A 72,089-nucleotide genomic window follows, 5' to 3' on the forward strand; every position below is an offset into this window, starting at 1 on the left:
CTGGGAGGGATTTTTGTCCCCATGGGATATTTGGCAATGTCTGGAGACATTTTTGGTTGTCATAACTGGGCAGGTAGTACTACTGACACCTAGTGAGCAGAGGCCAGGGATGCTGCTAAACATCCTATAAGACAGTCTCCCACAACAAAAAGTTCTCAGGCCCCAAAATGTCAATAGAAACCTTGATGTAGAACAAAGAGTACATAAATAATACTGCTTAATGAAAAAAACATGAATATATGTCACTGAATCAAACTCAGCTCTTAAGCAATGTCCATGTGCTAGTTATTAGGTTGTGAGAAGGAATTCGCATTAATGTACTCTTTTCAGGACGATTTGGTTTAAGCCTGATCTCCCATTGTGTTCTGAAAGCTTGGCTCCAGGAAAGGTATTTTCATGTATCAACTGAACAAATAGGAGCAGTATTTTGGGACAGTTCTCTACTAAGATTTCCTAGCCTGGAATAGAATCATAGAATGTCAGAAATAAAAGGCCCTGGCAAAACCACCCAGCTCAACCTGCTGATTTTATAGATGGAGACTCTAGGTCCTGTTTGATAAAGTGATTCACCCGAGGTCACCTCACTAGGAGTGATGGAGTCTGGGAGCCAGTGGAAGGATGGCCTGTGTTGTGATTTCACCAAAAATAAATATAGGACTGTTGGGTCCATCTGTGAGTCCCCAGTAGAGACTGGGACCAGGGTAAGGGGGTGGAGAGGGTGGGGGAGTTATATTTGCTCCCTTGGAGAGGCAAGGGCAAAAGAAAATATAGAGAGCTAGGAAAGAAGCTTTATTATATATCTTGGTTTTCTGAACTTCCAGACCTTTCCTCAAATCTCATGCTACTGAATTTGATGTCTGCCTGGTGCTAATGTCTATACCTTGATACTTCAGATCATATACAGTCCAAACTTTTCCACCTGCCAGGGTCTCTCACTGGGAGCAGTATTGATATTTTGAGCAGGACAATTCTTTTGGCATCCCCAGCCTTCATTCCCTAAATGTCTGTTGCATCTCCCATCATGATCATTAGAAGAGAAGCCTAGATATTTCCAAATGCCCCTAGGAATATGGTACTGCCTCTCCTCCCTGACCTTTCAGTCAGGAACCATCAGTGACCAGATGGCAGAGTTGCATTTATGTTGAGCAAAGCACATCTTGGTCAGGACAAGAAAGCAATCAGAATGGTGGACAAGAGTTGTCTTAATGACCATCTTCATCAAAATGACCTGTGGGGTCTGTTAAAAATAAGATTCTCAGGCCTATACTCAGTGGATATGATGCAAGAATATATCTTTTTAGAAGTTTCACCAGGTGATTCCTATGTACACTAAAAGTTTGAGAAGCATGCCTTAACAGTAGCTCTCAACCTTGCCTCAAAAGAGAATCAATGTTTAAAAACACCACTGCTCATGTGCCACTCTCAGGGATCCTGAGTTAACTCCATTACAGTGGGGCCCTCGCATGGGATGTTTTAAAAGCTCCCTGGATTGTTCTGATATTCAGCCAGGATTAAGAAACATGACTATTAAGGAGTCTTGCCAAATAAGATGTGACCACAAATTCATTTCCCCCTTCTTGCTTCTGAATTAGATGCAAACAACTTAAGACAATGGTTCTCAACCTTGGTTGCATCTCCCAAGAAGCTTTATAAAATCCTGATGCCTAGACAATACCAAATACCATTGAAATCAGAATTTTGGGGGATAGGACTCAGGCATCAGTATGTTTAATGCAGGTGCCTCCAACAGGCAGCCAAGTTTGAGAACCACTGATTCAGAATATTTGCCTGTCTTCTCCCATCATCTTCTGCCCTTGGCTTTCATCTCTCCTCCAACCTCCTGGCTTGCAAAGTCTGAGAGAGCTTATGGGGTGGTGGTTAGGATGAGACTGGTGAGGGGATAAAGATTCAGCCTTGTTCTCTTTGCCACTTAATTCCTGGTCATCGCTTGTCCAGCACTCTGGGAGTGAAGGGCAGTGGAGAACCTCTGACTTATTGTTATGTATTTCCAAGAGGAAGATTCTTGGACCAGAACCAAGCTTGCCTTTTTTTTCTTTAAATCTCTGTTCTTCCCGGAGGTTTCTAAATATTGTTCTAGGATAAGGATTTCAGCTTTTATTCCTTTCCAACATTTCATTTATGTGGCACAAACAGGTCAAAGAAGCAGTGGAAAGTTGGAAACCATCCTCTTCTAATTAGCAGACATCTCAGTGGTTGAAATTTACTTACCAGTGACAGTGCCAGCACAAGCACCTGGAATGTTAATTACTGTCACTTGTTCTTGAGCCTGCTTTCATAACTGAGGAGAATTATTATGTCACTGCTGCAGTTAGGGACTCATAAAAGACTTTCGTCCTATGTCTATTAAATGTCATTAGGTAATGACCCTCAAATTTGCCTTTGGGTGCATTGGAAGGTCAAATGTGCCCCCCTTTTAAAGAAATGTTAAATCTGACCGCATTGCTAAACACAGAAGAGTAACACGAACATCGAGATAGAGCTGCCTCCTCTTTGACATGTTTTATAGTCATGTCAAAACAGGGGCTGCCTGTACCCCTCATTTCTGCCAACTCCAGTCCCATCTTGTTGCTGCTTCTTTGAGCTATAAGGGAAGATTGTTCTTCTTTCTACATTAGGCTAAGTCCGAGGTGCTCAGAATAGATCTAAGCTTGGAGTGCTCTGGTTCCTGGTGTTAAGTTCTTTGAATACACAACACTTTTCTCTAAGATGCAAAAAATTTGCACTGGGCTGGTGGATTCTGGTGTCGAGTTGGGAATCACCGGTCTACAATCTTCTTCCCTCTTAATCAGTAGTCCTTCCCTGCCATATGGCCTCCCTTAGGGCCAACTCTGATCATCAGATAGTTTACCAAATCTGAATTGCAAATCTTTCTTCCTTCAGGAGAATCCTTTCTCCTGTGTAAACTTATGTCAGCAAACAAATATGAGGGTAGGGAAGGAAGAGCAGTCTGACAACATGTAACAGCAGCATCTAAACCCCAAATCAAAACTGTCCTCCAACAGGTCAACACTTGCCTTAAAACTACAACCCCCACAGGGACCACTTAAGTAGTTTTTCCCAGAATTCCAGGCATTTTCTATCCAAAATGGCCTCTTACAACTTAAAATGGTGGCTTCGAAGATATTAACAACTATTTCCCAGCAGTTACTATTTATTGAGTATTGTGCGAAGCTCTTTACACTTGAGATCTTACTCAAGTCCTCATTCAACCTAAGAAGGGAGGCAGGATATCATGATCCCCACCTGATGGAGAATGAAATGTGCCCAAGTTTACACAATCATGAAGTGGGAGGATCCAAGTCAAGGTGTGTTTGGATCTGGAAATCCACACCATTAACTGCTGTGCTTTATGCACTGGCTCGGACTACTGCTCTGACTGCTGAAACTGGCTGACCTTGCTGAGAGACTGAGCATGGTCTTATCATTTCTCTGTGCTTTTATCATAGTTTCTGTCATCACATTTGTTGACTTCCTCACTCTTACAGCCTTAGCTTAGTTCTCACTGGGATGGGAGAGACCTTTGTCAACCAGTCTCATGGTTCTTTAACTAGGTCCCAACCACGGTGTCCTTATGTTCTAGTCTTTTTATAGTGCCCTGGTATTATAAACATTTAGAAGCTAAGATTCCAGATCTCTTACAGGCACCCTCTTTTCTCTTCCGCCTGCTTCTGCACTTACTTTCCCAACCACAAACTTAGAACAAGTTCTCCGGAAGCTGGGTCTGAAGCACTTTTTTGGCACTAAGACCATTAATAAGGGGTAGGTCTCCAAAAACCTTTATTATCTCCCACTTCAAGGTGAGTTACTTGTCTGTCCACACTCTTCTTAGACTAACCATCTAAATGTTTTCATTACCAGTTGCATTGCACAATTGTGCAGTACACAGTGTTTTGGACTTTCCCAGCACCCTGATTGTGCTTTAGGGAACCATCCTTACCTGACTTTTAGTCTATATACAACCAATCTGGGAACTTGGGGTGGACATGTGACCGAGACCTGGCCATTCAGAACATGACCTCTCATTGGTCAAAGGATTAGCTCAAAGATGTAGACAGGAAACAAATAAAACCAATCAGAATTAATTCTAGACTAGTCTTCAAGCAAATGGATAAGATTCCAACTCTTTACTTCTGGACTTGTAGCCATTAGGATATAAGCTGAAGTTGCTGGCAGTTACTGGCCCACAAGGAATGGAGAGTCTACATGAAAAGAGAAGAAAGCAGAGCCAAGAGTTGGAGAGAGACTGGGTCCCTATGACATTGTCTAAGGCTTTGGATCCAACCATGATTCAAGTATACCCACAGACTTTTCAGTTACATGAGAAAATAAATTATCTTTTTGTTTAAGCTAGTTGGTGTGGCTTTCTGTTACTTAAATGAAAAGGTTCACAATCAATAAAATGTTCTTCCCATGGATCATTGAATGGTTCCTCATGCAAAAGGATAACCCAGATGCCGTTCTGGGACAGACGGACACAAAAATACCTCTCTGCTAATATATACCCTTACACTCCCAATCTTGTGTGCACTTGAGACATGGCTTTGTAAATAGTAAACCAAGTACTGGTATGAAGTAATATTCATATACTTTAGTGTGGATTGACCTTCTCAATATGAGAGTTAACTGAGGGAAGATAGAAAATGTATAAGGCCCTGGGTATAGGTTCCCAGGGTATGCTAGAATGGGGTGTTAAGGGAAGAGGCTAGAATAGGAGAAGATAGAAGGGATCAATATGTATTAAAAAAGAACATCTTAATTTTGCCTGAGGCCATGTTTCCATTAATTGGTTTTTGGACCTGAATCAAGAGTAGAATTGAAAACTTAATAAAAACAAAGCCCAGGGAGAGACAAAAGTTTTTCATAATAGCCCAAGTGAGAGTAATGACATGAGCTAATCCAAGTTGAAGTTTAAACAAAGAAATTACTCCATGCAATGGGACTGCCTCATTCTGTTTCAGAACTAAATACCATGAAGTAGACTATAGGTCAGGGAACCTGGCCTCAATATACCAGAGGATGGGAGAGATGGAGATTAATTACTCTGTTGGAGGAGATAAGGAAAAGGAACAAGAAGTTCTTCCATGGCAACCGACCATAAAGCTTTTAAAAAGAATACCCAAAGCCCAGAAATGGACCCTCAACTCTATGGTCAACTAATCTTCGACAAAGCAGGAAAGAATGTCCAATGGAAAAAAGACAGTCTCTTCAACAAATGGTGTTGGGAAAATTGGACAGCCACATGCAGAGGAATGAAACTGGATCATTTCCTTACACCACACACAAGAATAGACTCAAAATGGATGAAAGACCTAAATGTGAGATAGGAGTCCATCAAAATCCTAGAGAAGAACACAAGCAACAACCTCTTTTACCTCAGCTGCAGCAACTTCTTCCTAGACCCATCGCCAAAGGCAAGGGAAGCAAGGGCAAAAATGAACTATTGGGATTTCATCAAGATAAAAAGCTTTTGCACAGCAAAGGAAACAGTCAACAAAACCAAAAGACAACTGACAGAATGGGAGAAGATACCTGCAAATGACATACCAGATAGAGGGCTAGTATCCAAAATCTATAAAGAACTTATCAAACTCAACACCCAAAGAACAAATGATCCAATCAAGAAATGGGCAGAAGACATGAACAGACATTTTTCCAAAGAAGACATCCAAATGGCCAACAGACACATGAAAAAGTGCTCAACATCGTTCGGCATCAGGGAAATCCCAATCAAAACCTCAGTGAGATACCACCTCACACCAGTCAGAATGCAAGTCAGGAAATGACAGATGTTGGCGAGGATGCAGAGAAAGGGGAACCCTCCTACACTGTTAGTGGGAATGCAAGCTGGTGCAGCCATTCTGGAAAACAGTATGGAGGTTCCTCAAAAAGTTGAAAATAGAGCTACCTTACAACCCAGCAATTGCACTACTGGGTATTTACCACAAAGATACAAATGTAGGGATCTGAAGGGGTACGTGCACCCCAATGTTTATAGCAGCAATGTCTACAATAGCCAAACCATGGAAAGAGCCAAGATGTCCATCGACAGAGGAATGGATAAAGAAGATGTGGTATATATATACAATGGAATATTACGCAGACATCAAAAAGAAACAAAAATCTTGCCATTTACAATGACGTGGATGGAACTAGAGGGTATTATGCTAAGCGAAATAAGTCAATCAGAGAAAGACAAGTATCATATGATCTCACTGATATGAGGAATTCTTAATCTCAGGAAACAAACTGAGGGTTGCTGGAGTGGTGGGGGGGGTAGGAGGGATGGGGTGGCTGGGTAATAGACACTGGGGAGGGTATGTGCTATGGTGAGCGCTAATGAAGCAGGGGAATTGGAGGGGGAGATGAACCATGAGAGACTATGGACTCTGAGAAACAAACTGAGGGTTTTAGAGGTGAGAGTGTGGGGGGGTGGGTTAGCCTGGTGATGGGTATTAAGGAAGGCATGTAGTGCATGGAGCACTGGGTGTCATATGCAAACAATGAACCATGGAACACTACATAAAATAATTAATTAATTAATTTTTAAAAAACTGCAAGTCGACTGTCAAGCTTTGGCTCAAGGGCACGCTAACCCTCACATCAACATAACTAATGGAAAATTAAACTTGATGTTCAAAAAAAAAAGTACTCAAATAGCACTTCAACCCACAATGCAAGTTACAAGAGGCTTATTGGGGAAAATGTTGTCGACTTTTAAAACTAACTGAAAAATAGTAAATTAAATTTTATTTTCTATTTATGATTGATGGACCTGACTTTTCAGGACAAGGGCATATCAACTGGCTTTCAGATACTAAGTTCAGTAGAAAGAGGGAACATTTAAACTTTCCTTTAAGATAGTCGTTTGCAACATTTTTGTGTCATTGTGCTCACAGAAAATGACAACAATTTTATGGCATAATGTAATAGGACCATTTGAGGAAGAGATTTCTGTCCTGGGCCAACCCAGGTCCACCCAGATCCCAAAGACAGGAATACCTCTCATCCACACAAGCAAGCTGGGTCCATCAGCTAGGAAAGTCAGCCAAAGACTGTCTGCACGGTTAAGCCTCTACTGAGGCTATGTGGAGAAGAGGACAAGGCACTGGAGTAGAGGGCAAAGACCGGCACATCAGTTCTTGCTCTGCCAAGTGCAGAACACTGGACAAGGCCTTTAGCCTCAGGGAGACTTAATCTGCTTATGTATAAAACAGGATGAAAGATATCTTACACTCCCTACCTTACAGGATCACTATGAGGATCAAGAGTACCATATTTATGACCAGAACTTGCAACCATAGAGTACTAGAGAAATGTAGGGCATGATGATGGTGATGGGCGTGGTGATGTTTTCTCCCCACCCCCACCTCCATCTACATCACTCTAGCAAGATTTCCAGGAGTTACCCTGCAATGGGCAGGAGTTGACACTGAGGTGAACAATAAGCAGCTGAAGAGAGTGACTGGGAACATAGAGTGTGGGAAGTTAGTCTGCAGCTGGGCTTTTGTGTTGGGCCAAAGAGCTAATGGGGTTTTGGCTTCCTGAGGACCTCTGTTGAAACTCCCTGGGGAATTTTGCTTTATGAAATTCCCAGCCACTTGGGATCCCATTGGGTTGGTGATTAGGAGCCTGGAGGACTCCCTTTTGGATAAAATTGTGTTTGAAGTCTGCTGGGAAGAGCTGTATAAGGAGTTGGGGGGGTTCTTCCCTGACTCCCACCGTGCTTTGACAGAAGCTGCCCCACCACTGTTTATTGCCAATTCATTTTTATCTCCAGAGCCAAAGAAAATATATTTGAAGTGAATCCTTTGAATTAGACCCATTTTTCACTAGGATCCACAGATGGTAAACTATTAATGAACAGGTGGGTTGCACAATACCTCAACATTGCTTTAGATTGGTTTTTACAGACGAAGTTATTAACACCAGAGTTGCTGACGTATATTCTGATATGGTTGGTAGATCCAGAAATCATACACATCAACACAGAGCAAGTTCAGAACTACTGAACACAATGTCTATTTTACCAAAAATGGAGTATAGGTAAAGGGACTGAGATTACATGTAATATGCCTCTAAAAATAGGGACAGCTAATTTGTAATGCATTTCCAGCAAAAGCTGTGACAATGGCTACTCTGGAAGTCTCTGAATTTCTCTTCTGCCCAGGAGGGGTACTGTGTGTAATTTACTGGAATAAGAATGGATGGAGGAGGTGGAATAGTTCTTCCGGAAGTCATGTGTACAAGCAGAACAAATCCTGGAGTGCCTCAAATTTCCGTCTATAACGGACGTTACGTGTAAGGAAGTACTGTCTAACACCTAAACAGTTCCAGTCTTGAAGACACATTATTCAATGGCACTTCTCCAGAGCCTCTCTTCCAGCTCACAGTGCTCTCTTGTTCTTCACCTGCTTCATACGCTCCTCTTCACCAAACCCTAAAGCTCTTCTCTAGCCACAAACACTCAATAACATGTGTGGCCCTTGCCACACACCCTGATTTGAGCAAGACAACTGCAAGGCAACACTAGTAAGACAACAAGGGAAATTTCCATTTGGATGTTGTACTATAACGATACCAATACACTATTATTAGTTTTGATAGGTGTGGTAATGGTACGGTGGTTATATAAGAAAATACCCATATTTTTAGTAATACACACTTAAATACATAGGTGAAATGACACATTTATGAGATTTGCTTTAATACACTTCAGCCAAAAGAAAGGGCAAAGGAAGGAAAAAGGTAGAGATGAAGCCAAAGTGGGAAGACACAACTCTAGCATTTGAGTAATTGATATTTGAGGTTCATTATACTATTTTCTCTACTTTCATATATGTCTGAAAATTTTCCCAAGACAATTCTTTTACAAAAAGAGAAAGAGGAAAGCAAATACAAATATACTCATAAGCAAAGGCAAAAATAAATCAGATAAATATATTTTAAAACAATAATAAAAGAGGTATTTTATAGACAGATAAGTCCATCAAACAAACCTGACATATTTGAGTACCATTTATGAAACCATTGGTCAACAGTGCAGTATGTGATATATTTTAATGCAAAATCCTAAAATTATAAAAACTGGATCATGCACACAAACATTTTAAGCCTTTATGATTCTTTTCAGCCTGAATGGCCTAGCCTCACTCATAAAATATTTGCTAAAGTATATTCCTCTTAAAACTAGCAGTATCTTATTGGTTTATTTAATTTTTTTTAAAGACTTTTCAAAAACACATGAATCAAGTCAAAAAATAGTATGAAGTGAGGTAGGGCTCTGAGGGAAAGGGAAGTTAAAACTTTTCAAAATGGAATTGAACCTAATATTTTTAAAGCATCGCTTTCTAGCAGGATTCAGTTTTCCTCTCACACCCTCCAGTCTGTGGCCAGTGTCTGAAGGAAAGTATTGCTACTCGTAAGTGGAGTTTTAAGAAACTAGCATGGATTCTGAAGGAAGTAGCCACTGGAAAAATTTTTGAAAACTTTTTTAGGGTCCTCAAATAGTTTAAAGAGAGCTGACATTTACAACCAATGGCTGCTAAAAGTACAAGTTTCATTTGAAAACATTCAGTCCCTTGGAATTGACTACCCCATCCTGTATGAGACAAGGCCAGTCAGTGTACGGTCTTGTGTCCCTTATGACCGAAGCAGAGAGCTCAGAAGCAGGCGGGCCACCAGGAAAACAGACTGGGTGAGCAGAACATGGCTTGAGCCAGAACAATCCGATTTTTCCCATTTCTCAGAGTCACAAATATTTTTCCAGCTTTGGCTTTTATTTGAGCAAGACTTATATCTTGATCTAGCCCACTGATTTAGTGGAAGATTTGCTCAAATTGCTTATTTTGCATCTGAAGAGGAAAACGAACACTCAAATATTCCAGTGTTCGTCCCGATGTGTGGAGACGTGAGCTCGGGGGAACAGGGGTTCCTCCAGCTGCAGAGGTAAGATGAACACACAGCAGCTTAAACCAGGAAGACATTGAGCCATCCTATAGAAAGGTGTGGTTATGGGCTGAGACTTTAGAAGGTGAGAAAAAGACATCCTGTTATCGGAAAGAAACTATCTGACTTACCTCAAGGACAGGGAAGGTGAATCAACAGTAGTCATGGCATATGCCAAAGCACACAGGCTGTAATGTGGAGAGGGTGTAGGGAAGAGTGCCAGGGTCCATTTGACTGGAATACAGGGTAAATAGAAGAGAGTAAGGGGTCAGAAGGTTAGACGGCACTTTAGGGAAAATCTGGAATGCCAGGATGGGAATGTTAGGTGTTAGGTAGCTCCTGAGTGGGGCACTGGGAGTTTGTTGAGCATGATAGGAGCTGCCTTGTTGAAGGTAAATCTAGCAGTGGCGAGTAAAATGCACTGGAGTCATCAGGGGACAAATGGTAATAATCACCACTGTTAACTGAGTACTTTGCTGGTGCCACTTTATATACATAATCTGATTGAATTCTCATAGAAGAGGTATTATCCCCATTTACAGATGAGGAAATTAAGCAACTTGCCCGAAGTCATGCAGTTAATAAGTAGTAGAGGCTGTATGCTTACTTGCATCTGAATCCCTGTGTTTGACCGCTTCTTAAGGAGGCCAGAAGGGGTAGGAAATGATGAGGATCTGAATTAGAAAGGTGGCGAGGGTGCCTGGGTGGCTCAGTCGGTTAAGCATCTGCCTTCTGCTCAGGCCATGATCCCAGGGTCCTGAGATGGAGTCCTGCGTTGGGTTCCCTGCTCAGTGGGGAGCCTGCTTCTCCCTCTCTGTTGGCCTGCCGCTCCCCCTGCTTGTTCTCTCTCTCTCTGTAAAATAAATAAATAAAATCTTAAAAAAAAGAGAGAGAGAGAGAGAGAGAGGGACACCTGGGTGGCTCAGTCAGTTAAGCATCTGCCATGCTTCCCAAACCATTTATCCTGATTCAGGAATGAAATGCAGAAATGTAGGACAAAATTTTACACGTAGTCACACAGATTAATTCTCTGACCTTCTCTTGTTGGGTAGAATCGTGGTAGCTTTAGTAGAAGTGTGAGAATTCTAAGTAAAATGATGAGGGGCAACCCACTCTCTACTTTGCCCTCGACCAAGATAAGACAAGGTCATCCATCCATCCATCTTCAGACCTGAAGTCCTGGTCAGTCTCCCTAGGTGCCACCGCACATTGCTGCCCAGGGCAAGCTTTGAGGGGCTAACAGGGGCCAGGGAGGACATGAGCCTTGTTTAGGGGTAGAGGCAAGGTGAGGCTCAAAGCTGGTAGGATATGCAAGTACCCCCTGAGATTCTCCATCTGAAGAGTCAGGTGGTTCTTTCTTAAAACATCCTAAACAACAGAAAATGCATTGGAAGGGCAAGATCCCACTGTTGGATTCCCCAGCCTGCTCTACAAATGAATGATGGAGTGTCAGTGGGCTGAAAGTGAAACAAGCATGGAAGGAGTCCGTGCAATCTCATTCGGTCACGGGTCAGGGGTCAGGGCATTGCCTCATCACGATCCACTGATGGGTATGTTCTCATTTTGGTTCACCCTCTTCCTCATGACTTGCCTTAACTGCATCTGATGGTAATTTCATGTCATATTGCATGTTCAGAAGGATGTTGCATGGTTTCATTGTGAGTACACAGGGGTCACAGTAGGACAACTCTCCCATCATGAACTTGGAACGACAGGAAATCAGATTGCTGGATGAGACCAAAACTTGAAAGTCAATGCTGATGAATCAGAGAAGAAATACGGGAGATCGCCTGAAAGAACAAATGTGTTCCTGGAACAGCAAGACTTGATTGGACTCTGATAACAAATCTAAAGAAAAAAGGCATCCATGAGAAGGGGAACCCTGCTCAGTTATGAACAAGGCAATTGCATTCATTCAGTAAATATTTTCTGAGTACTTACCATGTGCCAGTAGTGAGCTCACATTTTAGTTGAGGAGACAGGAAATAAACAAATGCACATATAACCAAATGTCAGGTAGGGATCGCTGTGTGTCCCAGGCAAAGGGTCTGCAAAGCAAAGGACAGCATCTGCTGCTCAGCGGCTGCAGCAAGATGTACTCATTCAAGTTTTGTGCCAGATTTGGGCAGCATGCTTGGACCTACAGCCCCAAACCTGTGTCTCCAGCACTTACTGGTGATATTTTGACCTACTAATAGCCCTTCTGTTCATTTCTTTCTGTGTGACTTTCATGAAGACATACATAGAGAAAAGAATATGTATCAAGCATGCATGGCTCAATGAATTTTCCAAACTGAGCACACCTGTCTAACCAGCACCCTGAGTTCCTCCGCATGGCCCCTGTTAGCCCTTCTTCCACCACAGATTAACCACTACGCTGATGCTAACACCAGGGATTTGTTTTGCCTGGCTCTGAATTTAATGTAAATGGAAATACATACTGTTTGGCTTCTTTTACTCAATCTTATGTCTATATGTTACATTCATATTGTTGTACATATTGATGGTTTGTTCCTTTTTCATCGTTGCATATTTCATTGGATGAGTATATCACAATTTATCCATTCCATTTAAATGGATATCAGGGTCATTTCCACTATTCTTTTGATAAATTATTTTTCTGTTTAAATCTATTAGAGCTAGTTTCTGTTGTTTGCAACAAAGAATCCTGACTGAATCCTGACTGATACATTTTTGCTTTAATTCTAAATTTTTATTGAGTGGGAAAGTGACTGAAGATTTTCTGTAGAATTTCTGTAGAAATTCTTTTTTGTTTTGTTTTGTTTTTTTTAACAATGCTATGAAGGCATGGACTTTCTCTTCCTCAGCTGTTGGCAAGGAACATCAATGCACTCTGTCTCAACAGTGAGGTCAAATGATCAACAGTAACATTCCATGTAGATAAAACTCTGAGTTCCTGGCTTAAATACAGTAATTTCTGGAATAACAGCTATTACTTGGGGTCTCTTTGGTTGCTACACAGATTGGTTAGAAGGTTTTCTCTGCAGGGGCCAGTGAAATGACCACTTCTGGGTATGTGTCTCAGCAGTTACAGTGGTTCACATTTTGATTGTGCAATAGGAGAGGTTTTGAGATTGTGGTTTTGGTTTTCTTCACAGTCCCCATGGCCCCAGCTGCTGCTCTCAAGAACTCTGAGGAGCATTATTAATAGGCAAACACAATCCAGTGAAAAAGAAAATGACAGACTCAGTTAAAAGACAGTCATATCAGTTGTTCATCAGTCACTAGGATCTTTTCATTTTTCAAGCACACATCAATGCCCCTCAGGCAGAGTCCACCCTGTCCAAGCAGGGCTGTAGGAGAGAAGAATGGTCCACTTTGCCTTTTCATCATATTCTTCTTTGGCAGGCTGTATCAATTGTGGAGGCAATCGTTCATGGCCTGACTTTTGAGCAATGAGTTGGGCCAGCCAGTAATTGTTCCCCTTGGTATTCCACCCAGACACTTGTAATAACCATGGCAAGTACTCATTGAGCATTTATTATCTGTACCAGGTACCGTGCCAAGGACTCTGTGTGCATGCCCACTCCATTAAAGGCCAATTTCTCTGTTAGTGCTCTGGATACCATCCTCTCATCCTTCCTGCAATTAACCTCTCTCTTCCCTACATGATCAGTTTCTCCCTCTCTCCTGGATCAGTTCCACGAGCAGTGATATGTCCCTGCAGGCACATCACATTCCTTAGCTCTTTCACAGTGCAACTCCCTGAAAGAATTATCTACAGTCCCAGCTTCCCTTCCTCAGCTCCGAATTTTGGCTCAGCCAACACCAGCAAGCCTTCCTCCTCTCCATGCCGCTGACTCTGCAGATCTCAAGGTCATGAGCAACCTCCTTTGCCAATCCAAAAGTCACCTCTGTGTCTTCATCTTACTGAGTTCTCAGTAGCCTTTGATGCAGTTGACCACTCCCTCCTTAAAATCTTCTTCTCTCCCACTTTCCATGATGCTGCTTCTCTTTGCCTCCTACCTAACCGGCTGCATCGTCTCTAACTTTTTGCTGGTTTCCCTTTCTCTGTCTGGTCTCCAAATAGTGGAATGACTGGAGACTCTGTCTAGATCTTCTTACCCTGTCCTTCTCTCCTCTCTCCCTAAGGGAGCTCATCTAATCCCATGTCTTAAATACCATCTACATACTGATGTTGTTCAAATGTAAAATATCTTGCCTTGATACCAGTGACCTCTCCCCCGACTCCGGTCCCTACATCCTACTGTCTGCTCTGCATCCCCAGGGATGTCCAAGAGCCATCTCAAATTCAGTATAGACAGACGAAGTCGTTCCCTGTCCCCAGCTCTGCCTCCCCATCTCAGTAAACAACACGAATATGCACCCTCTTGTTTAAGGCAAACATTTGGAAAGTCATCTTGAAGTCCTCTGTCCCTCACTTTCCCAAGTGGAACCATCAGCAGATCCTGTTGGCAACAGCTTCATATCCACAGTTAATTCTAAGAGTCTTTTATTCCTTTTAATGTGTCAAATTAAAAGGAAGTTTAAAAATAGGGGGGAAACACCCATGTTTTCTCTTAATCTTATAATCGGAATTTTAATAGCTGCATGTTGTCTCACTGAGTGGACACATTCTAATTTCCTGATGCTATATCTTCAATTCTTCTCATATTTGACTTTTATAAACAGTTGTGCAGTGAATATCTGCATGCACATGTAAGTGTTTTATTTTTGGTTTTAAAATAGAGAAGCTGAGGGGCACCTGGGTTAAGCATCCAACTCCTGATTTCGGCTCAGGTCATGATCTCAGGATCATGAGATTGAACCCCGTGTTGGGATTCTCTCTCTCTCCCTCTCCCTCTGCCCTTTCCACCTTCCCCTAATCTGCACTCTCTCTCTCTAAAAAAAAAAAAAGAGAGAGAGAGAGAGAGAGAAAGAAGCTGATTTTTTTTTCAATAGAAGATCACTGAGTAGTTGCCTTAGCAGAGAAGAAACTAATATTCAAAACCTATTCCCACAATTCAAAATCAGAGAAACCAAGAGGGGGAAACTGGTGTGACCTCCCAAGGTCCTGTGGCCAGGAAAGGTAATGAGACCACTGAGGCAAAGGCCATGAGGAAAGGGAGACTCAGGCTAGTGGTCCAGATGTAACACGGTGGATGCTTGGACTCATCATGCACCTGAGGTCGAAGCACCTCTGGACCCAGCCACTCTGTTCTGGGAAGGATGCTGTTGTTCTGGGAAGGATGAATGAACATGACAACACAAGCATCTGAGCTGGAACCTTGGAAGCCAAAACATGGTGATATTAATAAGCTCAGCCTTGAGGCATGGGATTATGTTTCAAAGAGCTCCTGTGGCAAGTGTAAGTGCTGGCTCTCACAGGGACCTCAGAATGACCCTGGACATGTATGCGCTGGACTGTTTTCAGTAGTAGAGCAGGTGCTAATAACAGAAGCAATGGTAACTGAGCCTGGAGGTTCTGCTGTGGACTAGCCCAATTCCCTTCTTTTCTGACCCTCTTTGGATTGAATAAAGCACCTAATATTCTTGACCAGGGTGATGGGAAGCCTCAAAAAGTCAAGACTCAACTTCCTGCTAATAGACCATTGGAAATTCACGCAACCAACTAGAAAATGGGTATTTGTATCCACCCACCCCCCGCCCCATCCACCATGGAGCAGGCTTGCAGGTTACATGTGGGATTCTTTTCTGAGGCTAGATTCCCAGAAAAAGGATTATGGATTCAAAGGGCATGAACATTTTTATGACTCCTGGCCAAAAGTACAATTTTTTTTAAAGGGATGCACTAATATCCACCGTCTATTTCTCTATACCCTCTCCAGCAATGAATAATTAAGTGGATATTTTTTTCAAAACCAAGAATTCTTGAGAGGAGCAATCAGTATGAGAAGCATGACCCACAGAGGGGTCAGTGCACTTGTGAAGTCAGCAGCATTTTGAAACCCACTCATTGCCACTGGTTCCAAAATGCACATTCCCAGGCTGCCTCCCATGTGCCTCGTCCACTCTCTCGGGACTCCCCTTCTGCACCAGGATTCTCATGCCCTCACCCTCCATTCTCACACTCATTAAAGCCAGCACAGGGGCAGATATGACATCAGGCACTTACCTCTTCATGTGGCTCTAAATCAAAGTATCATCTCTCAAGCACATGCCTGCATCTCTTAAAAATTTAGGAATGAAAAGCTCTCTGTTAAAGGAACTTTGAGCTTAGATGTCCCAGACTGAGAACCCATCAAAAGCTGGACCTTTGACTCAAAGGGAAAAGGACCTCATCATCAGGCTGTGATTCGAGAAGCACCAAGAGGCCAGAGCTTCAAAGCTGAGGCCCGGAAGGTGGAGTTGGCAGGGAGAGGACAAGAGCAGCCTAGGGAGACTCTGAGCTCACCAGAGGAACGGGGTGGTGGGAACCAAACACGAGATAAGGAGCTCAAAGTGGAATACCTGAGCTGAAAACATGCTTCACTGATGCCAGCATTTCGCCCGGAGCCGCTCCAAGGTGAGCAAAGCTCACTTAAAATAAAAACCTGAAAGTTGGTTTTTATGCCAACAAATAAAGAGCAATTTAATAAATACTTGTCAATTATTTTTGTATAAAATGCATATGGAGCATGAATGGTTTTAATCTTTATAGCCATGACACAAAAGCTTTTAGTCCTATTCTGGTTCTAGCCTTGCATAAGCCCGGGCAAGCCTTGCAATCTTGCTGGCCTTGACTTTTATTTATGGGCTAGAGACAATGACGCCCTGCCTAATGGCCTGGGGGGCTGGTGAGGATGAGGAGGGCGAACTAGGTGTTTAAGCTGAAAGTCAGATGTGGTCTTTAGGGGTTGATGCCAAGCATTACCTATGGTCAAGGTCTAACCTTGAGGAGCTCAAGATTAAATAACAGGGAGAACTGAATGACTTGAGCTCATTGTCTCGTGACGTGGGTGTGTAGTTAACAGCCTGCAGCCCAGATTTGTAAGATACTAATGGGAATACAACACAAACCCCATAGAGAGTAAAGGGCAAAGGAAACTTAAAAATAAGAGGCAGGAAACAAATGATATTTAATTTGGACATGTGCCCCCAATGCATCTGGAGGAAAATCAACAAAACATAGATGTCAATGGAAAACCTAGAGAGATGAGCCATAATTACTCTAAAAAGATATGCAGACAGGAAATTGGATGGGAGCTTACAACGTTGTTTTGGGCTGCACAGATGGCCTTTTGTGCCTGCAAAGGGAAATGAGTTTATCTCCGAATAATCAAATGGAATTGTACATAAAATCAGGCTACAATTTGTCACAAGCCATCTCACGACAGCCGGGAAGTTTCTATATACCGCAGGTCAGTCCATGATCCTTGCAGAGACATGGGTGCAAGGACAGAGGGTCAGGTTTACAGTCAGACGTCTTCATGGGGTCTTTGCCTTTGGCTAGCTGTGCCACGTTAAATGTGTTCTAACTTGTCTAACCAAAAACAGAGGGAAAAAAAATCTTCCGTTCAAGGCTGTTGGAAGGACTACAGATAAAGTATACGAAGTTCTCAGCACATGTGAAATAGCAAATAAATGTCAGTCAATAGCAGCAACATGAGCAGACATCAAAGTGGACTCCTGAGTTTTTGTCCATCAAGGAGTCTTTTTCTGCCCTAAGTGCTCCCACAGTGCTGATCCCCACACCTGCAATCCTCACCCGCAACCAGTGGAAGCTCTGGAATTGTTCCATAGGAGGGGTTGGGGAGGTGATGGAGACTGGGTTCAGGAGGTGCCCCACTACTAGGAGAATGGATTGGAGCTGAGCTTACATAGCGGATATGATCACCAGCTGCCCTGCTTACCAACCGATACCAGCAGCTACAAATCCACCTAAAGGGTTTCTTTAAATGAACTTGACAGAATTGAAATCTAGGATATTTTCCCCCTTAAACAATCCATTTTCCAGTGGCAAAGAATGGCACTTTCTTAGTGTCTTCCTTCTACAAATTATGGTGGAATGCCTTTTCAATGCCTGCTTTGCCAGTTATTTTTCAAATGTTGTTTTATATAATAATTTTAATCCCATGCTTTGACCACTATTTCATGTATTTGTTCCTATGATAATTTGGGCCACATGCTTTGCTACACACTTGTTGCAAGTGGTTCTAAGAAAAGCCATTAGAGGTTGGGGCACTAGCACCCACCATATGACCTGCTGGCGCCAGCGCAGCCTCCCAGTTCCCAGAGGTAGTTCCTAGGAAAGCAGGAACCCATCGGGGCAACAGCCTTGACTTGGATACCAAGTTTATTACCAAGGGGTCCTGCTGCCTGTGTTGCATTCTCAAAACAGAAATGACAGCTGTGCCCGTTAGAACCTGCAGCGCCCCTGAGAAGTGAGGGAGGGGAGCAATGACGAGGTAGAGGGAGGCTGGTAGGAAGATCTTACCTCCCTGACTTTCCCTATCCTCAAGCCCTTTATGCTGAAAACTGCTTATGCCAGACAGATTCTGGATTTGGGCTGGATGTTGACGTGCTGTGGATGAGTCAGGATCTCTTGTCCTCACCCAAAAACTGTCCCCATGTTGAATGGCGCTTTGCCCTCTGTTCCTGTACTTCATTGGTTTCATATAAATGTAGCATAGCCTTTGGGTCAGAGGACTTTTCAGAAAGGGAGAGTCAAAACTAAAGCCCCTGTGCACACACAGAAAAAGAATGGGTCAGAGCAATAGATCAAATATTGAACTATGAGAAAAAGAAACTGGAGAAGAAAAAAAAAATGGGATTCAGAAACTGTACGCTCTGACTGACTTCTCAAACGCTGGTAGAAAACTTGAAGCCAGAGTTGAGAATAGAAAGAAATTCATAAATGGTCACTATTTTAGCTAAGTTGAGGAAGAAGCATGAACTTCAAAAGAAAATAATGTTCGGAGATGAACACGAGGCCCGTTCAAGATGTGGAGGAAATTAGGAGCCAAGAAGTACATGCAAAGAGAGACTAGATGGTATTTTAAAGAGAAGTGGGATTCAAATAAAAGTTCACACACACACACACACACACACACACACACACAGCCCAAATATTTAGTGATTTCCTTTTCCTGTGGTCTGCTTTAGAATTCACCCCAAAGCCATTTGCTTCTGTGGTTATTCAGATTTTGTTTCTTTCTCTTCTTTCCACCTCCTACTACTGTCTAGTCCCTAATCCCCAGAGTTGGGGGAGAATAAGGGAAAGAAAGTGAAATTCAAATCTGTGTTTTACCCTCTGCTGTCCTTTTGGCTGAGAGATGTGAGGAGTGAAGAAGTGTGTGTGGCAACAGTGTGGTTAGGAGAATGTGTTGGTGCTGTTTATTTTTGTTTTTAGCTACTCTACTCAGATGACCCTAGTTTACCACATCAAGAACTGATTGGGCAGGAAAGAGAGATACTCAACAAGCATTTGCTGAATGGCTCGACTCCGCTTTGCTCCTTCTCTTAACATTCCTCAGTGGAGTCCTAGCAACTTTTCAATACAAACCCCACGCTAAAGCCTGATTATCCGGGGTTGTTGATGATGTGCTCATCTTTAGCAGGATCCCAAGTGGTCTAAGCAAAAGGTTTTATAACATGTTCTTTACTGTCAGCAACAAGGTCAACAGGAGGAAGTCTAAGCTACTCAGGAGCATAAGCTGTTTTCAAAAACTTCAGCAGTAAATATTTGCTTACCAACAAGAAACATGCTAAGTACAAATGGCATTTCTCAATTTGTTACAGCAACCAGCAAACCCTTAACCTGGGCGTGCCCAGGACACTTTCTTAGCCACTAGTTCATGTCCCTACATATACATATTAGTAATAACCTGCCTCCTTTTCATAATTCTCAATATTTCAGATCATTCACTCAACTGGTCTGCCCTCCAGTCATTCAAAGTGCGGTTTTACTGTGATTTACAAAATTATGTAACAAGGCAGGAAGAGGTATGTTCATCTCATATTGATGGTTTCTTTCTCCTTGTTTAATTTGGAAAGGACCCTCCCTACACCTTCCCCCCAAAAGGCAAAATTCTGTCCAGCAAGACGACTTAGGGCTGGATGAAAAGATAAAAAGACAAGTGTCTCTGAGGTCAGTGAGGATTGCAAATGTGATTTGGAAGAGGAGAAGAGATCCAAGAAGCTGGAAAACCCAGCTCAGTGTGGAAAGCCTCTTCTCTTACAACATGGATTCCAATTCTACTCCAATTCCATACAGAGCTGGGTATAACCATCAGGAAATGTAAAGTCCCTCTAGGCCGTGCCTCATGACCTGGGGAGAAACCCAACCCACCAGCATGCATCTGGAAAGGCACCAGCCTTTCCATGTTGAGCTCCCAAAGAGCCCTGCACCTGGGGTTTCTTGAGAGAACCCCAAGTTACACAGGAGAGATACACTTCTCGCCTCTATCCTTGGTAATAAGCATTTCTTTAGAGTCATCAAAAGAAGATAAGCTTTTTTTTTTTTTTTTTGTCCTTTGAAAACTTGACTCCTGCCAAAGGAAGCAAAGCGAAAAGAAAGGCATAGTATATATCAGGAGTCTCACATTTTCAGAAACTCTTCATCTGTAAAACTACTTTCCACTGAGCTCATGTTTGCCTTCGACAGGCTGACCACTCTACCCCAAATGCAACTCAGTAACTTCTTCACCTTTAACCAAGAGACATTTTTAAGAAAAGTCCCATAAAAGCATAACATTTTAGAGAGGGCAAGGGCAATCAATATCTATGTAAAACTGATAAACATGTATGATTCAAAGGAAGAAATTTTCCTCTATGTATTACCTACTACTGAACTTAATATGGTTTATAAATCCTTGGTCAATGAATCACCTCCTTGGACTTTTATCCATCCTCTTCACTATTCTTGGGAGGATGGGTCACATCCTGGGATACTTCTCCACAATCTCACCATCAATAAGTCAAGGATTCAGGTTAGGGCAGCTTTAAAAAAATCAAATTCCGTTATTTAAGCATAAATACATGACCACATGATGACTTTCTGACTGGTGTGGTCATTAGGTTCCGGGCTAAGCAATCATCAGAGAGAATAGGGAGTACCAGGTCAGCGGACGTCCTTGTAAGACTTGACAAGGCAGTGAAGACTATCCATTCACCATCCATCTCCCATTCTCCCTCCCCAATCCGTTCTTGTCTTCTTCATACATTCTCACCTGTTTTTCCCTGACCCTGCATCCTAAAGAAGCCAAATTCACTCCCAGATCTCCCTTCCTCCATGAAAATAAAGAAGAGATAAAAACTAGTTCTTCTTTTAGAAGTTAAACTGACTTGATTTCTAGCTGAAATCAACATTGGCCAGATGAGATAGTTTTCATCAATGTCAATTCTTATTTTGAACTTGGAATCAGCACAATGGGCCACTGTATATGTAAGTACGTCCCCAGCCATTGAGATAGACAATACCTAAAGCCATAGATACACTATCCACATGGCTCCTTCAAATGAATCTTTATTCATTGGTTTAATCTACAGCAGGAAGCCAAGTGCTGCACTTCAGCCCAGAGGCGGGATGCTGAGATACTGAATGAACCATATGCAGGTGTCCAAACTTCAGGAAATTCGAACTGAAACACTGACTGAAAAAGCCTAATCTACTTGTACATGTCGAGCTGTTGTTTAAGCCCTTTTTCCCATGTGATGAGCTCATATTCAGAATGTTTTGACTCAACACGCATAAAGGTTTGGCAAAGGCTTGTGGGGAGGAGCACCCTGTCACAGAAAGCAACAGAAAAACAAGGCTGGGGCTCAGCACATTCTCTCAGAGCACACAGGCCTGCATGGGCCAAGGTTTCTATTACTTAAAAAGCAAATAGAAACTCTCTCCGCTCAATGCAGCACTAATTCCCAGGTTACAATAAGTCAACAGACACTTTTTCCATGGCTTCTGACTACAGAGTGTCCGAAGAAAGTATACACTCGATATACTAACATATGTTCAAAGAGGTGGAATAATTAGACATTAACCAATATCTGTTTTGGTTAACGTTAAAGTCACAAACATTTAAAATGGCCATGACTTCAGAGTTGACCACATGCAAGATACATATCACTTTAATAAGTTTATTTAACATCTGGAAGGGATGCACATTTTGCTAGGACACAGTGTTCCAAAGAGTTTATAAAGGATGTGGTGCTCACAGGGCCTGGGGTTGTTAACTCTGAGGCTGTTAGTGCTGGTACTCACCAGCATAAATGCCCACAGCGTGGGTCTAGCTCCAGGCTTACTCTCAGATTTCAGTGCCTCCTGAGGATGTCCCTGGAAGGGACTATGAACACAGTTCATACGTAAAGTTTTCACCCTCAAAAAAACAGTCATTCTGGGGCACCTGGGTGGCTCAGTCGGTTAAGCATCTACCATCAGCTCAGGTTATGATCCCAGGGTCAGCAGGGAGCCTGCTTCTCCCTCTGGCACTGCCCCTGCTTGTGTTCACACACACTCTCTCTCTCTCTCTCTCTCTGTCAAATAAATAAATAAAATCTTAAAAAAAAAAAAAAGACATTCTATTCCTGTGTCTCAGTTGAACCTGTAGGCAATCCAGGTTAAAGAGCTAGAATGGTTGCAATGAATGGACCGCACAGAATGCCATGCTGAGTGATGTTCACTTTATTTTTCCATTAATGGGGAATCCAGTAAGGTTTTAAAAGTCTCTTTGAGGATATGAGTCCAGCAAGAGTGAGGAATTCAAGGGAGTAGACAATGGAGGGAGATGGAGGGAGCAGATCAAGGCCTCGACATGTATAATGTTGGTAAGAACACAAAGGAAGGGAAGAAAAGAAGGGACACTTAGAAGAATTGACAAGTCTTGATTCTGAGCAGAATTCCAAGCAGGGGTCTTGAAATTCACACTAGTTGGATCTGCTTAGTCACATGTCCACCTAGAACCAATCACAATGACCAAGGAGTCAAACATGCTGATCTGGGTCACATGCTCTACCTCCCAAATCAGATTCTGTTGAGACAAATGGATCCCCAAATTGAAATGAGGACTAATGGGAAAAAAATAATAGAAGCTGCAGGATCAACCCCAAATATCTATTATATATTGTTTGGCCGAATCCCTTTCTCTTTCTTTCCATATCAAGTTTATGACTTTTCTGTTAGATACAATGATTAAGTGGTTTGCCCAAAAGTTTCAAAAATGTATTATACAGAAATCAGCATCACTATCCTTACCATAGTGTTGAGAAAAGAGAGCAAGTGTTTAACAAAAACTTTTGAAAGGATATGAGAAGTAACTAGAGTGAATAGATTCAAATTCTAGACAAATGCAACAAGTTTTTGCCCCTGAAACATATTTTAGGCAGCATTCCCTAAAGCCAGGTGAAGTCTGAGGCTGCTGTGTTCTGCGCACTTTCTCCTCAATTCAGTCGAGGGCTGGCTTGGTAGTTGGTGACCCTGTTATGAGGCCACTTGTCACTCTGGCATCGATGATGAATGGTGTGACAAGGTTTGGTATATCTCTGAAAATTAGTTAAAAATGACTCCAAATTACCTAGTTTTGATTTTTTCCCCCTACATTATTGCATAATAAAGTCTTTAGCAACCAACGGTACATGCTTCTGAGAAGCATTTGACCACAAGTGTCTTAGATTCAAAACACATTATTTTGTGGGAAGAAAGACATCAACCAGCACACAGACCCAACCTAATTCTGAATGGACTTAATTTCTGGATTTTAGACACTGCCTCACAATGCGATTAAAAACAGTGAGAGCCTCATTAAAACTCCAGAGGCTGAACCCCCAAACAGGGACTAACGGATACCTTTCCTAAGAAAAGGTATCTGCACAACATTTCTAAACTTTGAGCTGTCTGTCTGGCTAAAGCAGATGATCTCATAACAGGAATGATTTTCAAAATATTCAACACTGACCAATCAGGGAAGACAGCCAACCAACCAGAATGTTCACTGATTTGGACATGCTACCTTTCCTCACCAGGTAAATGTCAGACCTGCTCCACGGACTGGGCAGATCAGAGGAGGGAAACCAACACAAGGCTGTGTTGGAGCAAGAGAAGGCTGCTCTGAATGGCGAGACGGGGAACCAGCCTACCTCTCCTAAGTCAACGGAGCCAACATGTTCCAAGGAGGAGGCACTGATGAAAAGAAGAAGGGAAAGAGTGGAAGAAGAACTAAAAGGCAGGTGAAGATGTACAAGGATAGAGCAGAAGCAGGGGACGAGAGGGAGGGAAAATGAGGAGAGGAGAGCAAGAAGGAATGGGGACATGAAATAACAGACCAGGAACAAGCAAGAACAGTGAAGGAGACTGAGGAAAGGGGAGACGAGAAATTCCGACACTTAGAGGAGGAAAAAGAATAATGATGAAAGGGAAAGGAGAAAAAGGAGAGGTGTTAGATTATCGATGAAAAATGGTAGTGTTTATGAATGATCATTGTGTCTCATGCTGTGTGATGCAGGGGTGAGCAATCGTTTTCCGTAAAGGGGTAGACAGTGATGATTTAAGCTTTGTGGATGGTACAGTCGTTGTTCAGCTACACAACTGCAGTCACATGGAAGCAGTCCCAGACAGTAAGTACACAAAGGGGCGTGACTGTGTCCCAGTGAAACTTTATAGAAACAGGCATTGGGCCATATTTGGCCCACGGGTCCTAGTTGGATGACTCCCACAGACAATGGTGGTTCTGACATTTCTGGTAACTCTGCAGTGCCTAGCATAGACCCAGGCACAAAATTCTAGAAAATATTAGAACCTCCTGGAAGAGCCATTTTACAGGCCCAAAAAATGGTCCAAAAGGGAGCCATTTTCAATGGCTTTTTATAACTTTAACCTACAAAATGGCAGTTTCCTGTATTCAACCTATCTGCTGCCCAGCCCATATGACACCCCTCTGGGTTCTCTCTCCCAAATATAACCTATAACAATGTACACAGAAGAGAAGCACTAGGTGGCTGATTCAGAGCTGTATTCAGTACTGACTGTTAAGCTTTCAGATTGTCAGAGTTCTCCATCCCCTGTAGGTAATGACTTCACAGAGTTTAGATCTGGGTCCCAGGGCAGCTTCAGACACCAGCACCAAAAACAAAAATGAAAACAAAAAACAAAAAACAAAAACAAAACAAAACAAAACAAACCCTTTTTGTCTCCTTAATGTATATCCTCCCCCGTTTCCCCAAGACTGTCCCCCAGCTTGACTTCAGGGCTAGGTTCTTCAACCACCCAAAGTAGCCTATGGTGCTTAGGAATGGCTTTAGCAATGGGAGGTGACGAGATGTAGCCGAGGGGGGCTCCCCAGAAGTCGGAGCCTGCTTAGCTCTCAAGCTCAGTATCAGAAAGGTGGGAGCCGACTCTCACCGCAGGCTCAGACTTCTGACAGTGACCTCACATTCTCTTGTTCTGTGATTGGGAAGAGCACCTTGCAGCCTCAGGACGCAGGCAGTTCTTGCTTGGCCAGAAGTTTCTGTCTGGGGAAGCCAGAGCCACTGTTCCATGCCTTCTGAGGCACCATGCAGGACATGTGAGGTTGATCTGGTGGCTGGTTTTCTTTCATTTATGTTCATTTGGCACCTGGCACCACAACCATCCTTCCGTTTGTTCTGGCTCCTAACCTCAACCATTCTTCAGCCACCAGGGGTTTTTGAAGTCCTGCTCACATCACTTCCCAGGGTAGCGCAAGCCACCTTGTGAATTACCAGAGTTAAGAAATGGCCGCAAGGGACAGCGTCTTGAAGCCACGTGAAGAGAGACACAGTCACATGATTGCCTGTAAATAAAGCCTGATGATACTAAATGTTCAGAAAAGGAAAAGCTTAGCACGGGTCTAGCATGATCACCTGCTCTGTGTTCCAAGGGGAACACATAGCTCTTGAAGGAAGGGAATCCTAATGTGTTACTCTCCAAGTAAATAAAATGCAGAAACGCTTTTGTAGGCATTTTGCCTTTGCAGGAAAAAAGTTCAGTTTGTATTTAGGAATGAATGAGTACGCATGGGTGTGTTTGCATAAGCATATTTGCTTCAAAACATTTTCTAGTAACTGCTGACAACAGCAACCCTAAGCCACCAGACACTAGTTCTCCCCATCTTGAAATGGACTGTTTGCTCCCCAGAGCAGCAGCTGTGATGCTCCCAGAATCATTCCTGGCCTCCCCAGGCTCTGAAATCTGCATATCCTGACCCTTCCTCCCTGGCCCCATCTGTCTCCCCAGCTTCCCTGCTCCTGTCACGCAAAGTTACTCAATACCCAGTAGGCGCTAACCAGAGCCAAGGAACCACGTTCCCACAGCTCCCATCTTGCCATTCACTTCGTGCGGCTCGGTTCCTCTGCACTGCCACCCTGGGGCACGGACAGGGAGAGAGCTCCACATTTAAATCTCCAGCTTTGGGAAACAGATCATTCCTCCTCCATAGTCCCTCACCAGTCACTGCTGCCCCTGGTTGAACCCCCTCCCCACACCCTGCTCTCTGTAGCCCAGCACATGTGTTTCTCTTTGTGACCAAATTTCACAGCCGACTGTATGCAATTTAGTAATATCACTAGTAGTGCTTCATCTTTTTCGATCTATTTAGAGCTCAGGTTGAAGTTTACCAAACTAGGGGCGCCTGGGTGACTCTGTCGGTTAAGCATGGCTCAGGTCATGATCACAGGGTCCTGGGATCAAGCCCCGCATCGGGTTCCCTGCTCAGCGGGGAGTCTGCTCCTCCCTCTCCTTCTGCCCCTCCACCCTGTTCCCTCTCTCTCTCAAATAAATAAATAAAATCTTTCAAAAAAGAAAAAGAAATCTACCAAACTAGCTCTTTATCTGCATTATCTTCCATAGTCTTTTCCCTTTGGGGCCTTAGTTCATACTGTTTGATATGGTGTAAGAAACAAGCTTTGTTGAGGACAGTCAGATTTAATAAATCTTTCTAGTTTCTGTATCTTCCTCTATAAAATAGTGAGTTACTGACTGACTTACTGCCTCTCTAGGAGTAAGGGAATCTGTATAAAATTCCTAGCATGGAACTTGATTCATAGCTGGTGCTCAACAAATGTTAATAGCCACCTTCCCACCACCACAGCCTCGTGGTGTGACTAAAAGGAAGTTCAGATTGGCAAGTCACACTCTGGAACAGCACTTCTCAACCTTGGGAGCATAATGCAGTCACTTGGAGAGCTTTAAGAAGCACCCCCCATCATCCCCTCCCACCCTTAAATATCCCGAGTGGCCAACCTCCCTCGTTTCTTATTTTGATCTTAGGCATCAGTATCCCTAGGCTTCAGCCTCTGCCACCAGACCAGACATGTGGTTTTCTTCTTCTTGCTTCTCTCTTTCTCTGCTTTCCACAAAGTTTTGGGGCAATTTGTTACACAGCAATAGATAACTAGTACATTCCTCATATCACAGCATGGCAGTTGTGTCCCTGACTTTCAGATAGATTTTCATTGTTGTGTGACTTGTTTCCCAAAAAATAAGGCAGTCATTAAATTTGCATGACTGATGGATTCATGTCTGGCTCTATGATTTTGATGTGTTGGCCTGCTCTGTTAGCTGTATTAAGAAAATGAATGGCTGAGGACGCTGGGCAAGGGAAGGAGGGCCAGGGCAAGATGCACAGCCTGACCACAGTTGTGCTGCTCTGTGCCCTGGCCCAGGCTGCATGTGCAGGGCATCCTACCTACAAGTTCCTGAACATGCAGGAGCCCTCAATGGACATGACGTTGGTGACCAACAGGGCAGCTCGGACCCTGCTATGGACTAAGCTCATGCGAGGCCTGGGCAGGGTCCTGAGCAGCCAGCTGTGGGAACCCGCCACCATCAACTACCCCTGAGAAGAGCCCACTGGGTCCACGCTTCCGCAGGGAGCATGCACTGTACCGCCATCCATCCATCCATCCATGCGGAGATGCACCAAGGGCCAGCTCTGCCAGACCGTCTGCCCCTACCAGGCCATCACCAGCGAGGCTGAGCCACGGGGCCCATGTCACCCGCAGGGCCACCCACTGTGACATCGACAGGGCCAAGTGAATCTAGTGTGGCTTCTACCGGGAGGTCCGCCCTGTGGACCGCATTGTCAAGGGCCCCAACTTCGAGTTCTCCACGGAGACGCATGATGAGCTGCTGTATGAGGAGAAGCGGCTCAATGACAGGGCCGAGGTGGAGGCCGAGATCACGGCCAACATCCAGGCCCACTACCTCTACCTCTGCTGCCCCCCGCCCGGTGGCCTGCAGCCCCAGCCCCCCAATAAGAAAGCTCAGGTCTCCCTCCAACAAAAAACCAGTGCCTTCTATAAGCGGCCATTTCTTCTCATTACTGGGGCCATCCTGAGGCTTCATCTCTCAAGAAATGAAAGACTACCTCCCCTCTTAAGAATACTGGATAATTAATCAGTGGAAAGCTCACCATGGAGCCTTCTTTGTACTCACTAACCCCCCTCCTACCTGATCAGTAAACATGACCACAGATGCCCATGAGTTCCTTCTGTTCTTGGAACAGATCCTACTTCAGGGACAGCTTGGCTGACTCAGAGGTCCCTATGTTTCTTCTTTCCTGAAACAAACACAAATCAATACTTTAAAACAGACATGTACTTAATATTTTTTAAAAGAATACCTACATATCCTAACAAACTGTTCGATTACATTCACCTTTCTGTTGTATTAGAACATCTTTATATACTTATTGCTTTAGAATATTATGATGAATGCATGGCCTTTCACAGACTCACCCTGTACCAATTTACCATCATTATATTCATTATTTGATGTTCATATGCCTTTTTTTTCCTGTCCCACAACTGGACTCAACTGACTTCCAAGAAATTCTGATTGCTTTGAGAAAGGAACAATATTAGACACAACAGTCCAAGCTTCTTGCGTGTGTGTTGCAGAGAAGTGCCAGGCCTTTAGCCACTGTTGCTTGGGGCCTATTTTGTGACAGAGCCAGGAAAGAGATTTTTGTAGGGCAGGAATTCATGCTGATTTTCTTTTTTTTTTTAAGATTTTATTTATTTATTTGAGAAAGAGAGAGAGAGAATGAGAGACAGAGAGCACAAGAGGGAAGAGGGTCAGAGGGAGAAGCAGACCCGCCCGCTGAGCAGGGAGCCCGATGTGGGACTCGATCCCGGGACTCCAGGATCATGACCTGAGCTGAAGGCAGTCGCTTCACCAACTGAGCCACCCAGGCGCCCTGATTTTCCTCATATAGCAGAGTGTGTTGCTATAGGTTTTTGTCAGCCAGGGTCTCATAAGAAAAATAGAGCAAGTTTTCCTAGAAAGTCTAAAGGTAGGTAGTTTCCCAGCCAAGCAATGAGGCAGAAGCCCCTGGAGACACCCCCTCCTCAGGATAGGGTCATACAGCTTTGCCTAGGCCCTCGAGAGAGAACAGCAGGGCTCACGGCTTCCTCAGCCGTACCGCCTGGCCACTCCCAGAGCTGGTACCCTCTGGTTCCCTCCCAGAGCTGCATTTCTTTTCTTTTTTTTCTTTTTTTAAAGATTTATTTACTCATTTTAGAGAGAGCATGAGCAGAAGGGGCAGAGGGAGAGGGAGAGAGAATCTCAGGCAGACACCATGCTGAGCATGGAGCCAAATGCAGGGCTCGATCCCATGACCCAGAGATCACAACCTAAGCTGAAACCAAGAGTCGGATGCTTAACCGACTGTGCCACCCAGGCGCCCCCAGAGCCTCATTTCTATTAGGAGTAACACTTGGTCTCCACTTTGCTTGCTGCTTTACCCCTCCACTTTCTTTGCCTCCAAGCAGCCTCAGTGCACCACTGGAGGGTGCTCAGGACCTCGAGGGTTCCTAGGATGCAGGATTTTCTGTTTTCAAACCAAGACAGTGCTGGGCCAATTGGGATGTAGTGGTCACCCCATCACCAGTGACCTAACAGCGGGACAGCTAAAGGAATTCGTTGCTTCTGCACTCTGCTCAGTAGAATACTAGAGGACAGAATAAAAATATGCTTGGGATTTACATGTAAGGCAATCACTCATTGAAGAGGCACACTGCAGTGTGGATAAATTCTCCAGCTCCTACATGCAAAACTGGAAGAGGCCGAGCTGTTTAACCTAGAAAACACACAGCTGTGAACAATTTTCTCATTCAAAAAGCCCTGGTCTTCCAGCTGCAAAGCCTGGCTTCTCTTCCCTATCTCCGAGGGCCCTATAGAAGGTAGGTCTAAAAAACCAAAGCCAGATGGCAGATTCTCCAGGAGGGACAGGTACAGAGAGGAAAGCGCTTAGAAGTTTTCTTTACCCACAAACACCCTCCCACCTCTCACTTTTGCATGATCACAGGTCCTTTGGATTCCATAATCAGCCATTTCAATACAAGGCTTATTTTTCCCTTTGAAACTTGAAAACTTGAAACCCAGGCGATATTATTTTACCCACTGTCAAACTGAATCTGTTCATCAGAAACTGCCACTGCACTGGCTTTTGCTAAGCAACCATCTAGCTGAAATACAAATGAACCTTCTATCTAAATCCTTCTTCATGAAATTTTCCATTCCTCAAATAATTGAAAGCCTAAACCACTGATCAGGTTGTAAAATTGTGAAATTCTCTCAATTCTGAGAAGTAGTTTGAAATTACACTGAAAAATACCTTGCAGTCTCTTAGGAACAGATGCTAACTGTGGTTTGTCATCCAATATGCAAAGGGCTATGGAGAAAATGATGACCTTGTGTCAGGTGTGGGCTCTCTTCCTTAGAGTTCTTCCCTCTAAGGTCAGGGGGCTGATCTCGCCGCCCCACATGGTCCCCTCATGGCCAGGAAGTGCCTATTCACCACCAAGTTTACTTCCAAACACCACAGCATACTTAATTGTGTTTTCTGAAAGAAGTACCTCAATGTCATATATTGGCCCAAGCTAACTATAAACATACAAAAGAAAAGGGTCCCATATCATCTGGCCATTTATGGACACAGTACTTGGGGGGAGGGGAAGCCTTGAAATTCTCTGTCTTATACATGAAGAAAGTCCTCTGTAAGAGCTCTTGTTGAATTATAGCTGACAACAGCATGGACAGCCCAGTCATGCCATAGAATTCTTTCCAGATCCAGTTTCATAATTCACCCTCTCCCATGTGGCCTCTATTGTTACATTTAGAAGACTTTTCTTAATAAGGGTCACTTATGGGATCCTAATTGGGGATGTGAGATGGAAGAAGTTTAATAGCTATTCTGGGACTCATGACATCGTAGGAAACAAATGCTGGATTTTAAAACTCAGAAATTAGCACTGAGTGCAGCTTCCACCAGAACACTAGACGTGCTGCCCCAGGAAAGCTGCTTGCCCTCTCTCCAATTCTAGTATATGTGCTGCCGAAGCAAGCACAGCTGCTTTCCTTCTCTGAGCCTCAGTGTTTTCAACTATCAATTGTTCAACGGGTTCGGTCATTTGCAATCATTTTTATTATTTTCTAAAGTCCCCTTTAGCTATTGTGAGAGATGGATGGATGGATGGACAGATAGAAAAATGATGGATGGGTGGGCAGATGGATGAATATGTTGTGGGCTGAACTATGTCTCCTCAAAATCCATTTGTTGATGTCTTAACTCCCAGTAGCTCAGAATGTGGCTGTATTTGGAGGTAGGGTCTTTAAAGAGGTAATGAAGGTACAATGATGTCATATGGGTGGCCCCTAATCTGTTAGGACTAGTGTCCTTATAAGAAAAGGAAATTAGGACAGACACACATACAGAGAAGATGGCCATTTCTAAGCCAAGGGCAGAGTCCTCAAAAAAAAAAAAAAAAATTCAACCCTGTTGACACCTTGATCTCAGACTTGTAGCTTCCATAACTGTGAGGAAATAAATTTCTGTTGTTTAAATCACTCAGTCTATGGTACTTTGTGATGGCAGCCCTAAAAAACTAGCATAGGTAGATAGATGGATAGATAGATAGATAGATAGATAGATAGATAGATAGATAGATAGAAAATAATCCAGACCAGAGAGACCTATTGTTAGCAAGATTCTGGTGTTTAAAGTGAACAAACCAAGTAAGGAGCACCCCTTTTTGTAATGCTATCCTGGCAGAGTCAACAATTTCTGTGTAGATGTGCTATGTTTACAAAGATTTTGGTTGCACTTTCAAAATATAAAAAGATAGTCAGCTGAGAACCCCACATCCCCACTTTTTCAAGCCACCAATTCTTTCCACAAGCTCATGAGAAAATTAGGAAAACAGGAGACGCCAGAGTCCTGTAAACTCTTTATTGCCAACTGGACCTTGGGCCTGAGCCTTAGCTGCTCTGGGCTGATCTGCTGATCTGGGCTACACATATACACAGAAAGGACTTCTGCTGCCCAGAAGCCTTGAGCAACCCAGACCAAAAGCAGTGGAGGAGCCAACTTGGCCTCCTCCCTAAGGCTCACACTTTCACCTGGTACCCTAAGGTCTAGCAACTTGAAAAAGTCAGGAAGAATGAACCCAAAGAACAAGAGGAACAAGAGCTCTCCTCCCTGGGGCTGACAGCAGCTGGCCTGAGTCATCCTTCCTTGTGCCCTACCCTGTTCCTGCTTGGCCTTCCCAGACAGGATGGTCCCACACATAATGCAGCCCCATCTCTTTGTACCCCTCCACAGGCCTGGGAGCAAGGAAAGGAAAAAGATCCAAGAAAGAAAAGCCAGAGTCAATGGCATAAATATGTAAATGCCTTTAAACTTCCCTAAAATCTCCCCAGTAGTAGCTTCCCCCTTGCCATGGACCATGCTCCTTTTTCCCAATCATGGAGCTCTGAGGGTGGAGTGGAAAACAGAGAGAGCAACCTAGAAAAAAGTACTTTAGGAATGCAAATAAGAGGTCATTACCAAGAAGTTTCATTACCAAGATGTCCATGCTTTTTCATTAGCAAATATTCAGTGTATCTCGATGCCAGGCACTGTTCTAGGTACTCATCCCACTGGAGCTTATGTTCTGGCTCTGGTAAGGAATGTGAGAATAAAGTGTGGCACCTCAGAGCCTGGCAATAATTAATTGTCTTACCTCTCTCCTGGGCTCCAACTGTCCCTTCTTTGAATCATTCTTTTTGCGTTGTCTGACATTGGCATACTCTGTCCATCTTTCCCTCTGAAGTCCTCTGGGAACAAAGCTGTGCTTCATTCACTGGTGGGCTGTCAGTAGCTCCCAGCCCAACCCCTACTCACATGCCAGTTGGTTAAATGTTTGTGGAAGGAAGGACGGGAGGAAGGATGGGAGGGAGGAGGCGAACTTCTCATGACTTGCTTCTGAAGACTTCTTACCTATTCAAGGAAGAATTAACTTTCAATGATCATTTGTTATACGTTGTGAACTCTCCACTTCACAACTGCCATATGTTTATACTATGGACCAACCCAACTGACATGGACTTACATTTTAAATGTGTCGTTTTGAAGAGCAAAGAATAAATCATCAAGGGGCTCTCAGAAACAAACCATCCTGCTATATCACCAAGAGTGATGATCTCAACAGCAGCACACAAGGGTCTCAGACACTGCATGTCCTTAATATGGGAGACATTCATTGGAGGGGCTTTCCCAAGTGTTATTTTCACAAGCAATCAGATTAATATAGGGGATTTTCCTTGGATTTGTTTGGAAACATTTTATCCTGATGTGAAACATTCAAACTCCACCGCTTACAAAAAAGCTACAGCCTTTCCTCTCAGTTGTCCCTTGGCCTTCGATCACATCCCAGCTGAAGCAACAAGTATGCTTAATTTTGTTTTGTTGTCCTTCTAATAGAGAAAGCACTTCAGGTCAAGAAACTGAGAGAATATGAATGCTGACCCTACGTGTCTTTGGTTATTTGTGGTTTCCTATGTACTTACTCTAGGGTGGACTTTTCCCCCACCTCATTCCTTTACCCCCACCCCCAGGCCCTTAGGATTAAACCAAAGTATTGTTCTAGCCTTAAAGGAATGGCTTCTTTACTTACTTAAAGCCATGAGAGGCCAACGAGATTTCAAGAGCCACATAATTCCATCAGGAGTCAACATTTCCTAACCACAAGACTGAGGGGCCTTCCCGGGGCCATCAGGCATAATGCTGCCTTCTCAGAGGGCCCATGGGCCACCCAAGATGGCTGGTAGTCTGTGTCATCCTTTTCTTTTTCCAGCCAACTGTCTTTGAAAGAAAGAAAAAGAAAAGGTCTCTTCGAATGCACCCATTTATTTCCCAAATATTCCATTGAATGAATTCCTTATTAGGCCAAACCTAATGCTCTGAAGTATGGTCCGAGCACAGCATTCTGCACAAAAGGGGCCTGAAAAGAGCCAGTGGCGAGTGTGAGGAAAGCACACGTGAAAGGACTCAGTGAGGAGGTTCCCATGGGTGGCTGGGGGTCCACCACTGCCTCGCCGTTTGCAGCTCTGGGCTGAGCTAAGCATCACATTGTTCATGTAAAGAAAAAGCGGCTGTTCTCCCTGAGTGCCCCTTCCCTGCTCCCAGTGGCTGCGATCAACAGCCCCAAGACCCTAATTGCCACAGCCTATTAGAAATAATGAGACTTCCATGGCAGAAGCCAAGGGTAAAAGCGACATCTCACAACACGAAAGGTTAATATCAACATATACTGCCAGTGAGTGCAAAGGGCACGTCAATTGGTGGCTCATTACCGCGGGTTGACCCATGGGGAAAGTGTCATTCTGCAGAGAGGCTTTCTCAGGATGTGGCAGCAAAAGTTACAAAAGATAAGGACTTGCCTGTGGAACACGTTCAACTAATGAGAGCTGGAAATTGTTTGAAACATCCCGATGACCTCACAGATGGGGGATGCTGATTAAGGTGGCTACATGAGGCTCCTTTCTTGTCTGACAGCCCATTGAGAAGCTTTGGTGAGATGTGACTAACCGGCCGTGAAGGTGTCTCCATCTTCCCTGACATGGTCCATGCTTTGGGCAAAACAAACATGAAAAATAAGTCTAAACCGACATGCATGTTTGAGTTTAGTTTTCAGAGACATGTTTTGGGAAAAGAGCACTGGTGGGGCTGTGAGCTATGATTCTTTTATGGCAAAGGGGGTTTGTGACTACTTGCGTGACTAATCGCATGACTGCGCTGGGGATGAGCCAACGGCAAATTTAGGTCTTGAACACTTGACAAAACAACTCTACTGTTCTGTGGGTGAAATTCTATGGAGCTTCATGTGTAATTAAATGAAAGTTTCACAAGGGTCTACACCTCAGTCATTCAATGCTGATATGTGGCACAAAGAACGGATTTTGCCACATCAAAATACATCCATGGAACAATAGGGAAATGAAACCGAATTTTTGTCTGCTTTGCCGGATGTTTTCTGAGACAGAAACGTTCAAAGAAGAAACCCTGGAGTTCTCTCGACCCTCATTTTGAGCCTGAGACTCTGAAAAGAGATCACCATTATGGATGTCCTGCCCCTTTCTCATACTACAGATAAGGATGAGGGTGTACCTCATACTGTTTGTCTGAACTCCTTCTCTAGAAAAGCCATAACTAACGCCTGCCCACTTACCATCTCACTTAAAATTGCAAGAATCACTCATGTCTTGCAAAAATAGATCTCAGAAAAGAGCTTATCACTGAATTAAATAAGATTATACAATGTTATACAAGGGTTTTATAATGAGATTTAGGAAATTTTTGTTCAAGCATTTTTAACTAGTTACAAATCACTTTATAATAAATTATCACAAAATATAGTGACTTAAACAACAACGAACTTTTATTATCTCACATAGTTTCTGTGGGCAACCTCATAGGGTTGCAGTAAGATGTTAACCAGAGCTATGGTATCATGTGAAGGCTTGTCTGGGGCTGGAGGATTTGCTTCCAAGGTAGATCACTCACATGTCTGGCAAATTAGTGTTGGTTGTATTCAGGAGGTCCTTCAGTTCCTGCTACATCCTCTCTTTAGAGCTACTTGAGCATCCTTACCACATGGCCACTAGCTTCCCCCAGAGTGATAATCCAAGAGGGAGAAAGATAGAAGCCACAACTTCTTTAATGACCTAGCCTCAGAAATCACACACCGTCATATCCACAATATCCTAGTGGATACACAGCTCAGTCTATTTGATGTGGGAGTGGACTACCCATGGGTATGAATACCAGGAGGCAAGAGTCTTTGGGATACTAAATACCACACCATTTTTTAAAAGATTAAAAATACGGCACCTGTGTGGCTCAGTCATTAGGCGTCTGCTTTCGGCTCAGGTCATGATCCCAGGGTCCTGGGATCGAGCCCCGCATCGGGCCCCCTGCTCAGCGGAGAGCCTGTTTCTCCCTCTCCCACTCCCCCTGCTTGTGTTCCCTCTCTGGCTGTGTATCTCTCTCTGTCAAATAAATAAATAAAATCTTTTAAAAAATAAAAAATAAAATAAAATATTAAAAATATATCAAACTGGTTAAAAAAATATATAAGGAATATGATTGTTGATCCAGTCAGCCAGAATTCTACAAGGGAAACAAAACCAAACAGCCCATGGTAAAATTTATGAAGAAAATACACTCCACTCAACTAAAAAAAAAAAACTTTTCTACTAATGTATACCTATATTTTGTGCCTCTAAGGCCAAAATGAAGAGACGAATTAAGAGATTATTCAAGAGAAATTAATCTTAGTAGATTTTTAAGAAACAAAGTTTTTTTGAAACAACTCTTTTGACCTAAAGAGCAGAATTTTTCCTAAAGCATCTAGAAAATTTCATAGTCTCCCTTTTTAAGTGCATATCCATGGAGTGGTTTACAATCATTCACCAATGTGCCAAGCACAGAGAATTCAAGAGGAACAAGGTGGAGAAGATAAAAATTGACTAATCCATTTTAGGGAGACACAGGCTCTTCAGGGGAATGGATTTGATATACCTGCTGAAGAGTCCCTATGAGTATGGATGTGATCAAGGTTTATACATGTTCTATAGATATTAGGACTAAACCGATTTATAAAATATATCAGTATTTTATCTTATAAAAGAAATTCTTATTTAAGTACTTGATGAAGCAGTTTAATGAATCAACTTTTCTTGTTTCTTTACAGAATATTATAGACTTGTTCACCTAGTTCAGTATTATCACAAAATTGGATACTCCATGCTTTAATTTATATCAAATTTCTATTTTCTGAATAAGAACCACAACTTTCTTAAACCTCTTTTTTTGGTCTCCTACCCCAACTTCTCTGACCTAAATAAATGGAAAGATAGAGCATGTTCAGAGATTAGAAAACTCTGTATTATTAAAATGGCAATGTTGCCCAAATTCTCCCCAAGATTCAGTGCAGTCCCCATCAAAATTCCTACAGGCATTTTTGTAGAAACTGACAAGCTAATTCTAAGATTCATATGGAACTTCAAATAGTCTAGAATAGCCAAAGCAATTTTAAAAAGGAACAAAGTTGAAGAACCTATTCTACTTGATTTTAATACTTACAATGAAACTATAGTGAATCAGACTATTGGGTACTATCTAGGGATAGATATAGAGATCAATGGAAAAGAATAGAGTCAAAAAATAGACAAAGTGATTTTTGAGAAAAATGCTAAGGCAATTCAATGGGGAAAATTTTTCTAATAAATATTCAATGAACTAACTATCCATATTTTAAAAAATAAACATCAATTCTTAAGACTACAATACACAAAAATCAACTCAAAAAGTATCCTGTAGCTTAATATGAAGCCTGAAACTACAAAACTTCCAGAAAATGCAAGAAATATTTAGACCTTAGGGCAGGCAAAGATTTCTTAAATATGACACCAAATCATTATCCATAAAAGAAAGAATATTGATAACTAAACTTTATCAAATCTAAAATTTTGCTCTTTGATCAGATACCAATAAGAAAACAAAGAACAAATAAAACACTGGTAGAAAACACTCACAAAACATCTATCTGATAAAGAACCTCCATTCAAAATATATAGAGAACTCTTACAATTCAAAATGATATAAACAGACTCTTCACCAAAGAAAAGATATAAATGGTCAATAAATACATGAAGAGATGTCCAACATCATTAGTCCTCATCGTGGCAAATGTATAACAATGCAAATTAAAACTACAATGAGGTTCCACTACACATACATTGGCTAAGATTAAAAAGAGTGAGCACACTAAGTCTTTGCAATTATGTGGAGAAACTGGAACTCTTACATACTGACGATAGGAATATAAAATAGCACACCCACCGCCAAAACAATTTGGCAGTTTCTCTAAAGTTAAATATACACCTACCATGCAACCCAATCATTTCACTCCTAGGTATTTAACCAGTGAAACAAAAATGTATGCCCACACAAAGACTATACATGAATTTTCTTAGCAGCTTTCTTTGTAACAGCAAAAAATTAGAAACAATCCAATTGTCCATCAATAGGTAAATGGATTAATAAATTGTAGTATATCATACAAGGGAATACTATGCACCAATTAAAGGGATGATATATTGATATATACAACAACATGACTGAATCTCAAAATCGTTGTGCTAAATGAAAGAAGCCAGGCAAAAAAAAATTAATTAATTAAAAAAAAGGGAGACACCTGGGCTCAAGTTCCAACTCCATCTGGCCACGCAACATTGAGCAATGTCTTACTCTACCTGCTTTTGTTTTCTCACCTGCTAAATGGCAATAATAATAATGATAATGATTAATAATAATAATAATAGCTCCCGCTTACTAAGTGCTTACTATCATTCAAGGTCTTTATTTGCAATATTCCACTGAATCCTCACAACTCCATGATATTTGAGATAATGCATTTTTAGCACTGACCACAGCACTCAACAAATTGTAGTTATTATTTTACTTTCTTACTAATTTCTTGTTAATAATAAATAGATAGATGTCAAGACCCAATTATGTCTAAGGCCCTATGGAGAGATACAAAGATAATAAGACTGAGGCCCTATCTTCCAGAATCTAACAATCTATGATTGGAATCAAACATATACACCAGCAACTGTAACACAAGGTAGCATTAGAAAGAAGCAAATATAGTGCCCTGAGCGAGGATCATGGCTTCTCATAGAGAAACTAGTGCTCAAGCTGGGCCTGGAAGGATGGTGGCACCTCACCAGGAAAAGCTGCTGAGGGATAAAAAAAACTCTGGAAATGACAGCATGAAGAGAGAAAGCAGGAGCACTGGGAACAACAGCAAAGACGACAGTACTAGTGGAGCACAAGTCTTGTGAAAATAAATGTGAGCAATGAGGGTCAGACCTTGGGAGGCCTGAAAAGTAGGCAAGACGTTTGGGCCGCAGTCCAAATACATCGGGGGTACTCTTGGGCGTTTTGGCACGATTACTATGGCAGGGATATGGCCAAAGGAGAGCTGAGAGGTGGGAGGAGCTACTAAGAAGCTTTTGTGACAAGCTAAGTGAAGCCTGAACAGAGGTGGTGGCTGAAAGAATGTAAAGTATGTAAGAATTGATTCTAAGGTAACAGCAAATTGATACAGTGACTAATTGGCATGGACCAGAGGAGAGAAAAAAGTCAAGGGGATCCCAAAGTGGCAAACCTGCTTGACTGAAAGGAATGGGAAGACCATTATTAGACGTTCAGACGGCCAGAATAAAAGAATATTTGAGCAGGATACAAGAAGTGCTAACAATGAAGTGAAAAATAAATAAATCTTGAATTGCAGTCAAAGTAACATTTTGTTCACAAAACAAAACACAACACCCCCTAGGAGAATGAAAAGCAAACCACAGAGTGGCGGGAAACACGTAACAAAGGATTCATTTTCAGAGTATATAAAGAATTAGTATAAATCATCAAGAGAAAAACAGACAACCCAATAGAAAAATGAACAAACAGCCTCAAACAGCAGTTCACAGGATGACATGCAAATGGACAAAAATGAAAAGTCGCTCAACTTCGTTAGTCATTGAGGAAATGCAAATTAAAATCCCAATGAGGGGGCGCCTGGGTGGCTCAGTCGTTAAGCGTCTGCCTTCTGCTCAGGTCATGGTCCCAGGGTCCTGGGATCGAGTCGCGCATCGGGCTCCCTGCTCGGCGGGGAGCCTGCTTCCCCTTCTCCCTCTGCCCTCCCACCTTCCTCATGTTCTCTCTCTCTCTGCTCTCTCTCTCTCAAATAAATAAATAAAATCTTGGGACGCCTGGGTAGCTTAGTCCATTAAGCGTCTGCTTTTGGTTCAGGTCATAATCCCAGGGTCCTGAGATCAAGTCCCGCATGGGGCTCCTTTGCTCAGCAGGAAGCCTGCTTCTCCCCCTGCATGCCGCTCCCCCGCTTGTGCTCTCTCTCTCTGACAAAGAAATAAATAAAATCTTTAAATAAATAAATAAAATCTTTAAAAATAAATAAATAAATAAATAATAAAACCGTAATGAGATGACATTGTACACTCACCAAAATAAGTAAAATGAAAAAAAATAGAAAATACCACATATTGGCAAAAAAAATAGACCAAATGGAATTTTCATACATTGCTGGTGGAAATGTAAGTCGGCATAGACACTTTAGGAAACTGTTTGGCAATATCTACTAAAACTGAACATGTGCACATAATGAGGCTAGCAATTCTAGTCCTAGGCACGAACAAGGGAAATGCATATGTACACCAAAAAAAAACAAAGCCAAAACTTTAAAAGAATGTTCAGAGTAGCATTATTAATAACAGCCTGAAACTGGAAACCACCTAAATGTCCATCAACAATAGAATGGATTTGAAGAATTGTGGCATATCATATTCATGTAACAGAATATTATATAGCAACGAGAATGAATAAACTACCTCTACCTGCAAGATCTTGGAACGAGATTATAAATATGATGTTGCATGGAAAAAGACAGTCACAAAACACATAAATATGATCCCATTTATATGAAGTTCAAAAACAGGAAAAACTAATCTATTGTGTTAAAAATCAGGATTGTGGTTATTCTTAGGGTGAATGAGGCAAGGACTTAGAAAAAAGCAGGAGGGATGTACCTGGGGCAATGGTAATGTTCTGTTCCTTGGTCTTGCTGCTGGTTTGAAGGGTGTGTCCCTTTTGTAAAATTCTTTGAACTCTATGCTTATTATTTGGTGCACTTTTCTGCATTTCTGTTATACATTAATAAAAAACGTATCCCTGAAAAAGCAAGTTTGAGGATTAGGTGACATAGTTAGAATCAGAAATGATGATTTCTGTAGAAATACAGATGTTCCACAAACAGGAGATTTGGGTCTATGTTAGTAGTCAACAGGACGTTACTGGAGATAAACATATGTGTGTCATTCATTACAACAATCATAGATAATGACAAAGGGAAGAAGCTAAAGAAAGAATTTTGGGGAATGTTTACCAATAGGTGTTGGAAGAAGAAAAACAGAGAAAAACAAAGAGGTAGGAAAGGGTCAAGAAATGCATGCGCATAAGCCAAAGCAGAACAGTGCTTCAAAGAGGAGAGGTGCAGCTCAGAGCAAGAACAGATACGGCACAGTAGTTAAGAGCATGGGCTTTGGAGCCAGAATTTCTGGGCTCAAAGCTTCCATTTCCTCATCTTCCAAATAGAGCTACAAATGGACACCACCACATCGGGTTAGTTTATCTGAGCAATGCTAACGTCCACTTATATAGAGTTCCAAGAAGTGTGGGAAAGGTTTCAAGTCTTAGTAGTTAAGACTTGAAATGGAGCCATTTTCAGAGAGCAATGGGATAAGGGGGCAGAGGTATGGTAAGGAAGTATATACAAAGAGTGCACCAGTGATGAACACCCAGTGTCCCTAAGACTACAGGTGGATCTTCCAGCTTTCTGACATGACACCAAGTCTCTGGTCAACCTCTCCAGTTCCCAAGTACTCACTTATACTCCAGACATGAGAGTGACGCTACAGGTTGGCCAAGGTCCCCATTAGACAGGGGCCTCCAGGCATGTGGCCCAGGAAGAAACTGGTTTTCTCAGTTGGTTGAGAAGTTTGAATGCAGCCATACCTATCTTCTGAAATAATGCGGGGATGTAGTTCCTGTTTCTCAGATTAAGAAGCCTCGCCATTAAAAACCCATCCCAGGAAGGAGAGAGGAGAAGGAGAAGCCCTAGACAACTGTACATAAGAACCAACTTAACTGTTCTCTCTGAAGTTTCTTTTCTAGTGGTAGCGCATGCAGTGAAACTAAGTTTTGCTATAACTAAGTATTAACATATTGATGTATTGATGTAAGTATTGGTGTAACTAAGTATTGCTCCTGTTATTCCAAGGGGCATCTCAGCCACTTACATCACTTCTTTCAAAAATGCATCTTTGAATGAGATTCACTGAATTTCTCCAGTGCTTCTATGTTCTCTGTGAGCAATCAAAAATGTCTTTTTTGGGTGCCTGGGTGGCTCAGGATGTTAAATGTCTGCCTTCGGCTCAGGTCATGATCCCATGATCAAGTCCCTGCTCAGCTGGGAGCCTGCTTCTCCCTCTGCCTGCCACTCCCCCCTGCTTGTGCTCTCTCTCTCTCTGTCAAATAAATAAATAAAATCTTCTTTCTTTTAAGTCTTTTTTATGGCATTGAATTCCTTAAAATTTCTTAGATTCATTGAAATTGCTACATCATTCAGGAGGCTTTTGTTTCAATGCTGATAGTAACAGAAAAAAATATATGAAACTTAGAATAAGCGTCTTCATCCTATATGCTGGCAGATGGATCCAAACAAGCAAAAAAAACACAGACTGGATAATAGAAATTTGCCTTTCCTGAAAGGTATCGTTTGTGTTTTTAGAAATTTTGCTGTTGCAAGAGTTAGGGTAGGTTGGTTATCCCTGTGATTTTGGACAGGTTAAGTTCTTCGGGATTTGAAGTAAGAATAAGACTGGACTGTAGAGAACTCAAGTAGAAATTAGAAGAGATGATGTTATGAAGAAATTGCTACCCTGAACACTGAGCACGAATTCCTGTATTTTCTCCAGAGAGTACCAGAGCCACAAATCATAAAACTTGTTTTAAAATATCCTTTGACCTAAAAAACTCCTTCCTAAGAATTTATTTTAAGGAAGAAGTTCAAGAGAGGCCAAACAAAAAGCTATGTATGATAAGATAATCTTGCTGTGTTATTTCTAATAGAAAAAAAAGTGAAAGTAACAAACAACCAATGGGACAAAGTTTTGTAAAATAGGATGTTAACAGAATAAGTATTAGTGACTTTTCAAATGGTAATTATGAAGTCTACAAACACACAGGGAAATGTTTTCCATATTTTAAAAATATAATAAGTTGAAAAAAGGACATAAAAATATACATACACTGATTACTAACCTGTAAAAAATTAAATGAATGTTGGCAAGAAATGGAAAGGAATATGTAAAAATGAAAATTTATATTAAGATGAGATTCCGAATAGATTTTTTTTCTTTTCTCAAAAATGTGTCAAGACTTCTGCTTCCAGGAAGATAGAATAGAGGTACTTTTCCATTCTTCCCACTAAGTACAACTAAAAACCCTACACATTATATATAAAGCAAACATAAGAAAGGTGAGGAGAAGAAGGCAGCCAGCTAGGGATGTTAAGATCCATGGAACAACATGGTGTTGGGTTCCATGGGTTTTCTTGGCTTCTTCATATATCCCAGACTTCGGTCCAAAGAAGCTGGCAGCCCAGAAACACCAACAGGTGCAGACAAACAAAACAAACACAACAGAAGACTCTTAAGCTAAAGGACTAGGAAAAGGGTGGCCTAGAAAGATAGAAAACTTTTAGACAATTTAGATAATTATTGTTCTACTCCAGCCAAACACCACAGAAAAAACTTTGGCCCACCCTCACCCTAAGTGAGAGTCGAGTCTTCCACTCTTGCCAGGTGTATCCAGGCTCCCAGAACTCCTGCTAGGGGGCTGTTAGAGAAGACTAGTACTTTAGGAAAGTGGTACTTTCGTTCTTGCTGACCAATAGCAAACATTCCCTCTCCCCTTTGTGGGGAGACTGGTTTTCCACTCCTACCTGGGGGTAACATGACCCCTCCCTCTTCCCTACAGGGAGGTGTCAGAGTCAGGTGGACAGTCAGGACTTTAATTATCACCTAGGGGTAATGAGGCCACCCTTTCCATAGTGTCACTAAAGATGACCAGAGAGCTGGATCTCCCTCCCCTGCCCAGCAGCTATGAGGAGCCATCCTGTCAAGTGTCAATGTAGGCTAAGTGGGAACTCTGGACTTTTACCTACACTGGAAGTAACAAGGCAGTGCTCTCCCCAGCCTGCCTCTGCCAGAGTGATGACCAAAGAAAGCCAACTGAAACAAATCATTTAAAGGAAATCCAGGGTCTCAAAATTAGAAAATGACCAGGTTTTAATAAAAAAAATCCTTGTGGTGATAGAATGTTCTGGATCTTGGCTGTACTGATGTCAATATCCTGGTTGTAGGACTGCCTTATAGTGTTCAAGATGTTACCTTTGGGAGAAACTAAGTAAGGGGTGCACTTATTATTTCCTACTACTGCATGTGAATCTCTAGTTGTCTCAAAATAAAATGTGTTTTTTCATGTGTCTTTTTTATAGGTGACCCTTGAGAGTTGAGAAAGTAGGTTCAAATCTTCAGGAATCCCCAAATACCAGAAAACGGACCTGCTCGTACAGGCTTTCTCCCACATCACCCTTCCTGGAGAGTCACATGTCCCCTGGATATATCCTCTGTCCTCCCCACCACATTTTCAACTGGTGCTGGAGTTTTACCCCTCCCTTGATGTTCATTTCCACAGCGGGACCTTGTGTCCCAAGTCACTGTGCCCAAGAACAAATCAGGAGCCCTGGTGCTCCCTCAGGGGACAGCAGATGCCAGGTCCTGGGCTGCTCAACTCCACACCTCAGTAAAACGCCCAACTCCTGCAAAGATGAGTGAGCACACGGTGCCAAATGTAGAGATGCCAAGGGCACGCCATGTCCTTTTTTTTTTTTCTTTTTTGCATGAATAAAACGGATCATTGGTGTCTATTCAGATGTGCCAAAGAAATATATGATGCCTGGTAGAATTATTCAGAAGCAAAGCTAATGAAGGCCTTCCAGTTACGGCATGATTCTCTCAGTCTGAAGTTTGCCTGAATATTTCAGTGGAGAGCTACCAGCCACGATCTTCATCTGACTCTATCTGACTTAGAAGTTAAACACTCTGGGAACGCAGGCTGGTGCAACCACTCTGGAAAACAGTATGGAAGTTCCTCAAAAAGTTGAAAAGAGAGCTACCCTACGACCCAGCAATTGCACTAGTGGGTATTTATCGCAAAGATACAAATGTAGTGATCCGAAGGGGTACGTGCACCCCAGTGTTTATAGCAGCAATGTCCACAACAGCCAAACTATAGAAATAACCCAGATGTCCTTTGACAGATGAATGGATAAAGAAGATGTGGTAAACATATACAATGGAATATTATGCAGCCATCAAAAAAATGAAATCTTGCCATTTGCAACGATGTGGATGGGACTAGAGGGTATTATGCTAAGCAAAATAAGTCAATCAGAGAAAGACTATTATCATATGATCTCACTGATATGCGGAATTTAAGAAACAAGGCAGAGGATCATAGGGGAGGAGAGGAAAAAATGAAACAAGATGAAACTAGAGAGGGAAACAAACCATAAGAGACTCTTAATATCAGGAAACAAACTGCGGGTTGCTGGAAGGAAGGGGGGAGGGGGTGGCTGGGTGATGGACACTGGGGAGGCTATGTGTTGCAGGGAGCGCTGGGTGCTGTTTAAGACTGTTGAAACAGAGACCTGTGCCCCTGAAACAAATAACACATTATATGTTAATTAAAAAAATTAAAAAGTGCAAGCATAAAAAAAAAAAAAAGAAGTTAAACACTCATCACACCTCTCTAAAAGCTCCTATGGGGGCAATCTAGGTGGCTCAGTTGTTAAGCGTCTGCCTTCGACTCAGGTTGTGGTCCCAGGGTCCTGGGATCGAGCCCCACGTTGGGCTCCCTGCTCCGCGGGAAGCCTGCTTCTCCTTCTCCCACTCCCCCTGCTTGTGTTCCCTCTCTTGCTGTGTCTCTCTCTGTCAAATAAATAAATAAAATCTTTAAAAAATAATTAATTAATTAATTAATTAAAGCTCCTACGGTGTTGTCTTAGCTCAAGCTGCTAAAACAAAAACACCAGACACAGGCTGGCTGATAGACCACAGAAATGTATTTCTCCCAGTTCTAGAGACCAAGGTGCCGGTGTGCTTGGGTTCTGGCAAGGGCCCACTTGCTAGGTTATCCAGACAGCTGCCCTCTCCCTGTAACTTCAAGTGGTGGAAGGCACAGCACTCTCTCGGGTCTCTTTTATAAGGACACTCATCCTGTGTCACTTACTCAGTGATTATTTCTATAAAAGAAAAACCAGGAGCAGTGCCTTGCCATTGTCCGAATGGCACCGTAGCATCCGGAGGGCTGACACTCTGGAGGCAATCGGGAAAGAAAAAGAATGAATCTTCCTATGCAGTCAAACCGACGAGGTGGGGGTCCTTGGCAAGAGCAGGATCAAAGAGACCGCTTAGCTGGCACCTGGTGCAACAATCCAAGGGGCCCAGGGGCTGTCAGTGGCTGAAGGCCCTCTGAGCACCTCCCCTGATGAAGTCACAGCTGGACGCCAGAGCTGTTTTTTTAACCCTAACAAGATCTGTCATTAAACGTTACTGGAGCCTGACTTTGCCTCTTTCCCTCCAGGCCCTGCTAGTGGGGGGTCAAAGGTCACATCATCCTTCAACACAGGCTCCTGGGCCCGAGCTTTTGTTCACCAGGCCTCACAGGGATGATGGGCAAGCACCCTCCTGGCCCTTGGAGGCCATACAAGAAACCAGCGAACCATGGTCCTTAACGAACGGGGCCCCTCCAAGCCAGCCAGCAACAACCACTTAGGATATTTACAGCCTTCTGTCTGCACAGATTAAACACAGGGAACAAAAAATGGAACTCCTTTGTCTGGTAAACTTATGTCATTCCTCGTTAAGACAAATTGAGGACAAACCTCGATTTTGTTAGGAAACAACGTTTGCTTCTAAAGACAGTCTTGGATGAAGATAGGAGCATTTCCGGGGACGAGGACATCTTGTACAATATTATTAATAAGTGACTGTGTTCTGATAATTTAATAAACACTTCAGCTGTATTGTTTTCTAGCAACAGAATATACTTTGGCCAAGGGCACTATTTCTCACTTGCTCACTGGCAATTAGTGCTGTAAACAGATACCTTGTGGATGCATTCCTCAGCAAAGAATCAACACCAAAGTGACAAGATCTTGGCAGCTTGAGTTATCACTTTTTGTTTGAAATGTGGGCATTTTTCTAAAAATCCCTCCGGGCTTTGGGTGCTGAGGTTGAGGGAAGTGTTCTGTTCACTCTCTGCAATCTGAGAACCAATAAATTTTGGCAGAGAAACCCTTTTCTTTTTCCAGAGAAAGCATATGCATGAACCCAGTATGTCCATTTAAACCCAGAGGTGCTTTAATTTAAACCAAGTAGGAGACCAGAGCTCACCTGACCCGCAACCCTACTTCCCATGCCCACCCCAACCCCACTGCTCCTACCCATGGGCATCCTCTGAAGAGGCTCTGTAGAACACAGCTTAACAACCACACATCTGTCGACTGTGTCTGGAACTAGTTGTCAGAAGACCTGGATGCCTCACCGATCTTCAAAGCTTCATGAGCTAGGGAAAGCTCCATGGTCTCACTGTGGCTGGCTTTCTCATCTAGTAAATGTGACTTCCTTATTCCACCTGCCCAGTGGGGCTGTAATCAGTAGTGAATAGCAAGGACAAGGTGCTGATAAGCCCATGGCACCCCACGCCTGAGGTGTGGGGGTTACTGCTCATAATGGTTGTTGCATAAAATAACTTGAGACGATTCACATATAACTTGCCCACTGAAAGTGTACAACTCAATAGCTTCAGTATAATCTATAACCATCACCATAGTCACTATCAGAACATTTTCCTCACTCCAGAAAGAAACCCTGTACTCACTGTCAATCCCCATTTCTTCCCATCCCACACACTGCCTTAAGCAACCACCAATCTACTTTCTGTCTATGTAGATTTGCCTATTATGGACATTTCATATAAATGGAATCAGACAATATATGATCCAATGAGACTAGTTTTTATCACTTAGTGTGTTTTCTTTTTTCTTTTTTTAAAGATTTATTTATTCATGAGAGACAGAGGGAGAGAGAGAGAGAGAGAGAAGCAGGCTCCCAAGGAGCAGGGAGCCCGATGCGGGACTCGATCCCAGGATACTGGGATCGTGACCTGAGCTGAAGGCAGACGCTTAATGACTGAGCCACCCAGGCGCCCACTTAGCGCGTTTTCAAGGTTCATCACTACTTCAAGTCTTTTTATTGCAGAATAATCCATCGTGTGGATGTACGCAGTTTGTTTCACTGAAGGACACTGGAATTGTTTCCATGTTTGAGCTATTATGAATAACGCTGCTATGAATATTAAAAACACGAACAAGGTTTTGTTTTTTTGTGGACATGTATTTTCATTTCTCTTGGCTATGGACCTAGGAGTAGACCTACAGGGTCCCATGGTAACTCCATGTTTAACCTTCTGAGGAGCTGCCAGACTGTCTTCCAAAAAAGCTGCACTATTCCCCACTCTCACAGCAGTATATGACGAGTCCAGTCTCTCCACATCCTTACTGACCCCCGTTAGCATTTGTCTTTCTGACTATAGCCATCCTAGAAAGATGAGATAAAGTGGTACCTCATTGTGATTTTGATTTGCAGTTCTTTGATGGCTAGGGATGTTGGGTATCTTTTCATGCGCTCACAATGAGTCTTTACATTTACTCTTTCCTTTGTCCAAAATACTATCCTATACACTGCCCAGGATGATGGCAGGCAATCTAATGGTGGAAGATGTCCAGACACACAGAACTCTGCAGGCATCCATCGTTTTCTGTGTCTGCCAGGTGTACTTCATTGAAGATTTGAAATAGTTTTACTTAAATTATGACAACAATCTATCTCTCCCAGCATCCCCCCACCCCGTATTTGCCTTACTCCATTACTATGTCTTAAATTGGGCCAAACTGTCGCAACAAAGCTTTTTCTACAAAATTCTCTGAAAAACAGATGAGCTCCAAAATCTAACCAATAACTCAGTTTTTCAGTAAATCCTAGCATACCAGATCATCTGAATTTCCCCAGGCTGCCACTCTGCCCAGCCCTGGAGGGTGTGATTCATGTTGTCATCTGTGTGCCTAGGGTCCCGTGGATCTGTTCTGTACTCACCCTGTGAGGCAGCTCTCCTTTCCCCCACCCACCCCCAGCCCTGAAACACACACAGGAAGTGTGTTTAATGGGAAGTGTCCTTGAGAGTTGTTGTTTAGCCAATCATGGGAGTGATTTTGCACTGACCTAAAGGGCATCTGCAAGGTGGCCAAGTCAGGTGAAGAACAGAGTGACAGTGGCCATCTGGATCTGTTCTGACCATCTAAATGTTGACTTCACAGACTTGCCTAGAGCAATGGTCACCCCCAACATCCACAGAAAGCTCTTCCTCAGTCACAGCTGGTTACTAAAGGCAGCTCTGAACAGCAGTTAGGAGTAAGAGCTCATTCTGGTACCCAAGGAGTCTTCATCCAAACATCTCCCATGGTGCACCAGCTCTGTGCTGTTACAAAGACTCCTTCATCACTCTGAGTCTCTTTCCTCACTTGTAAAACTATCAATATCTTGCTAGAACACCGTTTAATCCACATTTTGCAGAGTGCTTAGGAAATGGGAATACTAGAAGGAGAACAAAGAAAGGAACAGAAGATCTATTTGAAGTAATAATGACTGAGAAATTCTCAAAAGTAGTGACAGACACCAAACCACAGAGCTAGAAAGCCCAAAGAACACCAAGCAGGATAAATACACAAAAGTCTATACCCACACATATCACACAAACTACAGTAAATCAAAGAAAATTTCAAAAGAATAAAGAAAAGAACACTTGACCTGTAGAGGAACAAAGATAAGAATTACATTGGACTTCTCTTCAGAAACCATGTGAGCAAGAAGACAATGGAGTGAAATATTTAGTGTTGAAGGAAAAACCACCAGCCTAGAATTCTGTATCCAGTGAAATTGTCACTGGATCTACAAAGAACTCTCAAAACTCAGAAATAAGAAAAGAACAACCCAGTTAAAAAAAAATAGGCAAAAGATCTGAACAGACACCTCATTAATTAGGATACACAAACCTTAAATAAGCATATGAACAGACAACATTATATGTCACTAGGGAATTGCAAATTAAAACAACAGTGAGATACCACCGCACACCTATTAGAATGATTGAAATATAGGGGGAAAAATGTGACAGTACCAAATATTCCACACGAATGCAAGATGTTAATGATAGGGAAACTAGGTTGGTGGGGAGGGATCATATACACAAGACCTCTCTGTACTATTTGCTCAATTTTTCTGTAAACCTAAAACTCTTCTAAAAAATAAAGCTATTATTTTTTAAAAAAAACAATACAAGGTAAATTTTTTTTTTAAGATTTTATTTATTTATTTGACAGAGAGACACAGAGAGAGCAGGAACACGAGCAGGGGGAGTGGGAGAGGGAGAAGCAGGCTTCCCGCCGAGCAGGGAGCCTGATGTGGGACTCGATCCCAGGACCCTGGGATCATGACCTGAGCCGAAGGCAGACCCTTAACGACTGAGCCACCCAGGCGCCCAATACAAGGTAAATTGAGGCCACACGGAACATCCACAGAGTAAAAGAATAGTAAAGATCAAATAGGTTTAAAGCCAGAAGAGACCTCAGAATTGGTCATTTGTTCTTCCAATATTTATTGGCCACTTACAGAGGGTCACTCTCTGTGTGAGGCACTACAAGGACAATGAAAACAAGACAGCCCCGCCACAATACAATCTAAGTGAAAAACGCCAAATGATCCCATTTTTGATAAGTACTTCTGTATGGGGTAGGGGGTAGAGAACTCTGAGAGGATGGTCACTAAATTATTAACAGTAGTTATTCAGGGATGGGCTTTTGTTCCCTTTTACTGGTTTATATTATTTCACGGTATTTCATGACAAGCATGCTTTGCTGTTGTAATAAGAAGATTAAATAAGAAAAGTCATTTTCCTTGTATTCTAAAGATGCCACCTCAGAGAGTGCTCCCAGGTGAGGGTGAATTTGGAGCCAGGATTGTGAAAGCATATGAAACGGCGCAGGGTGGCTGGGACAAGGTCCTTTCTCACAGAAGTGCAGAGTAAGAGAAACAGTGCCCTGCACAGAAATGTTTTTGGTCGCCCAGAGGACAGATCCCAGTGGTTTCCAAGGTAGATTTCACTCACTGGCAGCAATACTTAACCACCACTAATCACAGCCAAATTTGTGATCCTGATAGTTTTTGACACTTGTTAATTTCCACTAAGTTGTCTCCACCACAGTGTTTTCCAAAGGGTATTTTATAGAAAACTAGTCCCCAAGATATTAGTAGGTGGGTTTCTGGGATTAAATGCTTTTGATAAATACTGGATTGAATAATGAATAGCACAGTTATTTATAGCAGAACATATCAAAGCCTTTATTATTCTATGGTACAATATATGTCTCCAAAACAAAGTAGACAATGTTTCCCAAATTTGTTTGAGAAAAAAATCCACCACCACCCACCCACCCACCCCTCACTGTATTCATTTGTTTTGTGGAGGCAAGAGCATTTCATGGACTTGGTATCATCATTTGGTACCCATTTTGAGAACTGTTACTCTGTCATATGTCACATCAATGGTTCATGGGCTATGATTTATCTCGTCAGTATCCCCTCATATCACCAGCAGCTAGCACATAGAAGGCTCTGCGTAAGAATGTGTTAAATAAATGAATAAATGAATTTCATTAAGAAAAACTGACTTGGAGTGCCTGGCTGGCTCAGTTGGCAGAGCATGCGACTCCTGATCTCAGGGTCAATAGTTCAAGTCCTGCATTGGGCACAGAACTTACTTTAAAAAATAAAGATTAAAATTAAAAAAAGAAAAGGAAAATAAAAACCAACTTAGCACAAAGTTCTACACTTCCTGTATTTCTTTTGGGTTGTACTTTCACTTCCCTACAAAGAAAAGAAATCACCCAGGATCACAATGAACCACCCAATCTGGACAGTCCATGTAGGCATGGAAGAAGTCAAAATCTGATCTCCTCACCAGGACTCTCTCTCTCCCAAGGGTTCTGCCACTTGTGAATGAAATTCTCTCCCCAGCTGAGAGTTAGGGACAAACCAAGGCAGATGGGTCTGTGGTTTATCGTACCACCCACTTTCAACAAATTCAAATTGCTTCCCAAGAGTCACTTGGGAAAAGCATCCAAAGAAAACAGCCACTTGGATTATATAAGGTGACTGCACGACTGTCAAAGCAATAAAGCCTTGCCTTTTCCTTTTCCTCTTCTCCATCAGAGGTTAGTGGGGACATGCTTTCCCCCATGTAGCCTGGTAACAGCTGTGCTGGAAGATGGCTTGCACCTGGATTAGAACCAACTAGAGTCAAGAAGAGGTCTCTCACAGTCTTATAAAAAGGGGTGCCCCTGGGGCTGACAAAGTGCATGTTCCCTCAATACTGCCTCCAAACACTCAGCCCCTGTAGTACTTGATATTCCTATCTTCTTCAGGCTTCTGTCATTGAACGACCAAGGAGTTTTAGCCTCATTTTTTTTTTTAGAGGTCAAATGAAGGAGCTCGTTAGCCCCTCAAAATACAACAAAGGAAAACTCTGTTTGGCCAAAAGTTCAAGCCTAAATTTGAAATCTAAATACTTGAACTTATCACTGATGTCCACATGCTACAAAATTATAATTTTCTTTAAAAAACCCTGCTGATTGTACTGTATTTAAGCAGAATGCCTTTTACGTCTAGAGCCATTTTAAACTCTCAAAACTTTACATATGCAAGGAAAGCAAACTGAAAGCGAAAGTCACTAAGTTTACTCTTATTTCTAAGATTAATTTCAACCTCCCTAGTTTTCAGCACTCCTGCCATTGTCCAGACGACTAGATGCCGCTACAATGAGGGATTCTGTAAGTCACCCAGGAAACCTGGACTAAATTACCGCAGAGGAATATGTACCATTGCTAAGTTTGTGGTTTGCTTCACTGTGTTTAAAGCAAAGGTTATTAGACACTAATGCTGCACAGATTTTCTAAATATTCTGTATTGCCAGTGACAGAGCCAGATGGGAACCACATCAGGAGAGACATGCGTGACAGCGTTTTCCTAAATGCTTGTGATGATTTATAATTTGCAAAGGGGAAAATTGCAGCTGTGTGGTGCCAGGATCATTTCTTCCAAATACCACTCTCATCAGGGTATTTTCTCCTCAGGGACAGTCAGGGCTCCCTTTTGTGTGAAATCTAAAAGACTGGTATTAAACTGATAAGAACAGATACTACACTTGATCTTAGCCAAAAGACCTCAGTCATCGGCCTGCCCTACCTTGAGGCTATCCAAAGGGAATTCTGTGCCCCAGGACAAACTCCTTACTCTCCTCCTATGTATTTGCTTAGGTGGCTACCTCTGTCTGGAACCCGTGGCTCTAACATCCTTCAGAACCCGGCTCAAACCTCATCATGTTCAAGGAGCTTCCCCTCTCCAGCCCCTCTCCAGGCTCATCATTCTCCTGTATTTGTCATTCCCTATAGTCTTCTATACTCGTCATCCTGACAATTGGTGGCGGCCACTGGAAAGCTTAGCATCACATCTGTGACCCCCTTAAAGCAAGTGTGTGGAATGGACTCCCTGGTGTGTATTTCCTGCCCTTCCTCCTTCCTGCCTTCAGTGTATGCTATATGGCCCCACCCTTGATTTTCCTTTGTCTTTTCATCCTTTCTAATGTGTTACCTTGTTCTAACTTATCTATTTTTACATGATATCTTCCATCCTCTCTGGACCAAAATGGAGTATCATGTGACTCTGTGGACTATATTAGCATGTGCTGTTCTCTCAGCATGTCCTCCATGAGTGGCTGAGCTCCCACCACTTTATATACTTTGCTGAGGAAAAAAATTATCTCAGAAGCAAGTTATCTTCTTGTTCTAATTGTTTTCTTGTATCTAGTTATCTTAGATGTTCTAACTTTTGGAAACTAACATTTTTTTTGTTTCTCCTTTGATTAAAAGATTAAATGTGCAAGACCTTTTATATATATTATCTATTAACCAGAATTATCATTCCATGTTATACATGAAGAACCACATAAACATAAAGGTTAAGTGGTTGGCCCAATGTCACCCAGCTAATAAGGTAGAGTAGAAACTTGAACCTCAGTCTACCTGATTCCAAATCCCTTGACTCTGTATCTCCTAAAAGCGTCTAGCTCCATAACAGGTACTCCATGGTTTGTACTAACTGATTGTTGAAGTATCACCAGGAAAACTTGGTCCAGAATTGAATAAAATCCTGGAGGCAAAGCTATTGCAAGTTGAATTTGTAAAGCTGGTACAAATTGGCTTCTTAAAGACTGTGAGTAGGTCCTAAGCAGGTCTATCTGAGAAAGACAAGTCAGACCTACTAAAGTAACCAAAATACTTAGGGTAGGATGTAAAGAATACAAGAAAGGATGCTATGCACTGATGTCCACATTTGGATACAGAGAAAGAATAAATGTGGCACACTGGTTTGGATGTAGGCCCAGGGCAAACTGATCCAGCTGTGCAACCATCCCAGCAATTCTAGCCCAAACCCTGGATTTCAATAAGGGTAGCCTTGGTGGTTATCTCCTAACCAAGTCTGACAAAATGGAATAGACAGACTTTGTACATCTGAGGCCAGAATACAGAGTCTTTGGTCACTGAGAATCTTTACACATGTTACTTTCTTGTAACATTTTCCCTAACTCCTCCCTGGTAATTCATGTTTATGTAATATTTACCACATGGTATTCTAATGATGTGTCTACATATGTCTTCCCCACTAGACCACCAGCTACTCAAGAGCCATAATAAAATCTTTTGGAAATATATATATGTCACTTCTTTCCAAACTGATCTAAAGATTGGATGCAATTCCAATAAAAGCCAAATAGAATTGTTGAAGAACTTGACCAATAATTCTCAAATGTATATGGAGGAGCAAAGACCTAAGAATAAACAAGGCACTAACTGAAGGGGATGATCGAGGCTCATTACAAAGCTGTAGTAATAAAGCAGTGTTGTAGTGGTAGAGTTATTGACAAACTGCCCAATGGAATAAAGATCAGAGAGAGGAGAGAGGGGGTGGATCCTTGAGATACAAGGGAGAAGACACTGCAAATCACTAAGTAAAAAGGAATTCATTGATAAATGGGGCAAACCATTGAGAGGAGAGAGGAGTGGAGAGGAGAGGAGAGATATTAAACAGACGGAAAGAGGAGAGAGGGGTGGGTCCTTGAGATACAAGGAGGAAGGCACTGCAAATTACTAAGGAAACAAGGAGTTCACCAATAAATGGTGCAAGGCCAGTTGGTTTTCTATATGGTAAAGAAACCCTGTAATCAGGGCACCTGGGTGACTCAGATGGTTAAGTGGCTGCCTTCTGCTCAGGTCATGATCCCAGGGTCCTGGGATCGAGTCCTGCATTGGGCTCCCTGCTCCTTGGGAGCCTGCTTCTCCCTCTGCCTCTCTCTCTCTCTTTGTCTCTCATGAATAAATAAATGAAATCTTTAAAAAAAAAAAAAGAAAGAAAGAAAGAAACCCTGGAATCAGATCCTGCTTCACACCATGCAGAAATGTCAAATCCTAGTGGATTTAAGACTTAGATATAAAAGGCAAAACTCTTAAAATTTTTGAAGACAATGTAGGAGAACATTTCTAGAATCTGAGAGTGGTGAAGATCACTTTAAAAAGTACAAACTACAGGGGCACCTGGGTGGCGTAGTCGGTTAAGTGTTCAACTCTTGGTTTTGGCTCAGATCATGATCTCATGGTCATGAGATCGAGTCTGCTTGAGATTCTCTCTCCCTCTCCCTCTGCCCCTCCCATTCATGCTCACTTTCTCTCTCCCCCTCTGTCTTTCTCTAAAATAAATAATCTTTTTTTAAAAAAGTACAAGCCACAAAAGAAAAAAAATAATAAATTCTGCTACATTCAAATTAAGAACATCTGTTTTACAACAGATCCCATGATGAAAGTGATCAGAAACCCCACAAGCCAGGAGAAGATAATTTGCAACATGTATAACCTATAAAATGTACATAAAGACGATTTATTCTTTTTATCTTCAAAGTCCAATAAGTAAATGAATAAAGCCCAGTAGAAGAATGAGCAGAAGATAGAAACAGGTTCGCAGAGCAGGAAACATGACAGGCCCACAAACACATGAAAGAACAGCCTCATTAGTAATCAAGGAGACACTAAGACGCCATTACTTTTCACCCAATGGATGGGCAAAAATTAAGAAGTCTAACACTGTCAAAGTCTTGGTGAGAGTGTGAATCAACTGGAATTTTTATACATGGTTGGCAGAAGTCAACTGGTACAACCACTTGGGAAAAAATAAGTAGAACATTCACATACTTTGTATACAGCCTAGCAGTTCTACCCTAAAGAAATTCTTGCACACATGCCCAGGATTCATGTGATTCTACTTCTAAGTATAAATCCTAGAGAAGCTCTTGCACAGCATTTACTTGTAGGAACATTCTTAGCAGCATTGTAATAACAACTGGAAACAACCCTTGTCCAAAGTGGCTAGAGAATGAATAAACAATGATTTATTCATACACAATAAAATGCAGAAAAACCAAGTGAAAAAAAAAAGACTGGGTATAGTATAATATCATTTTAATTAACCAAGCAAAATTAAATAAGATACTATTTGATATTGTATACATATGTGCTAACTTTTTTATTTAAACCAAGCATTCATAGAAATCAAATTCAGAATGTTGGTTACTTCTACAGGTATGCAGGTCATGATAAGAGAAAGGAGCCCTCCAGCGGAAGCAATGGTATTAGCCGTGTTCTCCTTAAAGTAAAGCTCACAGGTACTCCTATTGTTATTATGTTCCTCATTTACCTGTGTGATATTCACATTCTTCTGCACACATCAGCTACTACATAACAATAATAAAAGGAAAATCTGGTGGCCAGGCTTTTCTAAGAACACAGAAACAAGATCCTTCCAGTAACTCATGATTCTGCCTGTGCTCACAGACTTTGCCAGGATCCAATGTTAGAGGCTGACAGGGCAGCGAGGTCATTGAGGCCCGTTGCTACTTTTACAGATGAGGAAACTGAGGCTCAGAGAACACAGGCCACTGCTCCATGATCACCTGACAAAGGCAGGAGCCAAAGCCAGGTCTTCTGACACTTCCTGCCTTGGACCAAGTCCCTGGGCCATTCCCTTCCATCTGTTGGATAATAAAAAGAAAAGAAAACTCAAGTCTTCTTTATCTTTGCTTCTCTGAGACTGGCACAAGGTCTGACAATTTATGGGCCCTCAATATATTTGTTAGCTATATATCACAGAATTCTTGATGGATTGTCCACAAGGTTGTCTCCAAAAGCGATACCAAGTACTTTTCTCTCCTAGGTCAGTGCCTTCAAACCAAGATTCCTGGAAGCGAAACAGAGGAAATGATCAGTGATATGTTCTCTGCAGTAGCATGGATGCACTTGCCAGCAGCCAAGCTTCGCGTGACTGACTTCTTTAGCTTAAGGTGTAGAATTCAGGAGAAAGGAGCCAAACCCTATGAATGTGTCTTTGTTGCCTCTGAGACAAGGAGTTGCCAGGATCTGTGGTTTGGCTGTGGAATGAGCAGTGAAGCACTTTTTCTTCCATTATATCTGCATAATAGACTGGCTGATCCCATGCCAGGTTACTAAGTTCCTAGCAAGGCAAGGGGTTTCCATGTTAACTTGACTGACGGCATCTCTGAACCTCAGTGTTCCCTAGTCCCTGGTTCTGCGTGGTGAAAATTCCAGGTATCATTTTTCCTCCCTTGTTCTTTCTAGAACTTCCATATCACCAGAAAGCTGAGCCAGAGTCCTTGTGTGTGGGAAATTTGCAGTCAGCGTCCTTCTCCAGCTCCTGTCTAGAAGAATGCTCAGCAAAGGCTCTTAAAGCAAAACTACAGGAGTGGCCTCCCCTGAGTGATGTTAGGGTCCAAGGTGTCTCAGGGTGCCTGGGTTTCCTGGCTGCAGTTAACAGTAGCCAGGATAGCTGACTTCACATCAACACCTTCTGGAGTGCACTGGGTTGACCGACCTAGAATTTCGAGTCTTCCCATCCAGAAACATATCTCCTCCTTTACTCAAATCCCCCCTCAATAAAGCTTCTTGTTTTCTTCACCAAATTCTATTCATTTCTCAATAACTTTATTCCTAGGTATGCTCTGTTTGGGGTGACTTGGGGCAACAATCTAATGAGGAAAGATAACAGGCTGCTTCTGCACCAAGACACCTGCTGGCTGCTAGGAGTTCCGATGATGACATTAGCCAGGATGGCCACCCTTCATTTACTGAAAACAAACCACTTCTCTCTTGTAAAGAAGCACCATCTTCCTGCAGATTGGGTTAAGACCGGGTGCTTACTTGTAAATTTCTGGTTTGTACACGTCTTCCCAAGGGTCCTTAGAGAGGGCACTGCTCACTGTAATGAAAGCCAGAGCATGGTTCTTCATACTACAGTAATACCAAGAGCAGATGTGACCACCTCGGCTGGTCACTGTCTTTGACCCAGGCTGCCTTAGTTACCATGCATAGAAGGGGCTATGGGCAGATGGCAGGAAATGCTTGATTCTCAGCTGAGCTCCCTGGGCTCTTACTCTAAAGAGCAGGAGCCCCAGCCACAGTTCTTGGGTTGGCTAATGCCCTCCCTCTGCAGACCAGCAAGCCTTTCTAATTTGCATTGCCCCTCCTGGACCTTCAGGATGCATGGGCTCTCTGGCTTTGAAGCCAGTTCTTCTTGGGTCTATAAGGCGTAATCTACAGATGATGTGTGTATTTGTGCTTTTTGTTAAATTGAGTTTTTAATTCCAATACATTTGGGCTTAAACTTCTGTTTTTTCATATTACTGATCCTGATGATCCACCTTTAAGATCTGATTTCACAGGAAATGCCATCCAGGCATGTACAGAACACCTGTTATGTGCAAGAGGAAGTCGCAATTTGGTAGACCTAGGAATGCAAGTGGCAGGCAGGAAGAGGCAGGGTTTCTAAGGCTGGGGGCAGCTCCCTAAGCAGCCCACCAGCACCTTGCCCTGCCCTACCCATGCTTGGCTCCTTTGCCTTTTGAAGAATGCAAAACAGCCGACTCCTCCTAAACTGCTTTAATCTGTTTCATTCATAATTCCACAGAAAAATTCCCTTATAATTCACAAAAAATAACATAGTTCTTGCAGTATTTTATTTTTCAAAAGTACCAGACATCAGGGTGGAAAGTGGAAAGAGTATTACATATGGATTCCAAAGAGCTATGCTCCAGTCAGACCTTACTAAGCCCCCTTACATGACCTTGAGCAAGTCATTTGATCTCCCTATGCTTCATCCCATCTGAAAATGGGAACAGTAATATCCACCTTATAAGACTGTGGTGAGGCACAGATGACTTTGCCAAGAGTTGTATAAATGCTAGGTATGATACTTTTACCCTAAGAATAATAATAAATGTACCATAAATATCTTATTTCAAGACAACAATTATTTAGTTAGTGCTTATATGCAAGACAGAATATGAGAGGTTCTGGTAACACTAGAAAAATGACAACAACAAAAACAATAATAATACTGGTTCGTATTGTGAACGAACAATATTGTGGTTCGTATTTACTGAACACATACTACCTGCCAAGCACTTTGCTAAAGTGTTCATATAAAATAGCTCTACTCTTCAGGCAGGTAATATTATTCACCCATTTTTACTGAAGGAAAAAACCATGTGTAGCAAGTTTTAGTAGCTTTGCCAAGGTCACAAGGCTTCTAAGTGGCAGAGCTGGGATTCAAACACAAAATGTCAAGTCTTGAGCCTTGCTTGTTTCAAGAAGCTTCCAAACTATCACAAAAAGTGAAACATATTTCCAAATAAGACAGAGTTACCAAAATAAATAAATAAATAAATAAATAAATACATAAATAAATACATAAATAAATAAATAATAAAATTTACAAATAAAGGAAGAGAAGGTATACCATAGGTAATATCATTGATTACCCTAATATGTGCTTCGTTTCCTAGCTCTGGGTCTTTGTGCTCACACCTCCCTTTGTCTGGGGCACATTCTTCCTCCTCTACTTATGAAAATACTCATACTTCTAGGCACAGATGACATGCTACTTTCTCCATGAAGTCTTCCCAGACTCTCAGTTCTTTTTCTCTTCCTCTGGCTCTGTTTATAAGTGAAGAAGGGAAAAGTGTCCTAGACAGAGGGAGACACGGGCAAAGGCCCAGAGCCAGGAGACAAAGCACATATCTGGATGATAATATATTTTGTGCAGCTGGAATGCAGGCAAAGTAAAGGAAGACATGGTTAAAAGTAGGGACTGGAGGGGCGCCTGGGTGGCTCAGTCAGTTAAGCGTCTGCCTTCAGCTCAGGTCATGATCTCATGCGCCTGGGATCAAGCCCCGTGTTGGGCTCCTTGCTCAGCTGGAAGTCTGCTTCTCCCTCTCCTTCTGCCCCTCAGCCCCACTCATGCTCTCTCTGTCTCAAATAAATAAATAAAATCTTTAAAAAATAAAATTAAATGAAAGTGGGACTGATAATTATCTCCTAGTATCCATTTGCTCTTCTTCTTTTTGTTAAGAAAACCCCAATTTTATCCTGGAATGTGGCTACCCCAGCTAGAGACTACAATTCCCAGCCTCTCTTGCAGCTAGGTATGGTCATGTGACTAGGTCTGAGCCAATGGTGCATAAACTGACATGACTTACTACTAAAGCACAGTGTTAACATCCTAAAGAACAAGCCCCCTACCCGAGACTTCCCTTGTTCCTCTTACTCCTGGATGCAAATGGCAACACATACAGCCTTGAACTCAGATATGGAATCCATTTGTGAAGGATGGCACAGCTGCCCACCACCCTTGGACACTCAGCTCTAGACACATGACAAAGGAAGAAACTTCTTACTTATGTCAGGGTATTTTGGCTTCTTGTGTAACCTCCAGAACCACAAATTTCTACTGTCCACACCCTAATTAATACAGAACCCACCTTTACAGGGTCCTGATTCCAAGCTAAATATTTGGAAAATAGTTCACAGGAAATAGGAAGCCTTTTTTTTTTTTTTTAATTTCAAACATCTGTATCCACAGAGTGACCTGGTGGCATGGTTTATCTTTCTTAAAGAGCATTAATGTATTAATGGTGAGCCTTTCTATCAACTGTGTTTCAGATTATGTTAGAGCTTGAGGTCAGAACACATTTGCCTGGATCACATAGCAGAGGGCTGTACTGGCTTTACTGAGAGTTTTGTGGGTTTTTTTGTTTCTTTAAATTTTTATTATGTTATGTTAATTACCATACATTACATCATTAGTTTGTGACGTAGTGTTCCATGATTCATTGTTTGCGTATAACACCCAGTGTTATACGTTCGGCATGCCGAACGTGCCCTCTTTAATATCCATCACCAGGCTAACCCATCCCCCCACCGCCCTTTATTGAGATTTTTGCTTTCAAGACTGTAGAAAGGGAAGAGGAAATACATGGAGAGGTGAGGAACGTGTGTGTCTGAGACAAATTCCACCACGGAACTATGTGCCCTTAGGCTTCAGTAAAGTGCTATTCCCAGTTATTCTGGAATAGGGTTACTCTAAGGAGGGCAAGATCTACACCACTTGTACCCACCTAAGACCCACCATTTTACATCTTCCATGCAGAACACAGTAAGCAGTTATATTGAGACCTAGAGTAAGATCTCATCTATGTGTTTTTTAAAGAAATGGGTATTTCAGACAAATAAATTTTTCTGATATCCGAAGCTTAAGTTCTCAACTGTTTTATCATTGGCCAACAATGAAATTTGTGCTATTGTTCCCAAGAGGATCATAAACAAAACCAAAAACACAGGTACTAAATTGGTAGCAGTAATTATCAGAAGGTGGGTACCTAAATAATCCAGAATATGCTTGCTTATCCTTTTTTAGGTGGTCATCATAACAGAAACACAAAACATAAGCATTTTCTGGAGAATCTGGGGTCAATCTATAGTTCTCATGTTTGAGAAATCCAGGTATATGCAGCCAACATTTTGAGGCACGTGGCCTATTAACCAATCATTTGTCTTTCATAAATCTTGCCTTATAAATATATGTTCAGGATATTATTCAGCACGTGTTATATATTAAATATCTCTACTACACAGACTTACTCCTTATGGATCTGTGGTAAGGGAGGAAAACTTTAAATGAAAAGCAAAAATGTGTAGTTCTCGAATTCCACCTACATCAAATTACCAAAAAGTCAGGATACTATTACTTGAAGATAAAACAGTCCATTGACTTACAGCGCACTTGCATTCCTGGAAAACTCAATGTATTTTATTACCATGTAAAAAAGGATTTGTATTTCTATGTAAAATGGAGTTCACATCTAGGTTCAAGCAATTGCAAGTAGGTTTTTCACACGAACGTACAGTGAGATTAGAGAGTCGTGTGGGAGGTGTAGTAGTGTTTGTGATGTTCAGGAACAGTGCTGTGCATGGCAGGGTGACCAGCATCCCTGACCCCACCCACTAAAAGCCAGTAGCACCCCCAATCATCTGGTAAGTAAAAAGACTCCTAAAATTCTCAAAATGCTCCCCTAGGGGGCAGTAGCACTCCCACGGAGTACCACTGTCAGAGCGCCAAGCTTCCTTACCTCACTTCTGGGGCTATCCCACTGTACCTCCAGGGCCTCCGCGGGGGCGTGGGCATTAGAAAGCTGGCGCCCGGGATGTGTTTAGACAAATTGCTCAGATCCACCAGGCGCTGAGCCTGAGCGTCCCACCCTCCCAGGCAAAGGTTTCTCTGCCTCACTGAACTGACAGGGAAAGAGGCTGCACAGTGGAGCATTCTCACTTTGGGTAAACCTCTGCACAGAGCCCCACAACCGTGGCTGGAGGAGGCAACTGCCCAAGTGGATTTTAGCAGCATTGATCGTGAGCATAAGTAATGCAGGCCCTGGCCCCAAAAGCTCTTTTTTCACAGCCTAAGGGAGAGCTGGGCAGGCGATAGGGAATGTGGAGGCAGTGGAGGCTGGACGGTGAGAGGTCGAATTCTGGTAAGAGAGGAGGGGGCAGGGGGCGGAGGGCATGAGGTGCCAAGTCTAGAACAGTTAACTTGTGTCCTTTAAGGTGAGGGCAGGGGTTGTTTGCTCTGCGCTCCTGTTCTAGGGACAGATATGGGTGGCCTATGTACAGGGAGTATTTGCAGACAGGAAGTCAAAGGAAAGCAGAAGAATCTTGCAACCCAAGATCCCCCACAAAGAATTAACTCTCCAGGAAACTGTAACTCTACCAATAGCCTCATTTAACTGAAACCATGTATATCAAAGATTCAAATGTCTTCTGAGCTAAGCATACATGTCTACATGTCCTCAGGAAGGAGGGGACACAGGCCTGGAATCTCAAGTAAGGGAATAGCTGTGAGGTGCCTCTTTGTCTTCCATGTTTTGCTCTGTAGCCACATTCTCAACTTGACTGCTACCCTTGGCATTCATTCTGCCCTGCTCAGGCTAGTCCCAGGGGTCAGAGCTCCTCTTCGGCCTCCGTGCTGATAGTCACTCAGTCCCACCTCCCCTTGGGAATCAGACAAGGCATTACACTTGGCTGAGGGGAGAGCAACTGCCCCAACTAGTGCATGAAATAGAACCCCCCAAAAGAAACTCAACATGCTTTAAAAACAACAACAAAAACCCCGAGTAGGAAGTGACTTGTCAAAAGGAATATAAAGCCTTAGATTGTTTAGTTTCCAAAACTCCTTGTGTCACCTGTAACCTTTCAAAAGAATACTTTACCCTGTAATTTTTTAAGGCCATTCATTTTTGTGATAGAACTATAATAATACGGAAAGATCTCTAAGGCATATTAAGTGAAAAAACCAGATTGCAGAACAATATTTTTAGTATGATCTCATTATGTATATCATTTAGATCAACTTTACTAATTAGGTTGTTTAGATCTTCCATATCCTTATTGATTATTGTCCACTTGCTCTATTTTTTAAGATCCATCAGTCAAGTCATAGAAAGACAAAACTCATTTTACAGAGGTAAAGAGGAGGAGTCTATTCCTTGTTACACAGTGTGGTACTGCCTCTTAATCTTTAAAGCCCTCTACTTTCTTTTCACTTTGCTCAGATTTTTCATTTATAGCCTCTACTCTATATTCAGCAGTGTCTGTTTTCCTTCATGTTCCTTCCAATATATGACTTATTTGTCTCTGCCTCCACGTCCGCCCAAAAGCCTCGTGTGCGACCCACATGTAGGCCCCTGAGGGGCTCGGGGTGGGGGTGGGGGGCCTGGCCGTGTCAGGGAAAGCTCCCCACCGCCAGCCTGGCGCGTCAACCCCCCTGCACAAAGGCCCAGGAGACACATGCGCTGGCAACCTGGATTTCAGCTCGGTGCCTGTCTTCCAGTGTGTCCCCTTACGGTTTTTTTGTTTGTTTGTTTGCTTTTTTGAAAAATTCTGGGCTTTGTGCTTCTTGAAGAAGATAGATGTTTGGCTGCTTTCTCTATTTCTTTTAATATAATTGGTCTATATAGATATTCTATCTTCCCTCATAATTTATATTATACCTATTTACATTTCAGCAACTTTTGTTATTGCAATCTATCTCCCTGATCTTTTGTAGTTCTGCTTTGGGCTCTTGATTTGATTACTTTTGAAGTTAATTCCAAAGTATTTTGTCATAATTTTTAAACAAACTTATTTTTTAAGGAAGTTTTTAAGTCCATAGCAAAATGGAGTGGAGAGTACAGACAGTTCCCACATACTTCCTACCCCCGGCATGCATGGCCTCCCTCACTATCAACATCCCACACCAGAAGTGGGACATTTGTTACAATTGATGAACCTACATTGACACATTATTATCACCCAAACTCTATAGTTTAGAGTTCACTCTTGGCAGTGTACATTCTATGGGTTTTGACAAAGGAATGACGACATATACCCACCATTATGGTATATAGAGTAGTTCCATTGTCCTAGAAATCCTCTGTGCTCCACCTATTCATCCCTCCCACACCACTAGCCCCTGGCAACCACTGATCTTTTTACTGTCCATCATTTTGCCTTTTCCAGAATGTAATAGAGTTGGAATCATACAGTATGTAGCCTTTTCAGATTAATGAATATAAATAATATGCATTTCAGGCTCCTCCAAGCCTTTTCATGGCTTACAGTCCATTTCTTTTTAGCACTGAGTAATATTCCATTGTCAGGATACACCAGTTTATTTATCCATTCACCTACTGATGGCCATCTTGGTTCCTTCCAAGTTTTGGCAATTATGAATAAAGCTGCTATAAACATCCGTGCCCAGGTGTTTGTGTGGACATAAGTTTTCAACTCATTCGGGTGAGTACCAAGGAGTGGGATTGATGGATCGTAGAGAAAGAGTATGATTAGCTTTCTAAGAAACCACCAAACTGTCTCCCAAAGTGGCGGTACCATTTTGCATTCCCACCAACAATAAATGAGAGTTCCTGTTGCTCCACATCCTCTCCAATATTTGGTGTTGTCAGTGTTTTGGACTTTGGCCATTCTAATAAGTGTAGTGTTGTTCTATTGTCATCATTTTTATCAGCGAGACTGCAACATTTGTTCTGGAGTGTGCACTTTGCTTGATACTTGTTTTTACTTTTCCTTTCCTTTTTTTTTCTTGTAACATCTTTGTATATTATATCCTTTTTTATTACTTTTCATAGAAATAGGTGGTATTTTCCTGTATCAGTTTTCTGTTTTCTTACTCATGTTCCTTCCCTGCCTAAGTCAACCACTTAGGCTGAAAATGACACCATAGAGGGAGAGGGAAAAATGAGCCCCCTGGTGTTCCCCTTCTTCTCAGGCCCTCCTTACTCATCAGAAAGCCAAAGGTAGAGAGCATAGGTGGAATATGTACATATCAAGAAGTAAAGTGCAAACAGCTGAGTTAGTTGTGTGCAGCACTTCTACTGTTCTGGTTAAAACAAAATAATATATGTACATGTGCAAGCTACAAAATGTGAATTGTGTAATTTCAGTGATTGTGCCTATAATTTAGATGTTCTCATAGTTAATAATTTATAGCGCACATTGCACAATATAAAGATGAATGGTAAAATTCACACTAATAATATTAAATTTTAATTTTTCTCTACTTAGAATAACATTAAATAGTAAATGAAAAACATCATGACTGGTCGAAAGAACACAGGAAGAAGGAAACACTATATTTTAGGACCTTGAAGAGTACTTTTTCCCTGATTTTTTTTTTTTTTTTATTCATTTGACAGAGAGAGACACAGCGAGAGAGGGAACACAAGCAGGGGGAGTGGGAGAGGGAGAAGCAGCCCCCCCCCCCCAGGATGGAGCCCAATACGGGGCTCGATCCCAGGACCCTGGGATCACGACCCGAGCTGAAGGCAGACGCTTAACAACTGAGCCACCCAGGCGCCCTCCCCTGATTTTTGAACAAAGGCCTTATATTTTCATTTTGCAGTGGGCCCAAAAACTTATGTAGCCAGCCCTACCCAGGAGATTAGTGCTAAAAGAAAGCCTTAGAGATGATCTAGCTCAATCTCCTCATCAGACAAGGAAGATGAGGCCGATGTAATTTCCTCGCTTCGGAAATTGAAAGGGAAGGGTAGAATGAGAGGAACTTTGTCCATCCTCAGACCTGGAGGAGTAAACTGGGGCATTGCTGAAACATGCTAAATCCCCAGGGACCCACCCCTCTCTGCTCTGTCCCCTTCTCGGTTCTCTGGCACCCAACCCCTCCCATGATGATCCTGGCATTCCCAGAGCCAGCCTTGTCTCCAGGGCTGGAGGACGGTGGAGCAAAACTCTCACATTCTGTGTGGCTGCTGCATATTCTGGCCACATTCCCACCATCCCGGATTCCCCCCTAGGCATCACTCTCATGCATTCAACAGCCAGACAAGACCTTATGCCGCCGTCCTGCCAGCTCGGGGCCCCTGGGCACTTTCAATGGACCTGTTCTCTATTCTCAGGAACATCTGGCTTCTAATAAGTCCACAAACCTTTAAAGCTTGGGAAATAAACTATTAGAGGTAGAATTTAGGGGAGCATGGGCAGTCCTGATACAGTGTCCCGAACCTTCCTGCCGTAGACCAATTTCTTCCTTCCTGTGAAGACAACATGGAGGGGAGAAAAAGAGAGCACTAGGAGAACCAAAGTGGGAAAGATGTGATGTATTTTCCTACTGCCCTGGTGACATTCTCACTGTGAGGCTTGGAAATGTTGACTTTGAAAGACTTAACAATTTCTTCCCAAGGCAATTGGCTAACTCATATAACAAGAGTCTTTTTTCAGATGTCCCATCTTCTGATAGTCCAGCCAGCACCCCCACCACATACATTCACACACACTTTATTTTCACTTCTTCAAGGAATAAGAAAATAGGCACTTTTTCTCAAATTACACTGACATAATTTTACCCTCCCTTATAGCCCTAGAGCCAAGGCATTCCCAAAACACAGTAGAGCAATGTCTGAAAGGACACCATGTACCAGTTCATTGCTTTGGGTGTAAACATGATTTCTGAACTCCACCCTGCCTTCCCTCCACCTACATTAAAACCTTAGAAGGATATTTTCTTCGAATGTTATGTTTCCTGGGACTTCTTCGTGTTGCCTGAAAAGTACTTCTTTCTAACCAAAACACTTCTGCACAGGCCATGGCTAGCTGTGGACTGCCAAGCCGACTGGGACCCTGGCTGCACAGCAGGGGAGAAGGGCCTCCCACCAGAGGCCCAACATTCCCTCTGCCAGATTTCCGGCCCATCGTGCTTTCTCAGGGATCGTTCTTTCCCCTGCCACCAGCCACAGGTTTTACAAAGAAAGACCACAGCCTCGGCTTCGGGGCTGTGGGGTGGCTTTGGGCTCCACTCCCCGACGCTCTGGCCCACCGCCGGTGGCACCCCCTCACAGACTGGCCCTCCCAACAGACCCTTTGCTTTGGTCAGACCCGGTCTTTCCATCGACTCCTGTGCTGAACTTCACATTCCCATTGCTTCCTGAGCCTCCTGGGAACTCAATCCTCCCGACCCGTTCTCTGACTGCTCGGCAAGAACCAGTGCCAACGGCTGGCTCCCCACACCTTTCCCCTTTGCTCTGAGGAATGCTCTAGAGCATCTGAGCAAGGCCTGTATTCTAGCACATCATCTTCCTCTCGTGATTGCTTCGCCCACTGACTGGAACTCGGGAAAAATGACTTATTTGTCTCTGCCTCCACGCCCGCCCAAAAGTCTCGTGCGCGACCCACATGCAGGCCCCTGAAGGGCTTGGGGTGGGGGTGGGGGGGCCTGGCCGTGTCGGGGAAAGCTCCCCACCGCCAGCCCGGCGCTGTCAACCCCCCTGCACAAAGGCCCAGGAAACACATGCGCTGGCAACCTGGATTTCAGCTCGGTGCCTGTCTTCCAGTGTGTTCCCAGCGCCCTTCCTCCATCCCTGGAAAGGCCACAGGGAGGTTGTCACAGCCGTGTGAGATCTAAAAAGCCACGTGGGCCGCTCTGCCCAGCTGCAGAGCACCAGGGGCTGTTGGGAGCTTTGAACAAATCCTGGGATTATTTATAATTCAAAGTCGGACAGCGAGCGCCTGCCGAGCCCCGAAGGAGTTTATTATTCTCCGCCCCCGCGTGCATCTGCGGGGTCCTCGGGCCTCGACCCCCCTGCCGTGTTCACAGCCGCCGCCTCACTGGCCTCGGAGCACCTGTGCCCGCAGCGGCCGCCTGCCGCGGGGACCCGGGCTCAGGGATCTGAGACCCCCACCCTGCACCGTCCAGACCCTCCTGATCCGGGTGGCGCATCGCAGAGCAGAAGGGCCAACTGCACTGGCTTCCTCCTGGCTTATCTCAGAAGGGGCCTGCAGGGTCCGGGCAGGGCTGGAGGCCACTGGGAGAGCCCTGGGGCGGGGGGGGGGGGGGGGGGGAGCCTTTGGTGGGGGTGGGAGGTTCCTGTTCCCTGGTCCTCCGCACTTGGCCTGGAGCTTCCGGGCCTCTAACGCGACCCACCACAACTACCTGAGCTGCAGAGCCCTTTTTTCCAAAGACCCATACCAGAAAGCCAGCAAGAACAGCCCACACGTGTGCCCTCGGGTTTCCCTTCCACCAGGCCAAGGTGTTTGCATTTTACTCTCCTCCCTCTTCTCCCTTCCACTCCTGACCAGCAGAGGCACTGGCACCTCGGAGCCCAGCGTCAGGGAGCAGGCCAGCCGGCAGCCTGCACTTGCCCAGGCAGGAATGGGGTTTATGGAAAGCCATAAAACACAGGCACATGGACGGGGTGTGTTAGTCAGAGTATTCCTCCCTGCGAGTAGTAGAAGCCCAGTTCAAACAAGCTTAGTTAAAAGGGCCTTTATTGGAAGGCTCCTGGGGCATCCGCACACGTTCCTGGGATCTCAGTGTGAGAATTGGGCCTCACTGCCATGAGGACCCCTCCCTCTCTCTCCTCTCTCCTTACCTCCCCATGGCTTTTATTCTCTCCAGTGGACGTGGGTTTCCTCGGTGTGACTGAAAACACAGCCTCTGGAACCCTAGACTCCCAACCTCCTGAGTTAGGATGCTGTCACCCTTACCTCTTCTTGCAACCATCCAAAGAAAGGCCCCTGATTGGCCCAAATTCTGTCATGCGCCCATCCCTGAACCAATCACTGTAGCCCGAGGGATGGACGCATGCTTACTCTGTAGCCAAGAGTGGGGAGTGCTGGGATTGACAGCGGCTCGGAACCACGGGAAGGGGGGCCCAGGAGGAGAAGTTTATCCCAGAAAGAGGGGCATCTGTTAGGTTAAGGATGGTGAACAGCATAGGTTCTTAACATTTGGACGAAGGCTTTCTTGGAAACAGTGCCTTAACCAAAAGAAATGGTCCTAAAGAGTTCAACCTCAAGCATTAGCAGTGGGCCCAAAAAATTAGACACTGGGGCAAGGAGAGCCTTGCAGAGGCTCTGGGACCACCCACAGACGGAGCCATCTACACTCGGTCCCTACACAACCAGAGCTACACCCAGGCATTAGCTGGGAGCATGTGTGTTGCTTTTCCTTTTAAACTTAATTCAACTTGAAAGGGCTCTTCATCTTATCTTGTGCAAGTGAGCAAGGGAGAGTGTGTTGGTTCAGCGGTGCAATAAATAACCTCTCATTATGAGAAATGTGATGCCTCAGTCCACTAAGCCTTTTGGTAACCATAATCTGACATTACAGAAGCTTTTCTTGTGAGACCAGAGATATCTGAGCCACTTCCCTTTTCAAACAACTTCAGCTAATGGCTTTCCATGCTATTAGTGGAATGAGTCCAAGCTATCTTTGATTTGTGGCCACTTGACTGGGTCCTGAAAGCAGAGGCTCAGCTCTGTGAGGAGGAATAATTGCCTGGGAACACTGCAGAAAGATACAATTCCTGTGGAGTCAGAGGGACCACAAATTTAGAGAAACTTAACTCCCCCGGAAAGATGAAAACATCAGTAAAGGTTTCTCACTCCCATGCTGGCCCCTTCCTCACTCTGACAGCTCACTTCAGCCCTCTCTGCCTCTCCAATTTTCCTGACTCTGGGAATGTTTTCTTAGAAAGGAGGGGGTCTTCTTGGATCCTACTACACCAAGCCAGAAACCATTTAGAAAATGAGCCAGCTGCCCAGCCTGGCTAACAGGTCAAACCTCCATATCCTTAGGCAAAATGTCAGCCCTCAGTGTGCACCTAAGCCTCTGTCTATGAATTTCAAACTGACTCCAGCTGCTGCAGGGCAGTTAGAGTGGGAGAACAGCAGTGTGTGGCCACAAAGTAGACCTTCTCTTACTAATAGGAAGAGAGACGCCATTTTGTGCAGCAAAGTTGCACAACCACCCGTATGCTTCTGGGCTCACCCACAGACCCATTTTAGGAGTCTCGATACCCTGTGTTCTAAAGAAAATGACAATAAAGCTCAACACTATGCTAAGCATGCTTCACAGGTTGAAAGAAGGAATACCAATTGGACAGCATTTGTTTTGACATTGGAAACCCAGCTTCATTTACAGAACCATAACAACCAAAGGTTATCTTGAGCTTGGAAGGGACTTTTTCTTTTGAATAAACTTTTGATTTTGGAATAATCTTAGATTTACAGAAAAGTTACAAATATAGTACAGAGAGTTACCACATACCTTTCACCCACTTTCATTATGCTACATTTGTCAAAATTAAGAAATTAATGTACCATCAACTAAACTCCAGACATTATTCAGATTTTCACCAGTGTTTCCGCTAATATTCCGGGATCTCACATTGCATTTAGTCATCATGTGTCCCTAGCCTGCCCTGATCTGTGACAGTTTTTCAGTCTTCTTTTCCTTGTTTATCATGACCTCGACAATTTTGAGGAATACTCGTCAGGTATTTCATAGAATTCCCTCCATTTGGGTTGTCTGATGTTGTCTCATGAGTAGACTAAGGTTATGGGTTTTGAGGAAGAATACTCAGACGTGAAATGTCCAGGAAACAGGTAACTCTGAAATTACAAACTGACCTGCTGTCAAATCAAATCACGGTTTGTTTGTTCTATCTGTACTTTTAAGAGATTGTGTGCCAATTTGGTGCGGAATTTTTTCAATTCAAATTTCTAGCCTCTCTTAAAAACTCGAAAGAGCTGATGACTGTGGGCTCCCACAGCACTCAGTGGGCACTGAGAAGCCATGACCCCCTCATGGCATGTGTCCTCTTTGGGCCCCACCAGTCCTATGGTCTCCCCAGCTCTAAGGCCCAGTCTCGGCTGCCATTGGTTATCATATCCACAGTGTTGATCTTCTCACAATAAAGAGGTGCTTTCTATATTTCGGTCACAACAGAAGTGGACCCAGATGGCTCCATGCTTCAAGAAAAAGAAAGCAAAAAGCAAGAAATGTGGAAAGGGGAATCTCAAGGAAACTGCATTTTCCTGATAATGGAAAAGGGCATGGATGCATACTCCAAAAACTACATGTGATTTTTGGCGACTGTTGTCCACATGACATAGACCTCACCATTTCTTTGGCAGCAGAAAGGAAGGGTGTGGGTCAAGTGGGAAGCCAATTATAAGAAAAGTAGATGAGTTAGGGGAAAGGATGTTGAAACCTCCCTGCTGCCCTGACTTATTCCCAAGATGCTTCCACAGACCAAATTCATATC

The 72,089-nt window shown here is 43.0% G+C and overlaps 1 pseudogene; it reads left to right on the forward strand.

Moving 5' to 3' along the window:
- Positions 1-27,495: 27,495 nt before the first annotated feature.
- Positions 27,496-28,273, forward strand: LOC114219607 (NADH dehydrogenase [ubiquinone] iron-sulfur protein 8, mitochondrial pseudogene; annotated as a pseudogene).
- Positions 28,274-72,089: the final 43,816 nt, after the last annotated feature.

This window comes from Eumetopias jubatus, unplaced genomic scaffold (genome assembly GCF_037043125.1).
Source record: "Eumetopias jubatus isolate StellerSeaLion01/CBP00866 unplaced genomic scaffold, mEumJub1_p1.0 scaffold_9, whole genome shotgun sequence".
NCBI classification, from domain to species: domain Eukaryota; kingdom Metazoa; phylum Chordata; class Mammalia; order Carnivora; family Otariidae; genus Eumetopias; species Eumetopias jubatus.